This window comes from Amborella trichopoda, chromosome 3 (genome assembly GCF_054954075.1).
Source record: "Amborella trichopoda isolate Santa Cruz 75 chromosome 3, AtrichopodaSantaCruz75HAP2 v2.0, whole genome shotgun sequence".
In the NCBI taxonomy this organism is placed as follows: Eukaryota; Viridiplantae; Streptophyta; class Magnoliopsida; order Amborellales; family Amborellaceae; genus Amborella; species Amborella trichopoda.
In genome coordinates this window covers 54434905-54506993 of record NC_142338.1, presented here as the reverse complement: position 1 = coordinate 54506993, position 72089 = coordinate 54434905, and the positions used below count along the sequence as shown (strand labels likewise).

The window sequence follows — 72089 nt, the reverse complement described above, 5'->3', positions numbered from 1 at the left end:
TGCGAAGCATAAAGAGGTGTACGCCTGGGTCTTCCTTTACCTTTCTATTTCAGAAGTTTTAAACACTCTTTATTTTTTGAATATTTTCTCCATTTACCTTACCAGCTAAATGCATATCCCTACTCCAAATGACTGGAACTTGAAAGCCATACGTTGACTTAGTTGTGTAAAAGTATGTTTCCAACCTTTGAAGACTTGGTTTCCCTCGAGTCAAGCAGACTTCAGGGACTATGCTTGTGTAAAAGTATGTTCCCAACCTAACCTTTTAAGACTTGATTTCCATTGAGTCAACCTGACTTCCGGAACTATTCTTGATAATTGAAACATCAAAATGGAAACAGCTAATGAACATCATCATCATCAAAGTTTTCTCTCAAACTATTTGGAATTGACTACATAAATCTTAGTATGTCGTTCTAATTATCTAGAGTCATACCCTCAATAAAGTCATAAGTCCTTATGTTTTTTCTCACTACTTTCAATTATATCTTTTTGTGCCTATCCCTTATCTTTTTTTGACCTTCCACTTGAAAACCAACTTGCAACTTCTAACAAGTGTCGTACTGGTCTGCGTTGTGTATGGAAAGCTGATAAACATGAAATAAAAATCTTCAATCCTCAACTTTGGAAGGAACGTGTACAGCCAATTTAGGGTAATACTGTTCAAGGGCAACTCGCAAAATGCTTTTAGGATGGAGAACACAAGGGGAGGCCTGCCCATGGCCCCTCTGGTTTTAATCACTCTTCCGAAAGTGATTGATTCTAATCTTGGGGATAAATTAACTCTAGTTTTGTTGAGACCTGTTTGGTTCCAGTTTGAGGCACCATATATAGTTGTACATCAATTTTGGAGGAGCAATGAATTATACTTTCATTGCTAACAAAAGAAGCAAAAGACCCTTCCTCTTGGGTCCCTAAAAAGTTGGCCAGAGTATTAGCAAATTTTGCCTTTTTGCCTTAAATCTTGAGTCAACAGAGTTCGAAACCAATGTGTCACCCGATTTTTCCAATGTGTAACTAAGTAGCAAATTACACACCTAGGAATTGGGTCTCACGGTCCATCTCTGATGACAAAGATTCAAGAATTAAAAAAGTAAGGGAGATGCAAAATCCAGTTACTTCCAAGACAAAAAATAATGACGAGTTTCATGGGCTTTCAATTCTTAGAGCACATTTAATATCAAAACACGTATTTTTATTTTGCATTAATTAAAAATTCATGAAATCTCTCCCGACGCCACCCCAATAATAATAATAATCTATCAAATCCCAGCCCGCCAAACTTACTCCTCCTAATTTGAAATTTCAAAAGTTCACGAGTGCTTTTAAAAATTGGGAAAGTTTACAAATTTATCATTTACTTTTAGTACAAGTCATAATTACTCTCATTCATCATAAGATTTCACATTGGATGGTTGCAAGTGCTGTCATTGACTAAACTCAAAATTTAAAGAAAAAATTCTTGAACCTTGTGACACAACTCAAGCTATCCAATTTGAAATTGATAGCTTGAGGTATTTGTGACCTCTTTATAACATAGGCAAATAGTCCCATAGTATACATTCCCTTAAAAATTTTGTAAATTTTTTGCTAAATTTCCAATCTAGGATGGCTGAGGTCAAATAGAGCCAGCCCGGAACATAAGACCTGTTAGCCCAGCGTGTTACAGATACGGTTGGGCCTGGGTCCAGCATCCCAGCTTGCCTTTTTTTGGAGAAGTGAAAAACTTTTTTCATGTGGTGATCAACGTGTGAATCAAGCCTACGATCTAGGATTGCAATTACAAATAAACCAATGCCCAAACAACAACAACTAGGGTTGCAATTACAAAGAAACCAATGCACAATGCCCAAACAACAACAACAACTAGGGTTGCAATTACAAAGAAACCAATGCCCAACACCGACAATAATACTAATAAAGCAGACCATTGAAGTACTGATAATACAATAGCATAGCTAAGAATCATGGGGGCTGGTTCAGGAATGGCATTGCCGATTATAAATAAGTCCAGCCTCCAAGTTCCATTAACTTTGCTGGTCTAGGAGGTTATGATGAGCTTAAATTGTAACCCGGGACAGCCAGTGTCACAATGGCCTGCTTGGCATAACCCACTCACAGGCTCACTCTCTCTCTCTCTCTCTCTCTCCCAGCGGCCCCCTAAATGCTCTCTCTGTCTCTATCTCAAGTTTTGTAAATTTTCTTCATAAAATGGTCACACCGGCTCTGTGCTATTTATTGCCATATTCTTGCTTTTTAGTCATTTTAGTTCCTTTTTTTTTCTCTTTTTTTTTCTAGTGCTGATTTTACCTTCTTCATTCTGTATGTTTTATTACGTACTCCTTTTATGTGTTACTTGTTTTCTCTTTCTATCATTTTTCTTATTCGTAATCATTTTTACTTTCTTTTTTTCTTTTTTCACCTGGTATCCAATTCCGCATGCAAAGCATTTGAAGCAGGCAGTTTCAAAAAATATGTCTATAATATTTGTATCCATTAAATACATACCAACACTTGCTGGCTCCAAGGCTTGATTGAGCTAAGGCACATCCTTGTCATTGTGTTCTTGGCCAGCCCTTATTCCCCAAATTTCCCAAAAAGAATCACAGCCAATTCGGTAATTCTTTGAATGGTTTGACCAAATTAGTTGCCTCCCACATGAAGACGCTTAATTGGTGAATGGATTTCAGTTAAGCTGCCACATCCAGGGCCAATGCACCAGATCACATCAAAACTCAGAAACAAGAGCATGCAGGTGCAAGAGCACAACCATGGCCACCCAGGCCATGGCTTCTATATCCATTTCATCATTCAATCAGATTTTAATCCACATCTTTACCTGAACTACCAAACTCAACTCCAACCAATTGACCCCCTTGAAATGTGCTATAAACTGTGCTGCCAACATCATGCAACGTTAAGTGGATATGCATAGAATCAATGATTGCATCCCCATATCCCACATATTCATTGACAAAAATGGCACATTGTGTGTACAACCCATCCTTTGGAGGCTGGTTTAGCATACATGATTTGGATACTGATATTCTATTTCCTTTGGATACACATCCTGGGGGTATTGCCAATATGAGGCGGTGCTTCCGTCCAAGGAGCTCAGAAACATGTTGGATATCACCAGCAGCGAGACAATACCTCACTCGTGTAGAAGATACCTGCCCTCTCTCTCTAGAATTATGGCCGATGCCTCCTCCATTGGAGCAGTCTGATTTATCCATAACTGATTTCACAATATAGGCATCCATACCATACTCCTTGCACAAACGTACCAAGTCAGATGCATCACCAGCAGCCTTATAACCAAACCGATAATTCTCACCTATTATAGACATAGTGTAAGTACAAAATAGTCTTTAGAACTTCATAATAAACAACTTGGAAAGGCTCATAGATAAGTTCTACTTACCTGCCACAACCCCACTCACGCCAAGTTCCTTGGAGAGCCTTTCAACAAATTGGCGTGGAGTGAGATGTCTTACAGTAGAGAATTCAACACGGCACTCAAGTGGGATCATATTGCCACATAAAGGGACCCAAAGTGAGAGAACCCGATTCCGATCACATTTAGGAACAATAGGAGCTCTGTTGAAAAAATAAATCAAATATCATAGGAACAATAGGAGCTCCGTTGAAAAAATAAATCAAATGTCAAAAGACTAGTAAATAGATGTGATGCAAACATTAAACCGTTAACACTTTAAAAAAAAATAGAACTAAGTTACGTACGGGCCCTATGTAAGTAGGGAAAATACGGTATGCTCTCCTTATATGCGAATATTACATCCAAGGTCTGTCAATGCGACCTTTTTTTTGGATAGACTTACCCTTCAGTTCAAAGATGGCATCCTCAGACCGCTTTTTTTTTGTCGAAACTTAAGTTGTGCCAATACCTTACTCATTACACTCAGATGGAAGTTCTCAACTACAATATTTAAACAATGCAGATAATTTCATGACAAAGAATTTAAGGAATATAAAGTTCAGATGTACATCACCAACAAAATAGATCCAGGAACTATCTCACAAAAACTTTAAGTTTTTTCAAAACTTAAAGTTGCAGTCCGAGGATAGCATCCTTGGACCGTTTTTTTTTTTTTTTTTTCTTCAAAAATTAAGTTGCGGTCCAAGAATTTCAACCTCGGACCGAAACTTAAGTTTTGAAAAAACAAAAAGTGGTCCGAGAATGACGTCTTCGGACTGCAACTTTTAAGTTTTGAAAAAAAAAAAGTGGTCCGAGGATGGCATCCTCTGACCAAGGGGTAATTTTGTCAAAAACAAAAGAGGCCGTGTTGACTAACCTTGATTGTAATTTTCGGCTATAAAGGGTGCAACTCGTATTTTCCTAACTTATTTAAGGTCCGAATGTAAATAACCCAAAAAAATGTGATACAAACATTACATACAATGGCAGAACCCCACATTGAGGTGTGAATGGAAGCATGTATGTGTGGATGTTCATGCAGGACAACTTAGTCCTAAGACAAATGCCTCATTGTAATGTCCATTCCTGTCCAGAGCAACGATGTTAAGACCGGCCAGTCCAGATCGGTTTACAGGGCAGAGATGTGGAATAAATTAGAAACAACGAAAAAAGGAGAAATAAGAAAAATGGAAAAACTAGGTAAATCATGGAAAAATAAAAAATTCTAGAAAATAAAAAATTTTCAAACAAATGTATTAGTAACAAAAATAACCCATCAAGCAATAAATCAATACTCATTAACAACAAAATAAGTAAAATACTCATTGAAGGCACAAAACATAAAGCTCATAATATAGTTCAACATTTTCCAAAGTTGCATTTTAGCATTAAAGAAAATTTTCACATAAGAAATAAAAAATACCCGACATCCATGATATGGAACAAACTTTGTCTTTGAACATTCTCCTTAGTCCCATTGACATTCTAACTAATAAATAAATAAAATAGAAAATAAAATAAAAATAAAAACAACAGAAAACTAATTTTTGTTCACAAGAAAATATATAAGCTACAAACTAAGCAAAAATCAACAACATGACACTTATTAAAGCAAAAACAACCAGTGACATAAATACAAGAAACAACGCACTGCTTTGTTTTCAAAAATTGTAAAAAATAATAATTTTCTTACAAAAACTTAATATTTGATTTTTTCCAATTTTTCTAAATATAAAACAAACAATTAAAAAATGTTACAATAACCTTACTCGGGGCTTGAAGTCAGCTCGATTTTGGCCCATGAAATGGTGGTTTTTGGGCATTTTTATATGTATGTATGTAGGTATGTGTATATGTACATACGTATGAATGTGTGTATGTGGATGTCGGTGAGAGTGCGTGTGTGGGTGTGGAGAGAGAGAGGGAGAGCAAAAATAAAAAATAGCTCTCTCTCTCTATCTATCTAAAAATCCTCCATCTTAACTCATAAACAACCTCTAATATGAATGATTACCAAAATGCCCCTAAACTACTTAAAAAGGACAAAAAATTAAAAGCCGCGTATTGAAAAAAGAGGTTGTTTTGACCCCATTTGGACATGTGGGTTCAGTACTGGACCGGTGGACCACGGACCGGCCAGTCCACATGACCAGTAATAGTTCTCTGGACCTTCCGATAGGGGGGCAAACCAGAAAGGACAGGCCACCGATTCACCGGTTATTAGTTGGAACAGGCAAGTCTGACCAAATCTTAAGATCATTGATCTGGAGGCATTCGACGCTCAGACATCTACCATATTCTTGTAGGAGCAAGCATACTGTACTTGAAAACACACAATATCCAAAAGAAGAGAGTTGGAGAAAACTCGAAATCCACCCAAAATTCCCTCCTCCTTGCTTCTCCCACTTGGGCACAAAGTACAGAGTCGAGGAAAGAAAGAAGGTAATGACAGTGATTTTTTTTTTTTTCCTGCTAAGAGTTAATGTAGTGATGACGACTCTATGGTGGATCGATGTCATTAGAAACAGCTGTCTCCATGGCCAATTATTGAAGGATCTCAACCATCTATTTCCAAGTTAAGACATTAAGCTTTCAAAGTGGAAAGCTGAAGTAGTAAACAGAGTAAATATTTGCACGCCCTATTAGATTTTTTTTTTTTTTTTTTTTTGAAATGTTGATTGCATGCTCTATTGAATTTTGCCCACTATCAGGCTTTTAATGTTAGGTGGAGCTCACAAGCCCCATGGAGCAAAGAAATCACATACCTCTATGATTATTCAATTTCCTTTGATTTACCAAAACTACATCCATTATCACCTACTTCTTTCACCCTATACACAGTGGTTCTTAGGCTAAGATTAGATACATTTTCTTAGTGGTAAACATGGTTCTAATGAACTTTTAGGGGCAAGGGAAAATCCCAGAGGATGCTGCCTTAGAAGGTACTGGCAATGCTAAATGCAGATTACGTATGCCAAAAACTTTATTCAGCCTGCAGTAGTTACACTTGACGTGCTTCCTCAATTAGATCAAATGAACTCCCAAAGAGAATGCTTTTCTTATAGAGCCTCCTTTCCAGTTGAGAACAGATGTGCAATGTTGCTTCACCCATGAAACTTTGGGGGATTCATAGGCATAGAAAAAGCTAGTCAAATAACCATTGTTATATAAGTTTACTCTTATGGTAAAAGGCATGTCTCAACAATCACTATTTCAATATTTGTGTTTCTTAATTAGCTACACAAAAAGAAAGGCACAACAAAAAAGTACATAACAAAATTCAATGATATAAACTTTGATCAAAATTTGTGTGAATCTGAGCGAGGACAAAAGCACATAAGTTCCTATCTTAATTTACCTTTGCTCCCAGCCAAGCACTTCTGCCATTCCCACAAATGATAAAAGGAAAGGGAATCCTGCCTTTGATGCTTGTATTGCAAGCTCTCGATGACCAATGTGAAGGGCGTCAAACTTCCCCAGAGCAACAATGCCTCCTATTAAATTGCAGATGTCAACATGTTAACTGGCAAAGTGCAGCCACGTGAAACATAAGCTCCAATTCAAAGCCTTTCATGAGTAACTAATTTCCAAGTGTATAAATAAACTTCGAGAAGCTGATGACTACAAAAAATGAACTAAAGAAGATCTGCAACCTCAAAGGAGAACATACCGAGAACACATTCATTGTCTGGACCGCAATCAATGAGGAATTTATCATCTCTTTCTCCTTTGATAGTCAGACTGACTTCTTGTGGTTCACGTGAATTATGAATTCCCGTAGAAGCACAGGAACTGTTTAGTGACTTTTGAACAATCAAATATCTTTTCTGTTTTGAACAAAAGGCGGCCCTGCAAGCACAAATTGCATGTACACTATAAGTAGATCCAATAATATGAAAATCATTAGCATGATACAGGAATACGTCAGTATTTGGACTCTTTATCTAGAATAAGGTAAATATAGATGTTACACAATAGTACTTTTCCATGTTGTGGAAATATAATCACTATTTTCACAATTATGTATCATTTATCCGAGAAATAATACAATAATGAGAAGATAACACATTGCCACACTCAACAGCATGAATCTAAAACTCTATGGAAATAGGAACTCTTCCATGTACTTAAACAGTTGGATATACTTTCTGCTTAAAGAACACGAAAGCCCTGCGAGCACAAAATTCAGATAGCTATTTCTACTTCATATCAGAGATTGAGAATTGACAATGTGAATAACGCCAGTATAATACAGCTGAAGGTGTCTATTCTTGAACTCATGGCAAATTGTGAAGGCCAATATAAATGCAGCATATGATAGAAGTCTTTTGGTTGGATGACCATTATATCCTCTCACAGTTTTGTGTCAATTATCAGTAACAAACAAAGACTTGAAGATAGAACACAGCCACAAACTACAGCATGCTAGTTCTCATGCTACGGGACTAGCCCTCAAACATTCAAACAAGCAAAAAGTGACTCGTTCAATGATTTCTAGTTTCAAGAAGGACCAAGCATAAGCAGAATTTCCAACTATTCTGTTTTGACCTCCACTCAACCCAAATTCTCCCAAACGGACCCCACATGTCAATTTTATAGTCATCCACTTCGCCTGTAAGGGTAAAATCCCAACTATTGGCCATCTTTGACACAATGATATGGCAGTGGCAAATATGTGTGATCTTAGGAAGGAACTGAAGGAAACAGGGATGGAGCAGCAAACTTGCATTCAAAGTTGTTAAGCCTTTAACAGGCTTCATCCCATTCTTTCGAGACTCAATTTTACATTCCCTTAATTTCCTTTTGTGGCTGAATCAGCTCAATTATTATATTAGCCTAAAAGGGTAAAATAACTATATGTAGTTAAAGATTTAAGAAATAAACTGTTCCTATTGGAAGACATTGACCACAGCCTCGATAGCCCTTCCTCTCATTATGACAATTACATCAAGAATTTATGCAACTAGAATTCGACGAAATCATGTTCTGGTATAGGAAAACTAGATCAAGAAGGTACATGACTAGTACGTCGTTATACTTAGTCAATTCCATGAAGCTCTCCATTCCTACAGCCCTTGATATTCAAAAGAAAAAGGGCTCGAGATTATCTCCAACACAAACATTCCCTTGGATAGAAGAAAAAAGAAAAACAATAATACCCAAAAATATCCTAAATGCTTCTAATTAAACACATAGATGAAAATTTTCTTCATAACAGGCTTTGGTCTGAAGTTTAAGAGACCACGTTGTTTTCCATGTTCAAGAAAACTATCAAGCTTAGTTTGACATGTAAGACGAATGGAAGCATGTCAACCAACATACCAACAAAAATAAAACATTTCCACCAACACACCTATAAAACAGTTAAATTAAAAATATCAACCAACACACGCGAGCAAACACAACAGAATCTTAAGGTAGAAAAAAAAATCTGAGTAGAAATAGTAGAAAAATCAGTATCTCATGTTTAGCACAGGTTGCTTGAGCTACCTTAACCTAAATTTGTCACATTCTGCATAAATAAGAAAAACAAAAAAAATTGGCCACAAATCTAATATTCAAGTAAGGACACAGTTTCTACGAGTCCACGGACTCACGTGTAGAAATGTCGGCCCCTTAATAATTTATTTTTTATCCTAATTTTTAGGAAATACATAGTCTTTAACATGGAGATTATTAATATGTATACATAAATAAATTTTAAAAAGTAGAAATTTGAACCATTGATTTTACTTTTTCCTTGGAGGACTATTATTTACAAGGACCCAGTTTAGGTGGACGGTGTAGATCTCCATGCCCACATAGTTACAGGGGCAGGCTTCGCCGCACCAAACAATTTTCCTTTAGGTAAAGCAATTCCATCTCTCCAAAATTCTAAAGTAAATGAGAAGACACATGGGGAATCAAAGTTTCTGGTTTTCGCAAGGGAAGTTTCTGTCAGTTCCCGGAAAAATCTGCGTAAATGTAGTAAAAAAAAAGAAAAAAAAGGGGCCAAATTTGAATCAATAGCATGTACACTGCGTATTTCATCCAAGACTTCTGCATAATTGTCAAAATTACAAAGTAAATAGAAAAAATAGGAAATTCAGCATCCAGAATTGTCCAAACTAATAGTCTGTTCCCATTAAGCTACCGTTTTCAGCACCAATATAAAAAACGTAGAGCTAAATCAAGCTGAAATATCACAATGGACTTTAAAACACTCGAGTCTGGATTCTTTTGCCTGTAAATTCCACCACATTTCGCATCACAACATAAAAAGAGAAAAAATCTATCACATGGAATAACCAAGTATTCAAAATTCTCAAGCAAATTAAACTGAGAGCCAAGACTAGGGTTAGGGTTCAGAACGCTTTGCGTTTAGCATGAAGTTATACAGGTGCAATACGAACCTTGAGATCGAGAAATGGCCGCAAGAAGAAGTCGAAGGAAGCCTGCTTGATAAAGAGACTCTAAGTGGTGATGAAGAATCAAGGATTGATGGTGATAATGGCTTAGGTTTGGATTTAGCTGAGGATTTAAAAGAAGAGGAGGAAAAAGTCGTTGCCCTGGAGAAGAATTTGCAGGAAGAAGCCATATATGAAGAAATTAAGAAATTTGGAGGGAGGAATAATTAGGGTTCATGGACTTTACAGAGTTCCTATTGCATTACATTCAATGCGAAGCAGAGAGTTCAGTTTCGTAACAAGTATCAAAAGTGTTCGTAATTGCATTTTCGGACCCATGGAATCAAGTTTGCTTTTACGCAACTGTTTGCTATTTGAATGAAGCATCAGCAGAAGGATAACAAAAGATTGGGGTTTGTCCGTCCGATTAGATGATTAACAGTAAAAAAAGTGCTGAGTACACACTTCATGTGAAATACTCTGCTCTAGTGGGTCCCACTATCAATATATCACAGTCAGACAGTTCATCTGACGGTTGTGACCCAATGGACTGTCATTTCTATATGCCCACCGGACATTGGTTGTAGGGCGTGCGCTGCCTTTCATGTATGTTAGACGGTGGAGATTAGATGTTGTAGTTAATGACTCTTATCATATCCAATCTTCACCGTCCAGAAAACATTGGATTTCGAGTTACTCTTTTGGGAGGATAATCGTAGCATAATCCCTAGGGATCACCTTTCCCTTTCCCACCACTTTATCACGTCTCCACTTAACAAATCCAACACAGATCCAGTGCCTAATTTTTTTTGTATATATGTAATCTCTAATTGGATTACATGAATGTGTTAAAAAAATCGAAGTAAAAATATAATTTTTTGTAAAAATTTTCTAAGCCATTGAATGTCCCCTCTTCTTTTTTTTCCAATTAAAGGAAAAATTATCTTTGAGCAGTCTTATTCTTATTGAGCACGCACTAGTGCGCACATGGTACGCCCTCGGTCCTGGCCTTCTAGACATATGCATACTGCCTCCTAGCATATAAAAGGAAAGGGTGAGCGTTAAAGAAAACTGTTTAACTTCCATAATCATATAATCCATGTGAGGAAAAGAGAGCACACGAACTCTAGTTCTAGATATCATTGCTATTGGGATCGGATTGGTCCCCGAATGTAAGGGGGGTTTCGGGACAATCAAAACCAATTTGTCGAGTTGAATTTGTTGAATCCAATTTTCAAAAAATAAGGTAAAATTAAATTAATAATTTAAATTTTAAAATATATTACAAAAGTATTGATAATTTTGTTAAACTAGTATGATTGGTCAAAACTAGCTTATCCGATGGGTTAAAACTGATCAATTAATGGTTTTGACATGTTTTCGACTAAATCACATCTTTACTTTCGAACATACTAACCAAGCCCCTAGTTGGCGGTTGGATTGGGCAGACTAGTCCGGTTCATACTTTGTATTTGACATCAGTGCCCCTTTATTCATAGATGTGAACCCAAAAGAAAAGGATTGGGCATTAAACGGTTTTTTTAGGACATTTTAGAGCTTGACACAATACTTTTCAGTCTTTTTATTTTCATTTGACCCCTTTTAAAAAGCTTCATTTTTTAACTAGCCAAAAATGAAACTTAGATTTTTGAGCATTTCGAAAGTGCAACTTTTGAAACACCAAGACACAAGAAAAAAAAAAAAATGTGTTTGGGTAGTTCGAAAGTTCTACTAACATATTTAATTATGAACATATAAGCCGATTTAATAAGCTTGCTCAAACGTTACGGCATATTACTACACTTGATTTCTTGTTCAAGAATGCCCTTGCTTATTGCTTATTCAGGGTTATGTGTCTGGAATAATATTATTTTTTGCATATTTAAACAAAGGAGCTAACTAAGTGAAAAAATATTATAGAGTACTTAATCTTAAAAATGGTTTGGTTTGAAAGCATCATTTTCCATATGCATCAAAATTGCGTATATTTTTTATTTAGTTTTATGGTTTTTTGTTGAGGAATTCAATCCTAGATTGGAGTCCTAAAGTACTTCAAGATAGATTTTACCCAAAGGCGTAATGGACAATACGCTCATGTGGGAGCATAGCTTTCAGTTGTTATCAAAAGTAGATAAAGTTGGCTAGTCTAACTAGTTGGACCACCAATCTAACTCAAATCCAATTCAGTTGTTTAATTCAACTAAAAACCAAGTCTTTAAAAAAACTAGATTTCAAATGTGATTCATAAAATTTATTGAAAATATTTTATAGTTTGATCAATTTTAATTTGCTCGATAGGTTTAACGACAGGTCACACCGCTTATTGAACCAGACGGAACATTTTTCCTGTTCAACGACCAGCCTAGTTGCCAAAAAAGAAGCATTCTTTTTCAAGCTGCCCATGAATTCTCCAATAAATGATAAAGCTGGTAAGTTTGTTTTGTTTACGAAAGAAATAATCTCCAACAAAAACCTTCACTTTGTATGCTTCTTGAGCCCCAACATCCCTACTGTCGGGCACCTCTAGTTCCTCTCCAATCTTAGAAATGACAACAGAGCTCAGATCATGGAAGAATTTACGGGCCCCACTTTTTCAAGAGCATGTAGGGATCGCTCCACATTTTTTCTAGGTTTTGGGTGGAAGGTGGTAATTCTGGTGGCGTCGTTATGATCTTGAGTTGATTGTGAACCTAATGGGATTTCAGTTTCTGTATGGATATCTGTATTCACATTTTGAGACCAAAACTCGGGGATGGGTATTCCACCAAATTTATAGGATAATAATTAATTTTCTCTCCCTGGCTAAATCAAGGTGCATCTAGTGTTCCGTGTGAACTTCCTGAAACCCTGTTAGGTTCAGGTGGTTCGAGCGCCCCCCGAATTAAGGACACAGGTCATGTGCAAAGTCAATGTCATCTTGGATTGACGAGTGGTATGCATAGTAAGAAAAACCAAAGGCTGGACAATTGTAAGTCCTTGTATGTGGGTGGTATTGGGCGTAGAGGCTGAACTTGGCTCCAAGTGGGCCAGGCTTGTGATTCATGGCTGCATTGGGTGGCCATAAAACAAAGGCCCCATGAGGCCAACTCGACATTCGACTAAAACCCTCACGGCTTCAATTAAAGAGTAAATCCATCGGATTCCATATCCATTCTTGATAAATGGACGTTCGGTCTCAAATCATCTATTAGGACCTTAATGGGGCTAGTATGTGCATGAGAACCCGATTTCCTGGGTTTTCGTCTCTCAATGCAAAGAGAGCGATGGGTGCTTAAGCACAATACGGTCTATTTCACTCTGGCGCATATCTCAGTCGTTCAAGACATTTAGATGTGTGGAATATTATAAAGAAGGAAAACTTTAGTTTCCGATATTTTTACTGGTAAAAGACTTATGCAATTTTGTTATTAAGAAAAGAGATCAAGTTACTTTTCAAAATGCAATTATCATGTTGTCCACCACAGCAATTACTCCGCGCATCGCTCCTTCCTCCCCATAAAGCGACTCTCAAGTTGACTGGACGTTTCCATCGGCTCTTGTCACCCTTCTCTCTCGACTCTAACCTACAAAGTAAAACAAGTAAAAAAGTAACTATTACCATGCATTTAAAATCTCTATGTGTTGTTTGTGTTTAACAATGTTATCATGGTACAACTCGTTCAACCCTTTAGTTGAACCGGTTGGACTGAATTTTAAAATATTGATAATTATTGCAAGAGTTATTTACATACATATCTTAAAATTTTAAGTAAAATACAAAATGTTTTGTTTATATGTGAAAAATACAAAAAATGTCAACCAAGCCACTTTTTTTATTTTTTTAAAAATTGCCCCTCGGTCTTAAATTTTGATTTTGATTTTTTTTGGTTTTTCATTAGTAGGGCAGTACCTCAAGCTTTAAGGCACTTTACGAAAAAGCTAAAAAAAAAAACAAAAGATCAAATTTTGGGTTGACTAAGAGATAATTTTGAAAACAAAAAAAAATGAGTTGACCGATCTTTTTTATAATTTTCGCTTATAAATGGAGCATATCATATTTTATCCAAATTTTTAGGGTCCTTACATAAAACACTGTCATTTTAAAATATAAAATATATTAAAAAAAATAACTATATTTTGTTGGCTGATCTAAAGAATAAAAAAAACAAGTTTGAATTGGCAAAATCTGATCAAATATTAATTGTAACTTTTTATTTTATTTAACTGATGCTAGCTTTTTAGTTTGAACGATACCAATGATGGCACTGATACGTGATTGGACTAGTCTTACCGAATGACGAAGCTCTTTAAAATTCCACTTGGTATAGTATTAAAGGGTGGGAGACTCTGGCTTTTAAAGGACCGCTACTTGAGTTCATTCTATTGCTTGACCCCACAAATAGAGGTGCTTTTGTCTCCCACCCACATCCACAAGGTTGGGTTCCCTCTCCATTTTTGACTAAAACAGCCCTCAAACTTCTTTTCTTGACTCCCTAACATTTATACAGGCCGCCAAAGAAACCGACCCACTTTCATTAGAACAAAGCCCCCCCTTCACTCGCCTCGACCATCGGCGCCCATCACGGGGCCTTCCCCTTTAAACTCCAAACCCCCATTGATTACAAAAACCCCAACCACAACAAAAAACATAAGAAAAGGAAGTGAGCATGGGAATGTTAGGGCACCCTGCACCCCAAAACTCCCCTTCTACCCTTCACCCAGATACCTTCACTTCTCTCTCTGCCTCTGTCCCATTCAAATGGGAGATAAAACCCGGTCACCCCAAAGCCCCTGCCCCTCCCCCCCCTTCTTCTCCACCACCTCCACCTCGGATCCGCCCACCTCCGGCGGGAATCCCACCTTCGCCTACTGTCTTGTCGGGCGGTTCGACACCACCGTCCCTCACCGAGCTCAAGCGCTTTCGCAACCAGCGCCGGCGCAGCCGGAGCCGCAGAGGCCTCGAGATTTTGCCTCGGGATGGCTGTCCTGAGCTCTGCAGCGGGCGACGTGTTCCGGTGGCTTCACCGGTGGCAATCGGTTGCAGCCGGAAAGAGCTGGAGCGGCTGCCCGGCTGCTTGCCTTTCTCATTGCTGAGGTTGAACAGGGGGAGGAAGGTGAAAGCAAAGGAAGAGAAAGGAGAGGAGGAAGACTTTGAGTTCCATCGGCCCTCCTCTGTTTCGGTGTCGATAGCGGATTCTCTGTCGCCTTTGTCTCGCTCACCGTGTTCATTTTCCTCTGCTCGCGAATCACTCTCACCTCCTCTGCTCCAGTCGCCACTCTCCATTTATTCGCCCCGAGATAACCTGTCATGCCCATGGCCTCGCTCGTTGCATTCACGTTCATCGTTCCATGATGTATCGCAACCTCCATACTCGGTTTCGTCATTCCAAGACACTCCCAAGTCGCCACACTCCTCGTCCCAAGACACATCTTCGCCGCTGCAACGCTTCCCGCTCTCAGTTTCACCATTCCGAGATACGTCACCTCTCCCTCGTTCTCCATATTCGGTTTCTCCCTTCAAATCGTCACCGCTGCCACGCACTCCACAACCGGTTTCACCATTCCCATACGCATCACCATTGACACGTTCGCCGTGCTCATTCTCGTCGTTCAGGGAGTCATCGCTGCGCCCCATTGGAGATATCGAATGGGCCACGTATGGGCTTTTCTAGCCTGGTTTCTGAGCCATGGTTCAATTACGAAGTTCAAGAGGGTTCAGGATTCGAACCCATCTTGCGCCCTGGCCAATGGTCAAGTGGCGTGACACTTCGTTTCTATAAGAGAGTTTTGTGCTTGATTGAACCTGTATGGGGCCATAGCCCTTGCTTTGTGAATCCTAGCTTATGTGAGCCGAACCTACCTGGGCCCTGGCCTTTATGGTCAAGTGGCTTGACTCCAGGATTGTTTTTCGCGCTCTAGAAACTACAAACCAAGCTAACCCACCTTAGCCGGGTGGGTGAGGGTCTTGGTTCAAAAAGAGGGCGAGGGGCGAGATACCTCAGTAACATGTAGACTGCATTAATGTGTTTCAATGTTAGGGTCCATGAGTCTTCGAGTCAAGGAGATTTTATATAGGGAAATATATATGATGAGACCGGTTATTTTTATATAATAATATTTTAATTATTATCAACCATTAGATGTGAAATCAGATGGTTTGATGATGTGTCACTAATTGAACACAAAATTCGAAACAAATTTTTTCAAAAGTTGTAATATATTTAATATGTTAGATTTATATATCATTAAAAAAAAAAAAAAGCATATAGTTTCGAATTTTTACAAATTGAGAATGAAAAATAATTTTATAGGACCTTGCCACACCTACAAGGTGTTTTTAATCCAAATGAAAGCGACATTTGAATCCCTCCCCTTCTTTATTAAAAAACATAATTTTTTTGAAGTAACTCTCTCTCTCTACCCCCCCTCTCCCTCTCTTCTTACCTCAGGTCACGTGCTGGTTCATTGCCACCCCCAATCCCATAGAGAGAAAGGAGGAGCCGGCCAGTCTATTAAGCTTTTAAAGAGAGAGTTACTACTATTACTTACTGCAGTGAATATCAAGATGCGTGGCTTTAAGGCAACTACAACCCATATCATATAACAGAGCTATATGAGAGAGAGGGAGATTCAGCAGAGAGGTTATCTTGGGATTAATAGAGAGGGAGAGAGAGTTGGTGCCGAAGGTCTCTTGGAGTTGGGGTTAATAGAGAGATTCAACAGATTGAGAGAGAGAGAGTTTGTATTTTCTCAAAGATGGGTTCTCTCCGGTGATTGTGTTAGTGGTAACGCTGAGCTCCATTGATTTCCCATGCGATTTTATGAGAAAGATTATTTCTTTGCTCCCTGTTGAATCCATTCTTAGGTTCAAATCTGTTTCAAAAGCTTGGAATTCACTTCTGTCCTCCCCACTTTCGCCGCCTCCCCACTCTCTCTTCTCTTCTCCTCTCTCTCCAAATTTCCCTCTCCCACTCCACAGCCTCATCTCTTACATCCCTCCACTCCAGCCCCTCTCTTTCTCCAAAAAGAGAGAATCATCTCTCTCAACCCCACTTATTCTGGCCCCCAAACACTCAAATTTCAGCCAAAAATCGTGCCATCAGCATTAGCTTGCAGCCAAGGCATGAAGTGCTTGATGAGAAAGTGTTTATAGGTTATGAGAAGTAGGAGAGAGAGGAGGGGGGAGATAGCGGTAGGAAGATAGAAGGAAAGGGCGCAAAGACCCTGCACGAACAAGAGAGACGAGAGCGAGAAAGAGAGTTATTAAAAATGTATTGAGAGAGAAAGGAGGGAGGGAGAGAGATTACGACTTAGAGGAGAGAGAAAAAACAGTTTTTTTTTTTAAAAAAAAAAGAGGGGGAGGGTTTCAATTCTCACCATTGACTGGGATCAAAAGCGCCAGTGTAATCCCATGCTTGTAGACTGGGATCAAAAGCGCCAGTGTAATCCCATGCTTGTAGGTGTGGTAGGGACCTATGCTTGTAGGTCTCGTAGGGTCCTATAAGAAGGAATTCATTTGTTTTGGCACTGCTCAAACCCGAGTGTGGACACAAGTTCGTCCCTCCAACTGAATTTTAAAATTAATTTTACGTTTATTTGAAAATTAATGTTGCATTTAATTTTCCTTGAAGGAATGGCACCTATCTCAAACTCTAGAGAAGAAATTTCAAACAAATGTTGCTGAAATTTAATTGGAGCTCGTACAATTTTTTGGTTAATAGTTATTGATAGATCTTGAGATTAAGCTGAATTTTTTGCCATCAATCACGATGGAACCCAATCTAGAAATCTCAAACCTTCATGGATGATATGGATTAATCGAGTCACATTTGAGTTATAGTTTGTTTTATTTATCATCATGATAGTTTTTTTCTAATTATTTGGGGTCGGCTACTCGAATTCTTATCTACTATTTGAGTTATAGTTTGTTTTATTAAAACGCTAAAAAGATTAAAAATCAAAAGCAAGGATTCACCTCAAAAGAAAGTGAGATTACATTAATTATTGCTCGGCACCCCTTGTAGATCCAAAAGGTAAACGGTGTTTGGGGGGACAAAGTCGAAGGAGCCATTTTATAGAACAAATAAATACTTTACTCTTTTTACTTGGCAAATATTAAAGCCAAAATATATTCTATTCCCTCGGAAGTATACTGTCTATTTATTTCATCGAGTAAAATCTTACTTAGGATTAATTTTAAGACCTCAAAGATACAACACCTTTAACGCATAGATTAACGTCAATAAAAAAGATTTCCTAATCGCACCCTCGAAGGATTTTAAAAAAATAATGGGTTAAGATTGAATAGAAACCGTCTAATTTTTAAAGGGGTGTGATCTAAGTGCTAGAAAACTCAATTTTATTTTATGGTTTTTAGACCAATCATCTGGTGATTCTATTGTGGTTACCAAAATTTCACATTAAAAAAATCCCTTCAAGTAGGTCAGCTGATCAGATGAGTAAAAGTAAACTACGCCCCCGACGGAGTATAGTATACGTGCTAAAGATTAAAAAGTGGGCATATATGCGTTTATGCCATTAAAAACCGTGAAGAAAAAATCGATCCTACTCTCTCGTTTCAGCTACCGTTGCTGGCGCTGATTGGACGCTGATGACCCTCGTGACCACGTAACCAACACGTAGTCATGAAGATTATTGTACGTGGATCCTACTTTAATGTTTAAAACACTTTTAGAAATATGGAAAAGGTTTACATAATGCATCAATTGTATATTACATAGCACTTCAAAAATCTATTAAAAAATATTTATGTTGAAAAATCATCCAATTGATCATCTCAACCTCGATATTTATAGATATAAAAAAGGATTTAAGTCGCACGAATAGTGCCTACCGTATCGTATTATTTGGAACGTGTATTTTCAAGGTTTTTATGTGTTTACATACATGCTTGATCTGCATTATTTTTTAAGCTATAAAATTTATAATCTTAAAAAATAGTGCAGATCAAGCGTTTCTAACTCCTATAGGAGCCTTGGGTAAAACTCAATTTTAGGTGTATTTCTAAGACTCTAAACTTTCTTTAAGTCAACAACCAACTTTTAGAAAATTCTTCATTAAGTAGGCCACCAGGAAAAAAAAAAAAAAAAAAAGCCTCATGCACAGTTTGTAATTTGTAAGAACATTTTAACATCAAACAAAGGCTCTCTAATTTTTTATTGGTTGGGTCTAAATATTTGTGAAATTTGCATCCAATTTTTTCTGGAAATTCTTATTCTATGCAAACTCTCATAACAAAAGAATTTCCTTGTGCCCTAATAAGTGAAGCTCTCTAATTTTAGATTGGCTGGACGAAATATTTATGAACTCCAAATCCAATTTTTTTCTCTCGGATTAAACAAACGCTTTAGATTGGTCAAACTAATTATTTGTGAACTCCAAATCCATTTGTTTCTAAAAAAACCTATGATTCTATGCTCTCGGTCGAAACTTTCTTAACAAAAGGTTTTCTAAGTTCGATCCGGACTTTCAAAAAAGCAAAACATTTTGTCGATTTTGGGATATTGATATGTTGTTCTCATGAAAGTAGGTTATGCCCTTGGGGACGCTTCTACATTGGCAACCCTTAAGGTATAAACCATTCATCTAAAGATGGAGGTAAGTGATGGTGGTCACTCCAAAAAAAAATGTAATTCAATGGCTCAAATTTTTTCTTCTAAGAGAAATTATTTTAATTTTTTTTTCTTTTCCTTGTAAATGAAGATCAAGATTTATTTGAAAGATAATTATTAAGGGGCCCATATATCTTCATATGAGTCCATGAACTCATAAAAACCGTGTCCGTTCAATTTCTCATCATTCATCGGCAAAATGACGCCGCTTCGGCCGCCCTAAACTCACGTCTCTCGTATAGAAACTTGATTTGTCTTCAACTCTTGATGCATCTTAAGTCGTTTTCGACGTGCAAATGAACGTCTGCGATTTGGCTTCTAGTCGATCACTAGAACGTTTCGTCTATCTTTCTCTTTCTCCAATGGTTTTGTCCATTTGCAAAAAGTCCATCACCGAAAAGTTTTTTTGGAAGGGGCTTGGGTTGCGGTGGTAGCACTCCACATCCTAATCACTGTTTTGTAGTTTTCATTCGCACCGGCTAATATCACCCATTAATATTCTTAAAAAATTAACTTTTAATCTACTTAAAAAATACGTAAGGGCTTGTCTTCTTCACTAAATTATTAAAAAAAAAAAAAAAGTTATGTCAATCTCTTACTATGGATCATGAGTTGGTGACATTCGATTTGTATTTAAGACACAGGTCCCCGGTCTGTCGGTAGCATGGTAGTCCTGTTCTTATTCCCAACCGTAGTTGAGATCTAGTCTTGTTGGTAAGTCTAAGATCAAAGCACAGATTTTTTTTTGAAAAAAAAAAATTCGATTTTTAGAATCCATTCAGAGCTCTAAATTTTTCAAATAAATTATTTTCTAACAAAACTAATATAAATCTAGGAAAAATATCTCCATACCCCCCATTTTTAAGTTTTATATCTAAATAGACCCAAAGTTTCAAAATGTATATTGGATCATAAAAATTCTCAGTTTTGTATCTTTTAACCCTCTAAACTAACTTTATCCCTTTTAAACCTATTTTTTTGTCCCAAACATATATATAAAAAAGCATATCCTTTATCTCTCTTCATGTGATTTTCTCCTAAATCTCTCTCTACCTATTTTCCCACTCTCTCTTCCCCCGCTTCTCTCACTTTCTCTCACTCACTCGTTAGAAAGAAAAAGATGGTGAATGTTAGAGAGAAAGAAATTTTGGAGGAATATATCATGTAAAGAGAGAAAGGGTTTAGAATGAGCTGTCTTTTTTATATTTATTAGGGCTAAAAAATAATTAAAAGTGGATAAAGTTAGTCAAGGGTTAGGAAATATATTTTTAATCTTTGGGTTTATTGATATATGAAAACCAAAAATAGAAAGTACGGGATATTTCCCCATAAATCTATATTTCCTCTTTTTCCAAAAAAAATTAAAAAACTTCTTCCTTATAGCTTCATTGAAACCTCCCTTATCTTCATTGATTTGACATTTTGAATTTTGATTTTGAGATAAGCGCATCAAAGATGGAATTAATTAAAAATCTTGATTGGACAAAAAATTCCATAAAAAAATTTCACTGCCAAATTCAATTAATAATTGTAGCAAAAAAATAACAAGTAATGTATTTTAGAAAAATGATTGCTCAAAAGAACCATATATTTCAAAATAATGGGTGCAGTTAGAATACGAATAACTTAGTGGAAAACCATCATTTTCTCTAAACCAAGAGCATCATTATAAAGAGCACGAGAGAGATTTACTCACTGCTAAAGTTTAGACAGCTAAAAATTCAGAGAGAGGTTCGATTATGGGGGTTTGATTAAGCATTCGATTATGGGGATTTACTCACATGTTTTTACTTTCTATGTTTTTGTTAACTACATTCATATATTGAAGGTCTTTCTCTTTTCCTTCTATCTTTTCTTTTTTCTAATAGTTATCCTATACATTGGGTGACAAGTCTTGTTCTTTGTTAATGTAGTTCATGTGTTTAGTATCGCTATTGTTAATTTAGGATATGCTCCCAACAATCCATCATATATTTTATGTCATGACAACAGAATAAGCAATGTTATTGTATTTAATAAAAATTGGTCAAGTATTACTCTAAATGATATACTAGGTTGGAACAAAAGTTATTGTTCAATGATTTTATGTATCCACACTATACTCTATATCATAATTTTATCTTATATCCAAATTTTTCACTCTTTTTTTGTGCCAAATCTTAAACATTCATAATTCTTTAACCTGCCTATTTTTTGAGGATTCGTATTTATGACCCGATTTCGCTTTGAAACTTTTAACCCAATTTACTAAAATATTATTATTCTCTTTTTTTTTTTTAACAATAACGTATGACTTATCATTAATTCATATGTAAAATACAAGATGTTTAAGCACAGATACAAAATTACAGAAATAAAGAAACCAATAGAGTGGGAGTATGGACTCCTCCTTTAGCAAGAACATCGTCATCTTCATTCGCATCTCTATAACAACGCTGGACCGTTGCCATAGAGGTTGACAAAATATCCCAAATTTGATGAAAAATAGTCATTAATCTCCAAGGAATATGCGTCTTTCTCTTACTCCAGACAATGACATTTGTCGAATTTCCTTCCATAATCCTGCCCCCTTCCAAAGTACGTAGCAATTTCAAACCTTCTAATAAACATCGTGTTTCTGCCTCATTTGCTGTTGTGATACCACAAGGACTCGTGCAAGAAAATATGATACGACTGAAATTATTTCAGATGAGTCCACCATAGCCAGCTAGTCTTGGATTGCCAAGTCAATTTCTATCAAAATTAAGTTTGAAAGAATTCACTGGTGGTGGTATCCAAACAACCTCATAACGAGTGTTGGTCTTAACACCCATATCACCACTGTCAAGGGATTGCTAATGATAAAACCTTTAGGAATAAAGTCACTATCCTTATGTGCAAGGAACCAATCAGATGTAACTGCCAAAATATTCGATTTTAATATAGACAGATATATACTTATAATATCAAATACTCTTTCATTTCTTTTCTTCCACACATTCCAAAAAAAGCTAACCTAAATAAATCTCCAAATAATAGTTCTCATCTTTGAAATATCAAGTGTGATCTATTGGTCAAGAAAAGCTTTGACATTTAAGGACAAAGGTAATGATAGGTTGAGGCACTGTCGAGCCCAATCTCAAAAATATGTAACAAAATAGCATGAGAGGAAAAGATGTTGCGAAGTTTCATTATTGTCTTTGCATATGATACATACATTGGTAATAATGAACCACATCTTTCTCAAATTATCAATAGTTGCTAATTTATCTTGACACATGATCCATAAGAATAGTTGCACTTTAAGAGGCACATGCAATTTCTTAATCTTGAATAAACCAACATCGAACTCTCTCCAACGATCAGAAAATAATAGATTATAGGTTGACTTAACCAAAAAATCTCCCGAAGGGGTAAGATCCCAAATAAAGCTATCATCCATATTTGGAGTCAAATATGTGTCACTCAATAATTCTAACAATGTTTGATACTCCTATACCTGCAAGGAATTGACCGAATAATATTAGTATAAACAACCCCACTAGCCTCTTTGACAGATGCTAGCGGGTTTAAAGCTTTTGAGAAAACCTCAGGAAAAAGGTATCTCAACGGGTCGTTTGCAATCCATTTGTCAAACCAAAAGAGATTGGATTCTCTATTCCCTACTATTGTTCGGAATTGGCATAGATACACAGATCTCTCTTAGTCAATAACTCTCCAAATATAGGACAAACTTGTCTTATTTCTTGGATTTTTAATGTGACCAAAGTTCAAATCTATTCCATATTTATCTATCAGAACAAGCCCCCAGAAAGACTTAGGTTGCATATGGATCATCCACCACCATTTTACTAAAAGTGTCGAGTTCATATGTTTCAGTCTCCGAACACCCAATACCCCATACTTAATGGTCTACAAACTTTTTCCCAACTCACCAGATGAAATCAATTCCTTCTTATGTCAACTCCTCACAAGAAATTTCTTATATTTCTCTCTAGTTGTTTTTCAACTTCTTTTGACATCTTAAATAATGATATAAAATATATTGGGAGGTTTGACAAAATGGATTTAATGAACATATATTTTGCCCCCATAGAAAGAGTTTTGGCTTTCCAAAATCTCTCCACCACTGGATCCCAAATTGATCTTGGAGACCTCGAATCCACTACGGAAATTCCTAAATAAGTACAAGGTAAAGACTCAACACCACAATTTAATAAATATGCTATTCTTCATACTGCCATTTACAGACAGTCAATACTAATGAGCTTGGTTTTTTCTAAAATTAACTTTAAATCTAGTTGAGAGTTTCACACTTTTCAAGAAAACCCATAGGCAAGTGATTTCCTTAATCATGGGATCACAGAATATAACAGTATCATCAACATACTATAAATGTGATACTGTAAGACTATTATTACTAATATTAACACCGGATATGATCATTTGCATTGTCAAAGCTCTCAGGTACCAAAGTATGTAAAAATGGTGAAAGAGGATCCCCTTGTCTTAATCCTCTTGATCCTTTGAAAAAAGCGGTTGCTTTGCCATTAACAAGAACTGAACAAATGGGTAAAAGACAGGCAACCATCAATCCAATATCTCCACCTTGAACGAAAATCGATTTTAGCCATGATAATTTGTAGTACTCCCAAATCAACCTTATCATATGCCTTCTTAAAGTCTAGCTTACAAATAAGACCCAATTTGTCATCCTTGATTCTTGAGTGGATGCATTCTTGTACAACCAAAATAGTATCCATAATTTGTCTATTCTTCAATGTTGATTGTGGTCTTTTAATAACCATGTGAAGCACCTAGCATAGTCTATTGGCTAAAATTTTCGTTATGATTTTATAAAGACTACCAATAAGGCAAATAGGCCGAATATCTTTGATCTCTGCAATGACATTTTTCTTTGGAATTAAAGCAATAAAAGTAGAATTCTTGGCAATGTTAATTTTATCCTTCTAATAAAATTCTTCAAATAATTGTACAATATCATCTTTCAAAATATCCCAAAAGGATTGGAAAAACCTACATTGGGTATCTATCTGGGTCAAGAGTCTTATATCTGCCTAGGTCAAAAACTACATTTTTTATTTCTTACTCTTCAAATTTCTCTCCAACCACTGAGCTTGTTCTAACAGCAACCTAGTAAACTGTAGATCTTGAAAGGATAGTTGAATCTCACTATCGGCCTCATAAGACTTCTTGAAATGATCAGCTAGGACCCTTTCAACATCTGACATATTGTCACAGTCTATTTCTTCAATACAAAGGTTTTGAATTGAGTTACCCATTTTCCTTGAATTAGTAATAGCATAGAAGAAACTCATGTTTTATCGCCCTCCTTGAGCCATTTCACACGAGATCTTGATCTCCAATGAATTTCCTCCAAATTAAGCAATTCTTTATACATAGCCACCCATAAGTTTTTGTCTCTGAATTGATCATGTGATAGAGTATCTCCCATAAACTGAACATTATCTAACTCCTTTATATGAGACTTTGCAGCCCCGATTTAAGATTAAAAATCTCCCCAAACATTCATCCTCCATATAATAATATTTTGTTTCAATAGTTGGAGCTTCTTTGAAATTTGGAAACCTTTATAACCATCATTGGTAGTAGTTTTCCATAAATCTTCATTCAGGCTGAGTAAAGATCTCCTTGATAGCCATGTCAATTCAAATCTAAACGTGGATGGTCTAGACAAGAAACCCTCATAATTAAAGAGAAGATAGACATGGTCAGAAGAAATTTTTGGTAGGGCTTTCACAGAGAAATGAGTAACAAACTCAGAAGATACAAGACCCCTGTCTAACCTTGTCAAAATAGAATCTTGTAAATTATGATCGGACCAGGTATAGTTAGCCCCAGTGGAAGGAAGATCAATCAATTTATGATGCTGTATAAAACCTTCAAACATTCTCATACAATAAGGCATATAAGGAGAAGATGTAGATTCACTTGGCCATCTAATAATATTAAAGCCACCACAAACCAACCAATGGACATTCAAATTTAACTGAATATTTGCTAATTTTTCAAAAAATGCAGATATGTCAACAACATTGTTAGACCCACATACCACAGATAAACACCAAGAAAAATTATCTAAGTGCCCCTGGAAAACAATGGAAATGTGTCTAATTGAAAGAAAGTTTTGTGAAGTACTCAAAACTAAAAAGTTCCAACTTGCCCAAATACCACCAGAGGAACCAAAAGCATCTATTCCCAAAAATTCCAGGGAGTTTCCTAAAGCAATTTGGCAGTACGTAGAGTCGAGGCCTCCAATTTAGTTTCCTGAAGAATAAAAAGATCATGTCTTTCCTTTCTGCAAAAAGAAATAGCATATCTCTTGCATTGAACACTATTGAAACCCCTGACGTTCCAACATAACATTTTTATAAGGACTGGTAACCATCTCTATATTTGGCGACCCTTGAAGGACCAGCATACATAATCAGCAAAAGTTCAGAATGTGCGCGAGGACAAGCACTTACCTCACTATTATCATCGTTAATATAGCATACCAAATTGTCAAGTTCTCGTTGAAGCATTCTTTTTTTTCGGATTTTTTGGAGAAAGAATTAATTGGACACTAATACAAACTTAAAAAAAAAAAAAAAAAGTTAAAAATTCCAAACCGATTATGACATGAAATAATACTGTTTTCCAAACCAGATGAAGTTTCGGAGAAAAGTGGGTGGCATACATCTCCGTACCGTGACAAATTTGCACATCGCATTTATCAGGTTCGACCTAACAAGGTTCCACACCGCATTTATCACAGTCGATGTGAAGGTCCATGAGTCCACCACATAAGCATATGGTTTCCAACTTTCGCAAATTGGAAATTGATTTGTTTTGACACGATTCCAGACCCACTAGGGACGCACGTTTGCCACCTGGACCTAATTTGAAAAAGTAGTTGCTATTTTATTTTCCTTGAGGGAAACGGAACCTAATTTCAAGTCTAGAGGAGTTTCAGTCAAATTTAACTCGAAATTAATTGGATCTTGTTCACTTTTGGGGTTAGTAGTTATTTCAAGACGTTGATATTAAGCTGAAACATAACTGACCTGAAAAACTTTCAAAGTTAAAAAGAAATTTCGAACTTTCACACAAGTTTTGTATTAATTGAGGCACATTTTAGTCGAAATTTGCCATCATTAAAATGTTAACAAAGGGAGAATGGGGCTGGGGATGTGGTGGTATTGCTACCTAAACCCTAGCTAAAGATCATAATTTATATTCTCTATTCCCACTAATACTTTCAAAAAATTGACTCCTTCTAAAATGGCTTTTACCCAAAAACAGATGCTAATAAATGAGCATTATTACTCTATATCTCGTCTTCGATTCAAAATTTCGTTTCTTTTGGCAGTTCAATGGTAGGAAGAACTGCACTATGGCTAACATCAATGACCAACGACTCAATCCCAAACCTAATTCTAGAGAAAATGTTAACACTTTAAAAAAGTTTGGCGGGCAAGAAACTATGCAGTCATGTATTGTAAACATAAATTCTTTGCCTTTTACTTGGAAGAAATAAATAAGGTTGAAAAAAAGGGGCTAAAGTCTCCATACCTCAATTGCCATTCCAACTTCAAAAATCACTAACTAATTAGGAAAGGGGTAGGCTAGCTATCCCCACTAAATTACTAAAAAAACAAAAAACTGGTGCGGTTTGTATAAAGCCGAGGCTCTAAACAATCAAATTTGAGCCCACCTTCAAATAGTATCAAGAAATGTGGTTTCAATATTGAAAATCTTTGACTAACTTTAAAATATATTTTCATATTTAATTATAAAATTTAAAGTTTTAAAAATAGTGTAGATCAAGCGGATCTATAAAAACTTAAATAACTTAAAAATTGACGGTCCAAAAATAAGTTAGCAATCACGTTACAAGTATATTGACGAAATCTAGAAAAATAAAAAAAAAACAATGGATCATATTTCCTGTAAATGCACAAAGCTTTATAGGAATTTACTGAGCTAGGTCATGCAGAGAGCCCTTTCCCATCCAAAAGAGGGAGCGGTGAATGAACAGTATCGAATCCACCCTCCGGCCTCAATGAATCAGAGGAGCTCTCAAGAGGTGTTTGCATCAGAATGGAACTCGAATCAGTGCTCATGTTCTTGAATTCTAAGTCCTCACACATAAACCTTGGCTCCAGTGGTAACAGGGCATGACCTCCAAGAGCTTGCCACACATGCCTCATACTGGGCCTGGCCTGTGGCTGAGGGTGCGTGCACAACAGCCCTAACTTCAGCACCATCTCCATCTCTTCCTTCATATACCACCCATTGAGTCTTTGGTCCGAGGCGTCGGCTATTTTCCCTTCACTGTACAGCTCCTGCACCCACTCTACCAGTAGCATCTCTTCAACTGCAGCCTTAGGCTCGACGGGCCTGCGACCGCATGCCACCTCTAGCATCAATGCACCGTATGCATACACGTCGGCCTCGGTGGTTGCCTTGTAGGTGCGTGTGAGCTCTGGCGCCAAATACCCAAGTGTGCCCACTATATGAGTGGTTCGCGGGTTCGATCCGTGCTCGTATAGCCTCGACAGGCCGAAGTCCCCTAACCGGCCATTCATCTCAGAGTCGAGCAACACATTGCTGGCCTTCACATCTCTATGCACCACCACTTGCTCCCACTCCTCGTGGAGGTATAATAGGGCAGCCGCAATGTCCTGCAATATCCTGTACCTCTCTTTCCAGCCTAGAACAGTTCTCTGCTGCTGCATTTCATGCTCATCATCATCATCATCTTCATGAAATATCAATCGATCCAGGCTTCCATTGGGCATGTAATCATATACAAGCAGTAGGTCATCGTTGCGCTTGCACCATCCTTGGAGTTGGACCAGGTTCCGGTGGCGCAAGCGCCCAAGGCTTGCTACCTCTGCAATGAATTCTCGAACCCCTTGCTTGGAGCCATGAGATACTCGCTTCACTGCAACCTCGGCCCCTGATCCTGGAAGATTTCCTTTGTAAACCCTGCCGAAGCCCCCCGAACCAAGAACCTCACGGTCCTTGAAGCCTTTGGTGGCCAGGTATAGATCCTTGTATGAGAACCTGTGCGGGTAATCGCGTTCCCAATCTTCTAGAGTCTCAGAGAGCTTTGCCCTCCGAATCAAGTATGCCCCCAAGATCACTGCAACTGCAAGGAGGAGGAAGGTTCCGGATAATGATGCCACGATCATAATGGTCTCTGCGCGCTTGGACCCGGCACCAGGTCTAGGGAAAGAAGGGAGGCGAGAGAGATCTAAAGGTCGAGCTTCCCCATTCAGGCTAAAGCTCCATCCGAGAATGTAATGCGCGCTTCCAAGCTTCATGGTTGCAGAGGAGAAGCCAACATACATAGAGGGTAAGAGGACCGACGACAAGTCGAGAGTGTGGGAGATCAACGGGCGATGAGGCTTGTCCACTCTGAAAGGCGCTATCGTAACATCGATGCGCTTTTCGCGAGCTCTATAGCCTACCCAAGCTTGGATCGGCACCGCATCGTCCAAGATGATTGCTTGTTTCTGGTTGTCTCCGGAATAGTAGGCGGCGCTCTCCGAAGCATTGGAGACGAGGCTATTGATGTCGATGCCCACGTGGTTGCTATCTATGTCCCCATTTTGGCCCTGCACGGTGTCGAATTCTACAGCGAAAACATGGTTAGAGGAGTTGCCGTCGGTGGTGCTGTTGAGGAGGCCAAGCCATTGCCCAATTTGAGCACCAGGTAGAAGGGGAGAGGGGGCGATGGTGAAAGCCAGACCATGGCCTCCTTGGCCTGGCACAGGGGGCACAATGGCAAAAACAAAGGTGGTGCTGAAAGAGGTATCGCTACGAAAGCTCAAGGGACGGTGGTAAAACGAGTGGCCGATGAGATTGAGCGACGAGTTCGTGAGCTGAAGGGCTCCGTTGCTCCTCACAAGGGATGCACCATTTAAGCTCAAATTCGCAGGCTCAAAGCCATTGAAAACGAACGAGTCTCTCTGAGAAATCACCCCGGCTGCAGAGAACCACACAAGTGACACTGCTAAGGATAGCACCATTAGGGTTTGGACCATGGTAGGAAGGTGAAGAAGGTTGCGGATTTAGGGTTGGATAGGAAGCTTTGTTTTACAGATGAACCTTTCGTCCAAATATGGGAGAGACTTGGGTCTTGCGTTGTCTGTGAGCGACTCGTTCACATTGATGATGCTTGGAAGTTGCTTCTCTTCTCGTAACTCATTTACATAAAATGACGAAAGTGAGGACAGGGATTTCCGCGGACGAACGTAATCACTCGCGTCCGTAGAACATGAAGGAGACTGTCAGTTTTCACACGTTTCGGATTAGGGAGGTAATCGGTCGGGTGGCCCGGCCCAAAAAACTACAGTTTGGCAGCCTAAGCCTGGTGGCCTGACTCGACCATTTTTCTCTTTATTTGTTTTTCTCTCTCTTTAGGACATGGCCAAGGCCTGGGCTAGATCCTTTTCTACCGGTCTAGGCCTGGCGGGGCTGGAACCGACATTATAGGGATCATGCCTAGGCCACGCATTGGCATTGTTAGCTTCTTTTGATAAAGTCTTCAATATTTTGGAATAAAAGTATGGGCTTAACTAGTTTAGCGCTTGATGGTTTGCAACGCCACATCCTAGGCTCAATTCTTACCAAAAATAGGAGCCCTCTCTCCACTTACTCGCGCAAAAATAAATAAATAAAAAGGTCTTCACTATTCAACTACTCAAGCGAGCCAACCAAGACTCATTTGAGTATACCGCATTTGGTGGTCAACCATGAGGTCTTTCAAATAAAAATTCAAAAAAGTATAAAAGATCCAAAAAATAAGAATTTTATTTTTAATATGTTTTTTTTGTTTTCTATCATTTGGGCAAGATTGGGAATTATTTTAGCTATGGACGATTTTTATATTTTTTCTTTCCATTTGGATTATTTCTAAAATAGCTCTCATCACAAATTGATTTTTTTTTTTAAAACAATTTTTCCACTACTTTTTAAACCCCATTTAGATGTGTTTTGTTTAGTTTTACTTTGAATATATCTTTATATGGGAAAGTATAAAGGGAGACCATTTATCTTTGGTGGTTAATCAATTTTGATCATTGTGACCACTTTGTATTGAAGGTAAATGGTCTCATTATATAGAATCCTTTTTTATATTTTGCGGAAGTTTTTTTAATATTTTAGGACCCGTTTCGATGTCAAATAAAAACACGTTCAGATTGAAAAAAATTACAAATAAGGCTGTGGTTTGTATAGAGCCTAGGCTCTAAACAATCAAATTCGAGCCTACCTTCAAATAGTGTCGAGCAATGTGGTTTCAATATTGGAAATGTTTGTGATAGCCTTTAAATATATTTTCATATCTATTTATGAAGTTTAAAGCTTAAACAATAGTGTAGATCGATATATCTATAAAAACTTGAAAATCTTGAAAATTGACGGTCCAAAAATGCATTACAAAGTACACTATTTTTAAAACTTGAAATCCATTTTTTTTTCGCATGTCTATGCGTATTGATGTCGAGATGATCAATTTGAAGATATTTGGGCATCAAAACAACATCTTTTAGTGAGATTTTTGAGGTAGGCTCAAATTTGATTGTTTAGAGCCAGGGCTCTCTATAAACTTTTCCCATTAATAAATATTATTATCTTTTTTTATTAGTTTGTTGTAATGTTTGGATGGTGTGAACATATTAAAATGAGTTTCGCCGAGGGACAGGGCACTGAAGCAGGGGTGGGCGAGAGGCATATCTGTACTCTTCTCACAATAACATATGCTCACCTCATACAAGTCCTACCGGCTCCATTTGAGAGAGCGAAAGAGAAATGGTTGCCTCACTCGAAGCTGGTGTTGTAGTTATGTATGAAACCAAGCATGATGGTGGAGTGGAAACGAGTTGCAACTGACGTCTAGAGAGAGAAAATGGTACCATGGCCAAAGCTCAAATACTAGTTTATGCAACTCTTCTTCCTCATCTATTTTCTTCCGTTTCGGACCATACAACTCTTCTTCTTCAACCATTTTCTTCCATTTCTGCAACTCTTCTTCCTCTTCCATTTTCTTCCATTTTTGCAACTAAGGTCAGGCTTAGATTCAAAAGAAAAGGTATGCCGGTTCAGAGATGGGATTTGGGGTTTTTTTACAGAGATGGGATTTGGGGTTTTTTACAACCAAGATGGATGGTTTTTTATATAGAGATAAAATTTGGGGTTTTCGGTTCTTTCAATGTTGAAGATTGGAGCAAAAGATGGATTTTTTTTACAGAGATGAGATTTGGGGTTTTTGGCTCTTTCGGTGTTGAAGCTTGGAGTAAAAGATGGATGGTTTTTACAAAGATGGGATTTGGGGTGATTAGTTTTTTATGACTCAAGTTTAGAGAGAGAAAGTAGAGAGATAGGGTTTGGGTTTTTAGGCATTTTTGTTATTCATGAACGGGTAAGAGATACCCCATTTTTATTGTAACTTTTGCTTTGAAATTGCAGGATTTTTTATTTCAATCTAAAAATATTGCAATTTTGGGTGGCTATACAAACATGTTAAATCTATTTAACAAGATTTTTTAATTGCACTCTAAAAATATTACAATTTTAGGTACATCCAAACTGGCTCTTAAACATTTTTTATCATAACAATACCTACCCAACACAAGCGGTATTACTCAGGACTCGGCCCGAGTTACTTACTTACTCGGCCAGAGGTACTTACTTACTCGGCACGCGGTTCCAGGGCCAAGTGACCTACTCGTCCTTTCCTACACTGAAGTCGTTTCATTTCCTTTTTAACCCGTTTGGTTGGTAAAAGAAGTGGCTGCGGAGGTCACTGAGTCGTTGCATCTCTTTTTTAAATTCGTCCTTTCACCTGTTTTGAAAGTCGTGGCCCCCGTCTGAAGACAGGAAGCGGTGTGCAAATTGATTTGGTCAAGGCCCTCGGTACCTGGTCAAGCAGATTTATTCGGGCGAGTTCGAATAACTCACTCCAATCCAACTCAAAGTTTTTGTAAAGATAATAAAAAAAAACCGTAATATATATAATTAGTGAGCATGCTTTGAAATGACGCATTGGTTGTGCCGCGTGACATTGAGCCACAATACCGCATCGTTACATGACATTAAGGGATTCTTTGGGGTCTTCCTTGTTTTTTCAACATAGCGGGTTCGATTCTTTGGGCCTTGCTTGTTTTTATAACTTCTCTACCATATGAAATAAAATGGCAATGTTTAAAAACTAAACGACAATATTTTAAAAAAGAGTAATGATCCAATAGGACCCTCTCCCACTTAAGATCTTAAAGGATCACCATTAAAGTTGACATGGATATCTAGAATAGTTATCACATGGGTGTGGAACTTGACTTTTCCATAGATTCGTGTCAAATTTAATGGTGATCATTTGGGGTCCTACACACATGGGTGGAGGAAGGTCCTATAGGATCATTTCTCTTTAAAAAATAGACGATCACAAGCGGGATTCAAACCCACAGCACACTGAGGTTTACGTGGACCTACTAACCACAAAACCTTCATAGATGAATGAATTAAATTTAACCTATTGATAATATACATGATGTTTATTGAAATGTTGTACAGTCTGCTCGTTCAAAACTCGCCTGGCCTATAGGGCAAGGCCGAGTTACTCAGCCGAGTCTAAATTAGCATCGGCTGAGTTTCATAACATTGTACTTAAGCATCCCTCACATAGAAGCTGTATTTTTCCATTCATTTCAACACTTTCTAAGAGTCAGGGGAAGCCACAACTTCCAAAGCAACCCGAAACTTCCATTACAAACACGAGAACTAGTACAACAACTATAAGTTGTGGAAGCCACGACTTCCTATTATCAAACACACTTGTTTACGCTCAAATCTGCGCCGATCTCTGTGATGAGATCTGCTCAAATCTTAACAAAAACTGTATTATTTTTTAAAAGGTAGAGAAAGTGCGGTCGTTTGAATTATGGGCTCAGAAAAATCTCAAATCTATATAGATCCAGTCTTTTTTTGAGTCCACAGACAGCACAAGCTCTAAATCCGTATTTTGACCTAAAAACGCTTCTAAATTTAATTAAATCTAAGGATGAATTAGTTTTTTAAAAAAATAAAATAATGCAGATAATTAAATGATGGAAAACAAAATAAATTAAGCAAAGAAAGATATACTTACCTCTAGGGACCTGAAACCCGGAGTTTTGGGCTTGGATCAGGCCGCTATTCTAATTTACTCCACCATCTCATTTTTTGGATGTCTTTTCTTGCTGGAATTGATAGTTCTATGGTTCTTTTGACCTAGAACTAGAGTTCTTAAGGCAAGGAAAAAAACTTAGAATTTTAGATAGGGTCTACCTAGGTTTTTCTTGGGATTTGAGGAGAATTTCTTTAGTTTTCTAAGGTTTTTGGGATCTCCATAGGTTGAATATGACTCTTGAGATTTTTTCTAGTTTTTTAGGATTTCTCCTAAATTTTTAAAAATTTTCTAAGAGTTTTTTCTATTTTTGGTATTTTTGGGCTATTTTTCTAATTTCGGGAATTTCTAAGGGATTTCTTTGTGGTTTCTAGTCTCTTTTTGGTTTTTGGTCTCTTTATTTTGGGTTATGAAAGGGGTATTTATAGAAATCCATTGGTGATTTTTTCTAATATGTTTAGAGTTTTTCGAATTTTTTTGGATTTATCTTAAAGTTTTAGCCTTATCTAATTAAAGAAAACGTGTTTACTGCGTCATCAGCCCAAAGGAACCAAATTGTCATTTGTTATATCGTTTTATTCGTAGGGCCAATTCAAACGATTCTTGGACCGTTGGAAATCTCTTGAGCTCTACTTCAAGTTGGGATAGGATTTAGGTAGTTTTAGGTCAATTAAATTGGGCCTAAGTTGCCTATGGTCTACTAGGGTTTGTGTGGTCCTTTAGGACCAGAATTGAGGTTTTTAGAAGTTCCCTTAGCCAGAATTTCGAGGGGGTGTCTACAGTTACCCTTCTTTAGCATTCACTTGGGACACCAGGTGAATAGCAAAGAAGTAGACACCTGAGACACAGTGGGAAGGAAAACATTTTTCAAGGGATCATTCTTTTGAATGACTAGTACCCGTTGGGTAGGCAATATGTCAATGGGTGTTTTTGATCTGTAAGACATCGAATTGACACTGCTATCTTTGAGTCATGCGCGGTTGAGAAGTCTCCGATAATCGGGATCCAAAGTGACAGTCAATAGGAACTGTACTATCTTTGAGCCGGTGACACTCCTTGTTGTAGTCACTCCAATGCTACCTAAGAAGTTGCCAGTGTAGTCATCTTCAACTTTAGACTTTTTTCTCGGGGTCTGATTCTCCAATTGAATGTGATTTTGATTTAGAATAAATGATGGGATGGTGAATTTCTAGCTAATTGAACCTCTTGTTTGCCTTCGATTCTGATTCTTGAGGTCCACAAGTTCAGGCTTTTTTATATGGGAACCTATGGGTTGGTCTCTGTTTTCCTAAGCGTTTGCAAGTATGGCAATCTAGGATTTGGTGGTGGCGGACGCATCATATCCAAGCCTACATAAAATTCCTTCATTTTTTAAAAAACATTTTAGAAGGTTTTGAAGATAGATTGAATTTTGAAATAGCAACAGAGTTTCGGACTAAGTTTTAACCAAAGAAATTAAGGTTTTTGAAAACTCACGAAACATATAGGGGAAATTTTAAAGATGGATGATAAATTTTGAAAAGCAAGCTTTGGTAAGCAGTTTAAGCTCATGCTAATTTTAAAGATGGATGAGAAATTTTGAAAAGCAAGCTTTGGTAAGCAGTTTAAGCTCATGCTACCTTGGAGCTCTCTCTTCTTCTTCTTCTTTCTTCTTCCTTTTTTTTTTTTTTTTTTTTTTTTTGAACTTGTCGGGTCTCTACTTGGGACTTTCAAGACGTGGAATCACTAAGTACTTCCTCATTTTCCAATCTTTGTTCTTATATCACAATTCAAGTAAGACTTTTTTTTGTTTTTCCAAGCAAACTGGTGTCGTGGATAATATGAGATGTGCCTCAGAGTGCTCGAAATATCCTTGGACTTCCAATTTTGTTCCTCCACTGCTATTCTTTTGAAATTCAGATAGTCAAGCCTCTTCAATTTTTACTTGGATTGATGCCTTCATTTGCTTTTGACGCCATTCTGACTTGAGAAGAGAAGAATTTCTGGAGATTTTAGAGAAGAGACGAAAAGATAGATAAGTTATATTTTTCTTTTGCCTCAGGGTCCCTTTCAAGTGTTATGCCTGATAGCCTTTTTTCCAACACTCGGGGTTCTTTTTCGGTTTTTTAGCCCCGTGGATTTCCTTTTTTTTTTCTTCTTCTTTTTTTGTTTCTCTCTACCACTAGGGTCCCGTTCGGGTGTTCAGCTCAATGGCCTTTTTTTCCAACGCTCGAGATTCTTTTCGATTTTTATCTCGGCAGATTTTTTTTTTTTTTCTTTTCTTTTGAAGAAGATGGAAACAGAGTAGGGGGAGAAGAGTTAGTAGCATTTTTTTTAGTTTTCCTTCTTTCGATACTTCATCTTAAAAAAAATAGATGAGAACTTGATCATCATTCCTTCTTCTAAATGGCAAGGAGGTCCTAGTCTTGGTTATCCTTCGATTTTCCTTGCCCTTGGTTAGTATTTGATACTTCTTTGACAAAGGTTGTCAAATCTTTATAGAATATTTTCCTCCTTGAACTGCTTTACTTGAGCTTTGATTTTCAGACTCAGAGTCGCTCTGAGCTTCCTAATCCTTCAATCTCTTGTTAGGTTGGCTAAACTCATTTTTTTTCCTTTCTTTTTTTTTTCTTTTTTTTTTTCTTCTTCAGGAGTAGTATTTCTTGAGGTACATAGCATTGATATGATCATTCAATTCTTGTCCTTCAAGGTTCCTGAGTTTGTAGGAATTACCTAAATGGGTTTGGGTATGACATATGGTCCTTGCCAATTAGGCTTGCACTTTCCTAATGGGTGAGGATTAACTGTTGAATCGAAGATTTTCTTTAAAACTAGATCCCTAACTCTGAATTCTCGGAGCATCACCTTCATTCGATATGCTCGTTCAATTCTGTAATGATAGAATATCATTTTGTCAGTTGCTCGTAGTCGTCTCTCATCCAGGGTTTCGAGAGTGGCTAGTCGGGCTTAAGCATGTTGCTTGTTGTCTGATTCTTTATGAGCAAGTACCCTAAGTATTTCCACTTCGATTGGAAGTACTGCCTCCATGCCATAGACTAGTGAGTACGGAGTCATCCTTGAGGTTGTTTTCTCAGTGGTTCTATAAGCCCAGAGTGCAGTATGTAATTTCTCATGCCAATCCTTGCCACCCTCTATGGTTCGATGGGTGATCTTCAGGAGGGCTTTGTTGGTCGCTTCTGCTTCACCATTGCCTTGGGGGTAATAGGGTGAACATAACTTATACTCGATTCCAAATCTTTTACACATCTTTGCGACCGTTTCATTTTTTAGTCCCATTATTAGTGAAGATCATTTCGGGGATTCCAAATCTATAGATGATGTTGTTTGTAATAAATTTGGTTACATGTTGTTCTTCTATCTTGGTAAATAAAGCAGCCTCGGCCCACTTTGTGAAATATTCAGTAACAGTGAGGATAAACATGTGTCCATTATAAGCTCTTGGTGTTATCATTGCGATTATGTCCATGGCCCATATGGAAAATGACTAGACTGGAGGTGTTAAATTGAGTGGCATAGAAGGAGCGTGTATGACATCCCTATAAACTTGACACTTAAGACATCTCCTCACATATTTCCAACAGTCTTCGGCCATAGTAGTCCAATAATATCCTTGTCTTCTGACTTTCTGAGCTAGGAGTGCTGCCCCTGTGTGTCCTCCTTCATTGTGTAGTTCTTTGAGCACCGTGTCGACTTTTGGTTGGTCAATACACCTTAGGAGGATTCCTTCAAAGGACTTCTTGTAGAGGATGTCGCCTTTGATCAAGAAGTTGATTGAGAATCTTCTTAAGGCATCCTTATCTCTCTTTGAGGCTCCTTCGAGATACGTTCCATCTTTGAGTAAGACTGATACATCATGATATCAGGGTTTAGCTTTGACTATCTGGTTGGCCCCGAGGGTGAACACTTCTTCTCCCCTCTTTGATTCTTGATCTTCCTCTTCCGACTCCATTTTGGGAGGAGAATGATCACTCTTGTACCTAATGTAAAATGGTTGGACACTCATTTAGGGAGGAATGTCTACCATTGATGAGAGAGTGGCCAAGGTATCGGTGAACAGGTTGTTTTCCTTAGTCACATGTTGAAAGGTTACTTTTTTGAAGCATTTTGACAACTTTGCAACTGAGTCCTGATAGAGCTAGAGCTTTTTGTCTTTAACTTTCCATTCTCCATTAATTTGATTTATTACAAACAAAGAATCGCCCATGACCCGTAATTGTTCAATTTAGAGTTCACGGGCATTCTTGAAACCAGCTATTAAGGCTTCATATTCTGCAACATTGCTTGTGCAGGGAAAATTGAGCCTTAAACATTATTTTCTCTAGAGAGCATAGGATGACTCCGACACCAGTGTCGTATCATTCCTAGCCCCATCAAAGTATAACTCCCAAGTGGGATCCTCAATAACAAAGAGGTCCTCATCAGGGAGATCTGTTTTGATGGGGACTCAGTCAGGTAAGGCATGTTCGACCAAATGATCGGCAATTGCTTGCCCCTTGACTGATTTCTGAGTAACATATTCCATGTCAAATTCACTTAGGAGCATTCTCCATTTGGCTAATCGTCAATTTAAAACACGTCTTTCTAGTAGGTACTTGAGTGGATCCATCTTAGATATCAGTTTGATGGTATGAGAAAGCACATAATGCCTCAACTTTTGAGTTGCCCACACTAAGGTTAGACAATGTTTTTCCACATCCGAGTATCATATTTCATAGTCAACCATTGTCTTACAGATGTAATAGATGGTCTTCTTTTTTCCTTGGTCAATATATTGTCCTAACATCGCCCCCATTGTCTTATCTGTCACAGCAAGGTAAATAAATAGAGGTTTGTTGAGATCATGTGGACTCAAGATCAGTGGGTTAGAAAGGTACTCCCTTATACAATCAAAGGGCTTTTGACATATCTCATCCAAGATAAACATGGTGTCCTTCTTTAACAGATGATTGAATGGGCTACATTTCTCAGCTAATTGGGATATAAATCGCCGAATAGCCTGTTTTTACCTTGCAACCTACGAATTTCTCAAATTGTCTTTAGAGGTGGCATTTTTGAAATAGCCTTAATTTTCATTGGGTCCACTTCTATTCCTCTTTGGCTCACAATGAAGCCAAGTAAGCTTGTCAGACTCAACACCGAATGCGCACTTCTGAGGATTCAGCTTTAATTGATGCTCTCGAAGTCGGTCAAATACTCTTTTCAAATTAGGAAGGTGGGCATCCCGAGTTTTGGATTTGACGAGGATGTCATCCACATAGTCTTCCATAATGTCATGCATCAAGTCATGAAATATAGCAGTCATCGCCCTCTGATAGGTTGCCCCAGCATTTTTAAGACCGAAAGGCATAACTCTATAGCATTATGTCCCCCATTTCATGATGAAAGAAGTCGTTTTTTGGTCTTCTTTCGCCATGAGGATCTCATTGTAGCTAGAGAAACCGTCCATAAAAAATAGCATTTGGTGTCTAGCAGTGTTGTCAACTAAGCATCTATATTTTGAAGAGGAAAGTCATCCTTAGTACATGCTTTGCTCAGGTCCCTATAGTTGATACAAACTCTGATTCTCCCATCTTTCTTAGATACTACTACGATGTTGGCTAACCAATCCGGATAGTCCACAAGTAAGATGAACTTTGCCTTTAAAAGTTTGTCAATCTCTTCTTTTATCTTCAACTCCAAGTGAGGTTTTTGTCAACGTAGTTTCTATTTGATAGTTGTTGCCTTTTCATGGAGTACAAGATGGTGTTGTACGAATTCAGGATTTAAGTCAAGCATATCTTCATAGGACCATGCAAATATGTCAATATATTGTTTTAACAGGGAAATCATCTTATATTGTTCTTCTGGTGACAGAGAGCTTCCAATTCTTTTGATCTTCAGATCTTTCTCAGTTCCTAGATTAATGTCTAAGGTCTCCTCGACAATAGCAGTAGGACTACCGTCGAATCTTGTCTTAAACTGTTAAGCTTGGAACATGAGTTCCTCAGTGGGAGGTTCTTCATCTGCCTCAAAATTTTCATCAGCAGGTGAGTCTTCATTTGTTTCATTTTTATTTTCTTCCTTAACTTTGTTTAAGTTTTCACTGGGTTTGTCAAGGGTTTTGACTGCATTTTCTACAATTGGAAAGGTAATGGTGTTAGAGAGGCTTCGGGCAGGATGCCTGTTTTTTGGCACAGGGACTTGAAAGTATCATTCTATCCTATGGATGGATTCAATAGATAAGAGAGTAATGCTCCAACTTTCAGTAATTTCCCTAGTTTGCTTGGGAGCCGAGGAGGTGGTAGCCACAATATGGGCTCCAAGTGTAAGCTGGGAAAGTTGTCGTTTTAACAGCTCTTCTTCTAGAAGAATTTCAATTATAATCTTCAGTTTTGGAAGAGATTTGGTCTTTCGGTGGTCAAGACCTTGAATTCCTCCAAGAATAAAACCTGGATGTGCATTGAAGCTTAGAAAGTGCGCAACCCAACCCTCTTCGATCGTCGGTGTCTACTTTAACATGAGAGGACTGAGTAATTACCTCAACAATACTTTGCCCATTTTTTCCAAGGCCAGAGCCGGGGTACCCCTGAGCCAATAACATATTCCATGCTGTGGATGAACCGAAATCGTAATGACTGTAACAAATTTTCAATGTCTCAAACACTTCATGTGTTTTATCGATCATAGCGCAATTTTCCTTATATGTTAGAAGTGAGCTCTCTTGGATTTTCAAGTTTTCAGAGAGTTTCTCTTTTACTGCTTTCACTCAATCATTATAAAAGTGATTGCAATCTTTTCTTGTCGATCTGTATCCCATCAGAGCGCCTTCTTATAGGCTATGAACTAGATCAAAATCATTCTCAAGGATTCCATAAGAAGTGATACACATTTTTACATTGGGTCTAAGTGGAGACCAAAAAACCGGGTGGAGACCAAAGATCTAGGTGGGTCCAAGTGGAGACTAAAGATCCTTGTGGGTCCAGGTGGAGACCTAAGATTTAGGCTTCACTTAGGCTAAAGAGGTTGAACCCGTCGGATTTTAGAGCTAGATTGAAGCGAAGCAAAGCCCAATGTTGTCGTTTTAGTCAAATTCGGGTAGGGCAACCAATGGGAAGGCTCGAGCCGGCCCGGCCTGGAGCTTGGAAAAGCCTGGACATGATTCTGCTCAGCCCGGTGAGGCCCAACCCTGAACTATGCCCGATAAGGCCTACCTATTAAAAGCTCGGAAACTAGGCGCGACCCGTTAAGGCCCGGAACTATACCTGGAAGCTTGGCCCTGTCCATTAGGCTTATTAGGCCTGGCCCGGCCCAATTTAGACCTTTTTTTTAAATCTCTCGTAACTTGTTTTGTAAGAAAAAAAAATGCTAATTATTTTATTTGGGTTTCTAGAGAAAGAATGAGTTTTTAGAGAGAAAAATATAAATTGAGTTCTTAGAGAGAGATTCAGTTTTTAGAAATAGAAAGAGAGATTGATTTTTTAGAGAGAGAAAGAGATATTGGGTTTTTATAGGGAAAGTGGATTTTAGATAGAGAGATTAGGTTTTAAAGAGAATACATTTTAGAAAGAGAATAAGAGGGGGCTCAATAATCAATACCCACACATGCCCTAAAAAAAATTAAACAATCATAAAACCTCCATTCGAATAAATACTGAAAATCAAAAAAAACGCGCGGAGAACATTATTAAGAATCACAGGAGCAAACTAGAGAGAGAAAGAGAGAGAGAGTACGTTGGAGATTGTCCATGAGTATCGAGAGCCATGTTCCTAGGGGGTGTAAAGCAGAGTACGTATGACGGTGTGAGAGTATAAATAGGAGAAGTACGCGTGAGAGTATAAGTAGGGAAGTTTGAAATTAGAAGCACACAAATAGGAACGTTTGAGGAAAGCGATTTCATTCGAATAAATGGAGTAAATTTTAAAATTGCATGCACAAAAATATATATTTAAAAAAAAAAAAACGGTTTTATTTGAAATAAACGGAGCTAAATTTGAAATTGGATACATAAAAATAAGAAAGTTTTAGAAAACGGTTTAGTAAAGTTTTTAAAAAACAGTTTTCTTTGGAATAAATGGAGTTAATTCTGAAATTGGATGCACAAAAATAAAAAAGTTATAGAAAAATAGTTTTTTTTTTTAATAAATGGAGTAAAGATATAGTTTCTTAAAAAAAAAAAAAATTGAATTTGTATGCAATTTTTGAAAAAAGACGTTCGGGCTCAGCCCATTAAGAAACCGTTTTTTTTAAAAAAGAATTTTTTTTTTTTTTCTCATTCTTCAAACTTTTATTGGTAGTATGCTAAAAAAAAAACATGGGAACCGTTTTTATACTTCCCGTACAACATAGAAGATCTATGCTTTCCCTACCATTCAGCCGTCCAATTTTGATCAAGAGAACCATCCACCGTTTGATTTAAGATCCGACATCTAAAAGTATTTTACTTTTAGTTTTTTTTATACAAATTGTATGAATATGAAAGTTGGTAGGTGCCATCTTCTCCTTGGGGTGCACCTATAAAAAAATATTTAAAATATTTTTTCGATAAAATATAATGACCAAAATACCCCTTAAATTTTTCAAGGGTATTTTTTTTATTTTTTATTGAAAATATTTTGTTTATATTTTTCGCTAGTGCGAGTTTAATAGAGGAATGGACGTCCAAATTTTGGTGTAAAAATAATTTATAGAAAAAACATGAAAAATAAAATAGTGTTGAGATGTGACATTACAATTGAAGCAATCTTAGCCCTCCATTCAGAATGGACGGTTAGATAAGGGGAAATATATAAGTTTTATGTTGTAGGAGAAGCATAGAAAGCTTACCCAAAAAATATATACTAAAATATTTTTTAGAGAGAGAAAAAAGAGGTTGGGCTTTTAAAGAGAGAATGAGATTGAGAGAGGGAGAGAGAGATTTCGTTATTAGAGAGAGAGAGAGAGATTAGGTTCTTAGAGAGAGAAAGAGAGGTCGTGTTTTTAAAGAGAGAATGGGTTTTTAGAGAGAGAAAGGGAGAGTGAGTTTTATTGAGAGAATGAGATATTAGGTTTCTAGAGAAAGAGCATAAGTTTAGAGAGAGCTAGAGATTGGTTTTTAGAGAGAGAAAGGGAGATTGAGTCTTCTAGAGAATGAGATATTAGGTTTTTTGAGAGAGAAAGTATGAGTTTTTAGAGAGAGAGAACGAGATTGGGTTTTTAGAAAGAGAATGATTTTTAGAGTTAGTAAGAAAGATTGAGTTTTTAGAAAGAGAGAGATATTAGGTTTCCATTGAGGGAAAGAGAGAACCATTCTTAGATAGAGAAAATGAGTTTTTAGAGATAAAAGAGAGATTGAGTTTTAAATTTTATAAAAAATATTTGAGCATATATTTATTTTTGTTTTATTTTTGCCTTATTACAAACAAAAAATTTTTAAGGAGTGGAGTTAAATAAAAAAGCTACATGGGCTGGGCCTTATTAGTCCCAGTTGAGGCATTTCTGGGCTTATCAAAGCAGCTCGGTCAGTTGAGCAAATTTTGGGCTTTTTCAACCTAGCCCAATAACACTATATACCCACAATGGCCAAGCCCAGCCCGGCCGGAGGTTTGTTAATTGGCCCTGCCCGGAAGCCCGAGGCCCAGCCCTATCCAATGGCAACCCTAGATTGGGGCCGCTTCAGTCAAATTCGGATTTGCTTCGGGCCGATTTGGCTAAAGCAAAGAAATATTTCTAGAAAAGCATTTTTTTTTTTAGCTTTTTCCATTATTTTTATATATATTATAAGAAATGACCTTATGAGACCCTCCCACACCCATGTGTCTAGGACCTCAAAGGATCACCATTAAATTTAGCACAGATCTCTAGAAAAGTTATCACATGGGTATGAAACTTGACTTTTCTAGATATCTGTGTCAAATTTAATGGTGATTCTTTGGGGTCCTACACACACATGGGTGTGGGAGGGTCTCATAGAATCATTACTCATATTTTATATATAAATATATAATTTATTTATATTATTTAAAAAAAAAAAAACTTCCTAAATCTTCCTCCGAATTGGCGGAAGCACAGAATTACTTTATTTTCTCACCAAACCGAAGAAGACTCCAAAACAAATCGGACAACATTGCCTCTTATAGTAGTTCCTAGTTGACAAGGAACTTCTATAATTACCCAGTTGTGAGCGCCGATAGTTCTAGTTGTCAAAACCTTTAACAAAATTTATTTGGAAAAATATACAATGAGACCATTTATCTTTTGTACAAGATAATCACAATTAATCTTGACCTTTAGATATGAAATTGTTTGGTTGCATTTATTCTATTGATCAAGCACAAAATTCTGAAGTAATTGTACAATAGGTAAGGGTGTGATTTGTATAAAGCCCATGCTCTAAACAATAAATGTAAGACACACCTATAAATAGTGTTGAAAGATGTTGTTTCAATACTGGAACTTCTTGTGATGGCCTAAAAATTTATGTTCATCTTCTTAAAACTTCAAAGATATTGTTGATGGAGTAAATCTATAAACACTTGTAACTATTGAAAAGTGGCGGTTCAAAAATTGCATTACAAGATGCATTATTTCTAAGGCTTGGAAATCTATTTTTTCTCATGTCCATACATCTTTAAGTCGACATGACCAATTTGAGGGTTTTTGAGCTTCAAAGTAAACTGCTTTTAGTGAATTTTTTTAGTGAATTTTTGAGGTGTGCCGCTTAGAAATGTTTTAAAAAACGGTGATCCAAATCCAATGAAATATAAGATCCGGCCTATGAAATATGAGATCCTATATAGAATACGGGGATTAAATGGGGTCTTATTAAATACGGGTGATTAAATGAGGGGTTTATATGTAATTAAATAGGATAGGTAAAATAATAAATTGAGGTAAAGATAGGGGTGATTAAATAGGGTGTATAGAAGAATAAATTTTGAGGTAAATATTGAAATATAGTAAGTTTATCAAAAAAATTTGAGGTAAATTATAGTAACTCATGCAAGCATAAATTTATTTATTTGTTTTTTATTTTCATTAAAACATGATTACAAATCATGTTTTGAGCCATAAGCATATTATATTTTCTTATTAATTTATTTATATTTTAATTACATAAAGTATTATTTTTTGTTATAATTGTACATAAGATTTTTTTAAATCAGATAATATTATAAGACAATTTAAATTTGTACTTGTTTGTATAGTAAAATAATGATGAAATATAAATCAATAATTTCAATTTCAATATATAATATTATAGTTAGGTTGTAATAATTTTGGATGAGTAAAGCGAATTAATAAATATTTGATACTTTGATGTGATAATAAATTCATTTTATATGGGAAATTATTTTTTAATTTTATAATATGAAAGTGTTTTCTAATATTTTTAAATTATTTTGATGCTATATTATAATAATATATTATAATTAATACTTATATAGACATCCATACAGGAAAACAGCTTCTCAGTATGTACATATTTTTGCAAAGTAATGAAAGTACATAATGCATCACTATTAATTTCTTTCAGAAACTAAAAGAACACTATTTTTAGAGATTTATAATGATTTTTTGAAAGAAAAAATTGATACAAAAATTACTGTTTCGACTGATTCTTCGATCCAATCCACCGATCCGACACAAAAGAATGGGTGAGGCCGATTCAGATCACCAATCCTTTTTTTTAAACATTGATTTAGAGCTTTTTCCATAGGTAAATGGTCACATGGTATACAATTACAATTGATTTAGATCATTTGTGACAAAACTTTTAGTCGAATTTTTGGCTTAGTGAAACATTAAAAATGATTTACAATGTTTTAAATCTGAAAAAAAAATTGATCTGAATGTGTTCATTCGGAAAATGATCCATAAATATATAAAAAAACGAAAATTTTAAAACGAACAAATGTTATACTTCGCTACTTTTTCTCTTATTTTTTATTGAAATTTTTGTGCCACTCTGATAGGAACCAAACCCCAGTACGTGGGTCCTTTTCGACAATTTCATGGATATCTCTAATGTAGTCATCAATTATTTTTAAGAAAATAAAGTAAAGCTATCTTATATGATAATTTACTTATCGTACAAGGTCAATATCACCCTTGTCCCTTATCTTTAAAATTAGGTGGTTGTAAGGTAGGCTCAAAGTTAAAAAAAAAAATTTGAATTTCGTGACTCACATCAAACTATCCAATTTGACATCGACTAGAAGTACTTCCCCCCTCGCCCGCCCGCCACCAGCCCGCCCGTAACAAAGATATATGGTTTAAATAAAAAAGAGAATATTAAATTTCGAAGAAATCAAAGGAAAACAAAACTAAAACCTTAAAAATGATGGATCGGGTTTTCAATAGAGCTAGCAACTAACCGAGGTCGGGCCTGCCCTAACCCTAGCTCGGCCCTAGTCCTCAAAGGGCTAGCCCTGGCCCAAGCCAGGTCCCAGCCCTATCAAGGTCAGGCCAGGCCAGGCCGGGCCAAAAATAAAAAAAAAGGGTCAACCTGGGCCAAACCAGTCCGACCATTGCCCAAATGCGGCCCAGCCCAACCCTTGGGTTGTGTTTACCTTCTTGGATCCATTTTGTAGTCCGGGACCTAGTTTTTTAAGGCTAGGCTGATAAGACCGAGCCATTACCGGCCCTAGTTTAAGAAAGGTGAAAAGTCCCGGATTTAGTTCTTTTGACCAATTTATGGCATTTTGTAGATCATTCAGGGAAGACAAGATACAACAAATTAAGAGAAAGTAGTACCAAAAAAAATGAGAGAATGAAACATTTTAAATTCAGACCAAAAAGCGGAATAAGAGACACCTCGATAATTGATGAGATTCTTGAGACTCGCCTCAGTCTCGAGGGCTTGGCCGATTCACGGAATGGGCATAAATCACCCTATTCACTACATGGAATCGGACGAGTGCTCTAAGAGAAATCCGAGTCCTGATTCCATAGAGGACTCCAAATGGTCACCTACCAATACCCTAGAGGCTCGAGCAAATCTGAACAATACATTTTGCCATCCAAAACCCGTGAAGAAATAGTGTCCTACTCTCTCAGTCACCATCTGAACCATTGTATCAATGGTGATGACCCTCATGACCACATAACTAAACGTGGCCATTAAGATTATAACCTATGGACCTTAGTTCAAACTTTAAAATACTTTCTGAACTAACGTTCCACCTATTCATATCTCTCGTACAAAATGCAAGGAGTCTCTAGGAACTTCAGTATGTTAATTTGTCAAATGTTTAAAGAATTTAAACTTTTCTAAGCTACATTCTTCCAGTACTTTAAGAAATAAGAACTGGATTGTGGGTCAAGCAGCCCGGGGATCCGAGGGGCAGATCGTCGATTCTGATCCTGAGGAATAGCCTGGTAAAATGAGCAAGAAAATTTTTTGGGAAAAAAGTTGATGCACTCAGGAATACCTCGAGTCTCCCGATCGAATCGGTTGATACCTACGATGAAAAGCCTAATTACAAATAACCACGGGCAATATTACAGTTGGGGCCATAAAAAATAAGATACCGCTACGTCGAATTAACTCGGACAATTCTAAGGTGGCTTGCAACTTTTGAAAACACTGCATCGTGCAGTATGCCCTTTGTGATCCAAAAGCGGGAGTGGTGAAGAGATTGGAAAGAATCCAGCCTCCACCCTGTATGAATGAGAAAAGGAGCACCTTTGTAAAGAACTCGAGTTGCTGGTTTCCTTGACATCCACCTCCTCGCCCCGCTCAAATCGTAGCTCCTGCAGTAACAAACCATGGCCACCTAGAGCTTGCCATAACTGCCTAATGGTAGGCCTAGCCTCCGGCGCAGGGTGTGAGCATAACAAGCCTAACTTCAACACCAGCTCCATCTCTTCCTTCACATACAAGCCATTAAGCTTTGGATCAGAGGCCTGCACAATTTTTCCTGCAATGTAAAGATCTCGCACCAGGTCTACCAATATCATTTCTTCAACTGCAGCCTTGGGCTCCATGGGTTTACGGCCGCATGCCACCTCTAGCATCAATGCACCATACCCATAAACGTCAGCTTCGGTTGTGGGCTTGTAGGTGCGTGTGAGCTCTGGCGCCATGTAACCCAGTGTGCCCACTACGCGAGTGGTTTGGGGGTTCGATCCCTGCTCGTATAGCCTCGCCAGACCGAAGTCCCCTAACCGGCCATTCATCTCAGAGTCGAGCAAGACATTGCTGGCCTTCACATCTCTATGCACCACCACTTGCTCCCATTCCTCGTGGAGGTATAATAGGGCAGCCGCAATGTCCTGCAATATCCTGTACCTCTCTTTCCAGCCCAGAATTGCTCTCTCCTGCTGCTTTTCGTGTTCGTCATCATCATCATGAAATATCAATCGATCGAGGCTTCCATTGGGCATATAATCATAGACGAGAAGTAGGTCATCCTTGCGCTTGCACCACCCATGGAGCTGGACCAGGTTCCGGTGGCGCAAGTGCCCGAGGCACGCCACCTATGCAATGAATTCTCTAACCCCTTGCTTCGAGCTATCTGAGACTCGCTTGACCGCAACCTCAACCCTGGAGCCTGGAAGCACGCCTTTGTAGACCTTTCCGAAGCCCCCTGAGCCAAGAAGCTCATGGTCCTTGAAGCCTTTGGTGGCCAGGTAAAGATCCTTGTATGCGAACCTGTGCGGGAGGTCTCGTTCCCACTCCTCTGGAGTTTCAGAGAGCTTTGCCCGCCTAATCAAGTATGCCGCCGCCGTTGCGGCAATTGCAAGGAGGAGGAAAGTTCCAGATATGGATGCCCCTATCTTGATGGCTAGTGCTCGTTTCGGTCGAGCGGGAGGCCTAGGGACAGAAGGGAGACGAGAGAGATCTAAAGGTTGGGCTTCCATGTTCAGGCTAAAGCTCCATCCAAGAACATAATGTTCGGCTTCAGCCTTCAGGGTTGCAGAGGAGAAGCCAACATACATAGAAGGTAAGAGGATCGATGACAGGTCGAGGGTGTGGGAGATCAAATACCGATGAGGCCTGGCCACTCCGAAAGGCGCTATCGTAACTTCGATGTTCTTTTCGTGAGCGCTGTATTCTACCCAAGCTTGGATTCGCACCCCACTGTCTAACAGGAGATCTTGCTTCCGGTTGTTTTCGGAGTAATAGGAAGCGGTCTTGGAAGCAATGGAGACCAGGCTATTGATGTCGATTCCGACATGGTTGCTATCTATGTCACCCTTCATGCCCTCTACTGTGTCAAATTCTACAGCAAAAACATGGTTAGAGGAGCTCCCATCAGTGGTGCTATTGAGAAGACCAAGCCATTGCCCAGCTTGACCGCCGAGTAGGAGGGGAGACGGAGCAATGGTGAAGGCCAGGCCATTGCCTCCTCCACCCGGCACCGGGGGCACAATGGCAAAAACAAAAGTAGTACTGAAAGAGGTATGACTATCGAAGCTTAGGGGGCGGGGGTAAAATGCGTGGCCGATCGAACTGAAGGTCTCCTTTGTGAGCTGAACAGCACCGTTGTGCCTTTTGATGGCCACACCATTTAAGCTCAAATTGGCAAACTGGAAGCCATTGAAGACGAACCGGTCGCGTTGGGCTCTTACTGTGGCTGCACAGAACCACACAAGTGACACCAATAGGGACGTCATTGCTGCGGTTAGGGCCATGGTAGAGATGGCTCAAGGGTCGGATATGGAGCAAGTTTTATTGGTGGAATCTCGAGAGGTGATCATCATGCCATTTTTGTCAAATATAAGACCTAGTCTGGAGAGGCGGCCCCTGATGGACGTTTTATCAGCTAGTGTTCCCAGTTCGTTATTGGTCCAATTCTATAAAATTTTACAGAAAATAGGAAATGCTATCCTCGTAGGCGAAGCGAAAATTATAAAGAAGGTCAGCCAATCATTTTTTTCGAAATGATATGGATTTTCATATCGAATTTTTTATTATTTTTTTAGTTTTTTCTTTAATGCACTCCCTTATTAAGGAAAAAACAAGAAAGGAAATAATCAAAATGATGAGAAATTTTGAAAAAAAAATGAAAAAAACAAGGACTGACAGGTCTTTTTTGTAATTTTTTTCTAAGTAGAGGATTTTGTCTTTTACCTAATATTTTAAGGTCCGCACGTTAATTACTCTAATTTTTATAATATTTTTGAGATATTTGGGTAAAAAAAAGCAGAATACGAAGATATTTACTTTTAAAAGTCACACTTACTCCTAATCATCAAATGTGAAATAAAATGGCTAAGGATGTATAGTTAATTATGCACAATGCTCAATAAATTTCGTCAAACTTTTTGTATTTTTGTAGTGTCCAAATTTCAAATCTAATGGTTAGAGATGATTATGCCTTTTTTGTACCAATAAAATAATTAATTTCACTGTATATATTCCGGTAAAATAAATCAACCATTCCTTCAAATTTTTTTCTTCTTGATATTTTTCAGAATACCGATCTTGATCCAACGATTGGGCATGTAGACCGTCCACCCTACGGACCCATCTCTTCAAACATTGTTAGCAAGTAGGAGACCATGGGCATGGAAAATATGTCCAGATATGAGACATATGGGTCTAGACTTGAGTGAGATTAATAATGGTAGAATGAAGACTACAAAGTTTCACACGCTTGGGATGCATTTCATCTGTGTTTCTCTTCTCTGGATTCATGGATTTATACACCGTGGGCCTGTTTGGATGCAAGATTGGATTATCAAATAAGTAACATTTACAAGCTTAGACTTCATACTCAAAATCCCCTTAACATCCCCACCTCATAGTGACTTTTTTTTTTTTGTTTTATTTATTTTTTATATTTTGGATCGCAATTTCGAACCGTTCAGACTCAATCTAGATACCCAATCCTACAATCCACGCCAATTTGGGTCCCATGCCCACCAATCCGGGATTTGAACAATTCTTCGAACAAAGTTTGAGGAAATTTTCTCCGTCTCAAAGTTAAGTTCCGTGTGAACAATGCAGACGCTCGAAAAATCAAATCAGTTGATTTGATTAGGGATGATTATGAGCCTATACTTTCTTATTCAGAATAGCAGTAGCCTTTTGGTTGTTTTTCTTTTACCGGTAAAGGCAAAAGATTGAATATAATTCACATCCGGTGTTATATAGAAACAAAGAAGGGAATATTTTAGATGCCATTCGATACCAGCTTTGGACATCGTACCCTGATTACTTTTTGTCCGAAAGCGAGAGAGTAGGACCTCATGTAAAATATGAGAAAAAAGTGGACTATACCACCACAAAAATATTACCGCATGGGCATAATTTTTCTTTTCTTTACTCTTCTTAGAGATCACCAAGAAGATATTTTTTAGGCATGTCCATGTCCGGCGTGCATGGCCATGAAATTAAGCCACAAAGGAATCGAAAAGGGATTTTGCTAATGCTAGGCAAGGGTATTCGTAAAGTCCCGTGGATGTGAAAGTAAGCAGACAAAGATATCATATGTCATACTAAACAAAAACGAAAAGAGGATGAGGTTTTTATAAGATATAGGTTTCATGAAAATAAAATAAAGTCTCATCTCAAATCTTCATCTGGAAAGCATTATTTAGGATGAAATCTCTATGATGCTTCTAAAATCAATTTCCAACCCCGACAATAAAAATTGAAACTAAAAAAAGTGATACAGATCTTGTGAATTTGTGAATACTTACTTTTAAAAGAACATGGACGGTCCAGATAATTGTTACAATATACATTATTTTTTTAGCTTGAAATCCTTCTTCTTTTTTTTACAACCATAATGTTCAAGTCAAGATGATCGATATAAAGGTTTTTCAATACTTGACTTATAATTTTCAATGGATTATAAAGTGAGGATTTACTTATTTTGATAGGGGAGCAAACCATTTGTCACATTAAAAATAATAATAATAATAATAATAATAAAATAAAAAGAATAAAGGGTCATATTTTAGTAGTGGAGGAATGGGAAACCTTAGTAACCAGCGATTGAGCTCACCCGAACGGCAAGGAAGGTTTTGAGGATTTAATTTTAATAATAAGTGGAAAAGACGAACAGTCAAATGGATGAAATCAAGAAGTGATAGTTTCGCTAATATCACTAATATTCTATGGATTTGTGGGTGGAAAAAATGAAGGGACATTAGTTTGATCGGTCACGGTAAAGAAACTTTCCAAGTAATCTTAAAGGAAACTTCAAAGGGTAGGTGATGAATGAAAAAATTCTAGAAGGGTAGTTGACGAATGAAAAAAAATTGCAAAGTCCACGAAAATTGAAAGCATTTAGGGCCAATATCCCGCATTTTACCAAGACACCAGTTCATTCGAAGACTTCAAAGAACCCTCCTTTGGATTGTGGTGCGAGAGCCCAAGATTCGAAGATGGAGTATTTGATGATTAAAAGTCCCAGCCAAAATTTGTAATAATGCACAAGTCCCCTAAAAGGGTCACAAGAGGTTAAATTGTAAGATTTACATTTTTAGAAAGAACTTCTCAAAAATCTTCTCTAAAAACCTTTTCAAAATATTTTTTTAAAAAATTTACTCATATTCAAAAGTTAAAAATTGTTCAGCCCCATATGACATAAAAAATTGGGTGTATCTTTTACAAAACAAAAGCAGCCTAGGCGTCACCTTAAACTTCGAAGATCCATCGTGGGCATAACGTTGAACCACAAAGAAACGTCCTAGGCATGATATTAACCAATGAAGTTTCATCCTGGGCATGATGCTAAACTACAATGATGTTCATAGGATGTAAAATTTCTTAGAGGGCACCATGGTTGTATGAGCTTAAACTATCTACCCGTTTTATTTTTAAAAAGTCTCATCTTTTTCAAAATTTTGAATTTTGTATATTGTGAGTTCAAAACTTTAATTTTCTATGCTCAAATCGTATACTTGGAGCTTAGTTCTCTTTTCAAAATTTCTCTATTTCAAAATTTATGCGATGTTTTATAAAACGGAGGAGTTCGAAAGTCAATACGTGACGTAACTGTGTTTCTGCCTTCTCAAAAGTCTTGCAAATGATCTGAAAATCTTTAGGAAAACATTCCTAGTAAAAGAAGCATTTCCCAAACAAATCTCATAAAAAAAGGGGAAAAGGGAATTAAGGAGAAGTAACCAAAGTAAAAAATTGAGAGACCCAAAATTGAGAAACTGAAAGCCTAATATCAAGTGGCATGGCCAAAGAAACATTTTTAGATGATCGCCAACATGAAGAAACGTCCTAAGTAAAGCTCGTGTCGACGAAAATTCCCTAGTTGATGGAGTGGACTTTTATGCCCTTTAATCATTTGGTATTAAGGGAGAAAACTTAGAGCTGTCGCAGGTGTCTATTTCTTTGTTGCCCATTTATTCTTCAAGTGGGATAAACAAAGATATTTGTAGACACCCAATTTAAAATTGACTAACTTCTTTAATTCCTAAATTCTAAAATTTCCAAAAATTGTAACTTTGAACTCCAGGGACCGTGCTAGCTTAGTGTATCGTAGTTTGTAGTCCACAATTTTTATGAAACCCAAAATGCAAAATCTAATAAGAACTTGTCCCAGATTGATCCTGATCAGCCCCAACAACACACAAATCTTATATAATTGGAATCCAAGAAACAAATTTTGATTTTCACGAGCGTTAACCTACACGACCAAACCCCTTAAGCATTATGGGATAGCAACGTGGGTCCGTCCCTTCACTCGATTTTTAGACATAGCGTCTCCAGAATTTGGCTATAAACGCACGCTCACGTTATTGACTTCTCTGCCGACATCCGTCCGTGCAACTTCCATGACCCCATACATCCTCACCTGCTCTCATACAATGAACGGTGCCCTAGAAAAAGGTGAGAAAGCATATGGACACCAGAAAAAGTGACCTAAAGCCAAGACAAATGGAAAGACAAAAAGGTCAAAATTTTATTTTAATTTTCAATTGCTAAAGGTCAATTATTTCCTGGACCGCATTTTTACCTATGTTATGCGGTCCGGAGAGTGCATCTCAAAGATAGATGCGAGATGCAAGTGGGTGTTCCATCTAAAAACAATGAAAATTAAAGGTCTAAATGTTTTCTTATTAGAATTATTAGTTTTTGTTATTTATTTATTCATATTCGTGATCTCGATTACATGTCTTTAAAATCCATCTAAAAAATAGGTTTATTAAGAAGCTCGCATTTCTACATATGCGGGCTTCGTCGCATAGAATCGGGGTCCATAAATAAACCCACCTCCACATATTCTTCCGTCTTGCACCGTTTCTCTCTCCGAGGTAAAAATGGCCCGAGAATCTACCCCAAAGAAGAGGTAGCAGCGTTGCAGCACAAAACCATAGCTATTCTCCGATTTTTTTTAGTTCAATCCCCAAATTTTTTTTCAGTCCCCATGTCTAAATTATGGTAATGGCTTGTGCAGGTTGGAAGGGAAGGCAGCCATCATCACAGGCGGGGCGAGCGGGATAGGCGAGGCGACCGCACGCTTATTTGCAGAGCACGGAGCCCGTGCTGTTGTGATCGCCGATGTCCAAGACCAGCTTGGCGAGCAGGTTGCGGCCTCCATTGGTGATCGCGCGGCCTTCAAGCACTGCGACGTCACGGACGAGGACCAAGTGAAGGCCGTGGTCGAATGGACTGTCCAGACATATGGCTGCCTCGATGTGATGTTCAGCAACGCCGGCATCATCGGCCGCACCACCAGCATCATGGACCTCGACCTCAAAGGCATGGACCTCCTATACAGCGTCAATGTGCGTGGCATGGCGGCTGCATTGAAACACGCGGGCAAGGCAATGGTAGATGGTGGTGTCAGAGGGAGCATCGTATGTACCACGAGCATCGCGGCGGCCGTCGGGGGCGTCTCACCCCACGATTACTGCCTGACGAAGCACGCCGTGTTGGGGCTGGTGCGCAGCACTTGCAGTGAGCTGGGGAAGCATGGGATAAGGGTGAATTGTGTGTCCCCCTACGGCGTGGCCACACCGTTGCTCTCTCTTGCTCTCAGGGACAACGGGTTCGAGGGGGACACTGGAGACATAGAGGACCTCTGTGCCCAGCTTTCAAACCTGAAGGGGGTTGTGCTCAGAAGCGAGCATGTTGCCGAGGCCGTACTGTTCTTGGCCTCGGATGAGGCCGCTTTTGTGAGTGGCCACAACCTGGCTGTGGATGGCGGGTTCACAGTGGTGAACCACGATTTCAAGATTTTCCCTTGAGTACGCATTATGGGTAGTGGTGTACAGTACTTAGGCCGGGCATCAGCCGTTCGCTATAGAGATGCACGGGAGAGATGAATGATGGTACATCTGCACCGTTTTCCATGAGATCGGACGGTGGAATGCCCCAGTTGGGTATTATGCATAAACAAATCTGATATTATCCCGTTCCTATTACTTATTCCTACTGCTTTTTCTGTGTCTTGCGGCCATGTCTTTAGTGGTGGATCACCTAGGTCGTACGGTAGATCATAATAAACAGTTCGTTTTCAATATGTTTTTATGCTTATGCCTTTTAATAATTATCCTACTTTTTTTTTCTATTTCTAATGGTGGAGAAAGCCTGTTGAAGGGATCCAAAAGACCTTTGGTCGTGAACATGCGAAGGAAAAAGTTTATGAGAAAGTATGCATGACCCACTTTGAAAAGACAAAAGGAAAATGATTTGATTGGGCTGCAGCTTCATTTCACAACTCATTGAAAATTGTAATTCAAGCATTAAAAAACCTTTACATCAAATTATCTTGGCTTGGCTTGAACATTACGGTTGTAAAAAAAAAATAAATAAATAAACTTTAGACATATGGTTATAGTAATTTTCAAATTTTATTGTCAATATTGAAAATTGATTTTAGAACCATGAAGGACATTTTCGTTGCCGAAAGTGCTTTTTGAAAGAGGATTTGAGGTGAGGTTTTATTTTATTTTCGTAAAGCCTAGATTTTATGAAAACTCATCCTATAAAAATACATCTATACTTTAAATTTTATATTAATATTAAATAAATATAAAATATAAAATATAAACTCTCTGTGTAATTTTTATTAGAAGGCAGCAAATTGCTTCTTTTTTTTTTTTACTTTTGTGGTATGTTAGCTGTGATCAAACAGGGTCTGTTTGATAACTAGAAGCAAGTTCATGAATTGCAAATTGGAAGTTTCTCATAAACTGTAAATTAAAAATTACTTAAGAAGTTTCTTGATAACCTGTTTGGGAAGTTAAAAAACCATTGGTTTCTATGTTTGATAACCTCATCTCGAATGTTAAGTAAGTTTATTAGCAGTAAAAGTGATAGGTAAGATATATAAAGTAAAAGTTGAGGCTTAGATATTTTTTATTAATTTTTATTAATTTTATTTTTTGAGATAAAATATCAATTGAAATTAAAGTCCGTTGTATTGAGAGAGAGAGCGAATAACTCTTTACCGCAAATGTGAAACTGAAATTGAATCTATTTTTTTCAAAATTAAATAAACATGCAATGAACAAGACCATGCCAAGAGGAGCATGCAAACCACGCTCTACAAGAAGTATCGAGTTTGTAAGAAATCAGAGATAATCCATTTTCAATATAAATCATAGAATTCTTCCATGAATCAATATCTGCTTAATAACTGCTCCCATGAACCAAATATAAGACTGAACCAAGTCGTTTTTTGGCAAACCAATAAACAAAAGGCAAAGAATGTGACATGCTATTTCAATATAAGCATGCAAACCGTGTTGTAAGAGCTTTATCTACAAATTTAAGAGTGGAAAATCAGAAGGGTTGATGGTTCGTTTGAGAAAATCTTTTAAGAAAATGAGAAAACAATATGAAACAAGCAAATTCTCAAAATTTAACCATGCAATGCCAAATAATGGAAAAATTATCATGGGGCAAAAGGATATCCAATTCAGTACTCAAACAATGATTGCAAGAGCAATCATCCAATTTACGGTAAAAGTAGACCTAGTGAGAAGAAAGAAAAAAATAAAATAAAAAAGAAAAAGAAAGGATTCACCTTGGAGATAGTTGATGGGTGAAGAGAGAGAAACGGCATTTTGGTGGTGGGGTTGCCAATTCTGTGGCATCGGATGCATCGCCTGCAACAATACTCTTATTTTCTTCTTCTTCACCAACACCACCACATTCCATTAAACCCAACCAAATTACCCCCAAAAAATGAGATATACAGGGCCCTAACGATCAATCAGCCTTTATTTTAAATCAATTCAGAAGAATTACAGAACCGATTTACAAGCAATCCCTCGAATTGAAAACAGTGAATGCATAATCTGCGTTTTTTGGCATCCACTTTTTCTATAGGAAAGGGTAAAAGCCCTTAGAGAGAGAGAGAGAGGGGGCGTTACACAGAAAAGGGGCTGATGAGATCGAGGTTCAGACCTTTTTCCCCGCAGCTGGTGAAATAAACTGGTGACAAATAAACGAGATGAGCAAACCCTAGGGAGCAGAGAGGGGTCTGGCTGAGCGGCGTGGCGTGGCGTGGCGTGGCGTGGTGTGGCGCGAAGAGAGGGGTGGCTTAGCGGCTGGCGAATAACAGAAGAAGAACAAGAGCCTAGGCACAACTTTTACTGGCGGTGAAGTTTTATAAAATCTTCCCAACTTCCGACCTTTTGATCTCAACTTGTTTTTTACACAGGGGAAAATAAACAGTAAAGTGAAGTTTCCTAGTTAACGTCTATTTTTTTTATCAAACACAGAACATGTGCAAAGCTCCAAAACCACTTCCTTCCATCAAACGCGCGATCAAAGTAGGGCAAATTTCTAAACCACATAGAAGATAAAATTTTGGTGGCAAAAAGTCTTATGTACTGGAATTTTATTTTTCCTGATTATAAAATCTAAATGGTGCGTATCGAGCATGTCTATAAACAATTCAAACCGTTGAAAATAAATGGTCTAGACGATGTTTTGTAAGATGCACTATTTTAAGGATTTGAAATCTTTTGTTTTTCATTGTCATACAACTCAAGGTTAAAAATGATCCGTCAAAAGATTTTTTAATACCAAAATAACTATTTCTAGTGGAATTTTTTTAGGAGCATCTTATTTCTCATATTCATGATCATGGTTAGGATTATAAACATGGAAATTTTAAATCCAAAATCCCTCTCTAAAATGGATCTTATGGATCTTAGAAAGCAGTCACTAGAATGGACATCTCACACGCTGAGACGATGTCCATTATTGTCTCTCGCATTATAATTGAGATGCTCAAATGTGTATCAAGGTTTATAAATTCTATATGGATAACAGAAACGAAAGTATATAATGTTGGAATATGAGGGATGAGATAGACCCCAAAACTTCAAGGATTAGGGGCAGTGCCATGAGACTAAAGATCGCAGAGTGAAGGGTTTTATAGAACAATAAAAACTCAAGCTTTTTTGTGTGTCTCTCCTTCTCTGTGTGTGTTTCTCCATGGCCATGAAAGGCCTAGTTATAGAGGATGGAGGAGGTCGTTCTTCAATTTTTAGATTTCTTCTTAAAACTAAACGTGGCCCTGTAATCCTGAGATGTGGGTGATTATTTTTTACCTATTAGATAACATCATTTTCTCTCTCTAAGAAGATACATATTTTAATGATAAACATAGACTTTAAGATAAGGAGAGAAATATTTGAGGGCCCTATGGCTACCCATACATGCCAACATTCTCCCACTTAGCCATGATGGCCAGGTATATTGAAATAATATCATTTAGTGATCTAACATTTATGAGCATATCATTGTCATAAAGTTTTTCACGTTAGTGCGGTTATACATCTCATAACAAAAAATATCTAAAGTTATATCATGGGGTTTTTCATGTTAATGCGGCTTTTCCTCTTATGATCAAAACAACAAAGAAAAATATCCCATTTTGGGAGTTCTTGACAAAAATATTTTTAAGTCTCATCAAAGCTACATGCTTTGATAATATTTATGCACTCAATCATTTTGTCAAAGGGTCTGCAATCATATTTAAAGATGGCAAATGAATTACAGTTATTTCATTCTTTTCAATAATTCATCAATGTAATGATAATCAATTTTAATGTACTTACCCTTGGAATTATAAGCTCTATTTCTAATTGATGAAATAGCAGCTTGATTATCACAAAAAAATTTAACAGGTATGTCGGCTATATGCAGCGTCAAATCATTTATGAAACATTTAATCCAGACGGCATAAGTTGTAGTAATGCTACAAGCAATATACTCGGCTTCCATAGTATACCGAGCTATACAACCTTGTTTCTTGATAGACCAAGAAACACATCCACCTCCAAAGAAGAATACAAATCCTGAGGTTGATTTTCTATCATCTGGGTCTCTTACAAAATATGTATCAGAGTACTCAGTAACCTCTAAGTTGTCAACTTAGAAGCACATTTGATATTTTTAGTTTTCTGAATATATCTGAGTATCATTTTTACTGCTTTTGCCAATGAGCCATTTCAAGATTACTCTGAAATCTACTAACAAAACCATATGCATGACTCAAATAAGGTTTTGCACACAACATGGCATAATTTATGCATCCTACAGCTTGAGCAAATTGAATGCTTTCCATTTCAACTTTGTCACTATCATTTAATGGACATTTTTTTTTGACAATTTTAAGCCTTTACAAACTGGTGTATCTATGGGCTTGCAATTTTCCATTTTAAATCTCTTTAAAATACTTTCTAAATAATTTTCTTGATATAAACATAGAAGTCTCGAACGTCTATCTCTTGTTATCTTAATACCTAGTACATATGAGGCTTCTCCCATATCTTTCATCTCAAAATAAGAACTTAGCCATGATTTGGTATAGTTACTCATGTCTTTTTTTCTAGAAGAATATTTCAGACCATATAAAGATTTTTTAAGCTTGTATACTTTATCTTTTTGGCATTTAATTACATACCCTTCTGGTTGTTTCATATATATATATATATATATATATATATATATATATATATATATATATATATATATATATATATATATATATATTCTCCATTTAATAAAGTTGTCTTGACATCCAACTGAAATAATTCTAGATCATAATATGCAACTAATGCTAGGATGATTCTAATAAATGAAAATTTTGCTACAGTAGAATAAGTCTCTACATAATCCATACATGCCCTTTGGCTAAATCTTTTAGCTACCAACTTAGTTTTATATTTATCCATGGATCCATTTGCATTAAGCTTTTTCTTTATGACGTATTTGCAACCAATAGTTTTTCTATATTTGGGGAGGTCAACCAACTCCCAAATTTGATTTCTTTTAATAGAATCAAGTTCATTATTCATGGCTTGAGTCCACTCAGCAGAGTCATGTGAGCTAATAGCTTCACTGTAGCTTTGAGGTTCATCTATTGTATTCTCACTCATTGAAGAATAATTATCTTCATTCATAAATACATAAAAATTTTTTAAAGTCGTAAATGGAGCTCTAATTCTTTTAGGCATGTCTGGTATACTTGATTCAATTGAATCATTCTCACCAAATGTAGAGGGAGTTTGAGAAACAGGGTCTTCCAGACCCTTATCTTTATCAATTTTATGTAAGTCAATAAGCTTATTTAAAATATTTTCATCATCTATATTTTTTAATAAATGAGCATAACGACTCTCTACTAATGATCTAGTATTATGGCTATAGAATCTATACTCCTTTGAATTTTTTGAATAGCCTAAGAGTATTTTATAATTTTACTTTATAATTTATCTCTCTTTTGTGGTGATATAAGCACATGTGCCCAAGAACCCCAAACTTTCAAGATAGCAAGTTCAAGTTTCCTACCTGTCCACAATTCATATGGGGTCAAGTCTATAGATTTAGTTGGGACACGATTAATAATATACATTGCAATGTTATAAGCCTCACCCAAAAAATGAGGTAATAAATTTGAATGACTCATCATGGACCTAACCATGTCCATTAGGGTTATATTTCTCCTTTCAGCTATATGATTTTGTTGTGGTGTATATGACATGTTTGTTTGGTGAATTATATCATCATCCTTACAAAATTCAGTAAATAAGGCTGAGTAATATTCACTTCCCCTATCTGTTCGAAGAATTTTAATATGTCTACCTAACTGATTTTCTATCTCAACTTTATATTCTTTAAAGGTTTATAATGCACCTGATTTCTTATTAATTAGGTATATATATCCATAACATGAATAATCATCTATAAATGTTATGAAATATTCTATACCTTTATGTGTTTTTACATTTAATGGGCCACATAAATCAGATTGAACAATACTAAGTAGTTCAGTAGATCTTTTCCCTTTAGGGAAATGTTTCTTAGTTAATTTTCTAGAAATACATGGTTCGCATATTTTGAACACAATTTCTCCTAAATTAGAGAACAAGCATCTTTTAACCATTTGATTCATTTTGTCTTTATTGATATCTCCTAATATTAAGTGTCATAAATATGAATCATCTATACAAGCAAAAGCATCAAAAGAGGCATCAGAATAATAAAAAAAAGATGAACTTTCATTAATATTCTGTCGGTACAAATTGTCAACTTTAGTACCATGCACCAATGCTCTAGAATGCTTCCCAATGGTGACCCGACCAAACCTGAACCTTAGTTTATAACCTTTATCATCTAGCCTAGGGACAAAAATCGAATTACACATCAAATTAGGTGCATACAATGTATCAGTCAATAAGATATTTGTTCCTCTTGATAAACACAGTATGAAAGTACCAGCACCTAGTACATCACAGTAGGTGTCATTTTCCATATAAATCTGCTAGTTACCGGCTACAATCTTCTTAAACTCTGTGAATCCGTCCTTGGTCCTCGAGACATGTCTAGTGAAGACTAAGTCAACCCACCAATTTCTCAGGTTATGGTCGGCAACTATCGATTCTAGAATTACGCAAATCAAGCCTTTTATTTATTTTTTATTATTTCGAACAAGGTTGTCTTTATGGTTCCTATTTTTATTTGTCAGCTTAAAATAATTAAACTTGATATGCCCAATTTCCTTACAATAGAAACATGTCTTCTCAACCTTATTCTTTTGATTTTTAAAATTTCTCTCCTTTCCCTTATGCCTATTATTTTTTTGATTATTGTAAGGTTTCATGAGAATCTAAGAAGATGAACTTTGGGCAAAATATAACTCATTAGACTTCTTCATCATTCTTCTCTCAAGTTCAATACTGAGATGCATTGGAAGATTTAATATGGTTATTCTTTGTGTATAATGATTCAATGCAATTACAACGGGCTCCTAAGATGGAGGGAGACTGTTAAGGATGATGGACACTTGCATACAGTCAAGGACTGGATTCCGGGTCGTAGCAAGCTCATTTGCGAGCACTGTCATTTTATTGATATGCTCGGTTACGGAGTCCGATTCTTTCATTCTACAAAAATTATATTTTTCTAATAACAATTGCACATGGATATCAGAAGTGGTCCCATATTTTTCAAATAGGGCACCCATCATATTTTGAGATGTAGTGTGGTCGTCAAAAACTTTAATTAAATCATCTTTCGTTAAACTCAACATATTAGTCCAAGCTACTTTATCATCTTCTAACCATTTTTCAAGTCATTTTCTGGCTTGACCATTGGCATTAGGCTCTCAATCTGGTGGTTTTGTATCTAGGATATAATCTACCCTATATTGGAAGAGAATATATCCAATTTTTCCTTTCCCAATAGAAAAATTGGTTTTATTGAATTTTTCAAGTTTGGATAGTTCTGACATGACTAGCTTAGATACCATTTTAAATTTTTGATAATACCTAAAGGTTCAAAAATTCAATTGTGTTTAAGAACAAGGTCGTCTGCTAGTCAAATCAATAAGTTACTGACTCTCAATTGGCTGCAACCTTTATGAAAAAAACTCTTAAAACACTTTATTTTGTGTACTTGTGTGATGCAAGAGCATAAATAAAAATAAAGCAGCAAAGAACTTTATATAAGTTCTTTCTCTATAAAGCTTAACAGTTTACATCAATGTGAGAGATCCTAATGTAATTGTTTAGAATAAGCAATATGTGTTATTCTCAACAAAATATAGAATTCAATCACAAAAAATCAGACCATAAAATCAAACCATAAAATCAGGATCATGAAATTTTCTCACTTAAAGAAACCAAAGCATATGATAATTATGCTAAGCACTGACAATTATTATGTAAATAGAATATGTAGAAAAAACCCCTAAATTATAGTCCAAGCATATAAAAAAAAATGTAACAGCAAAATTAAATAAATTAATTATCACCTGTAGTTATATGTCTCTTTCTCTCTCTCCCTTGAAAATTCTAGCAACAATTATGTGCCTCTCTCTAAAAATTCAAGAGTTTTGACTCTCTAAAATTCCAGCAATAGCTCAATCTTTCTATCTAAAATTACAACAGACTAAAAGTTCAAGTGGTCCCTGGTTTCTATTGCAAAAGCACTAATCTACTTGCTAGTTCAGATTTATTGTAAAAGCACTGATCTACTTGCTAGTTCACACTTATTTCTAGTGGCAGTTATATCTTTGTCTCTCTCTCTAAAAATTTCAGCTACAGTACACAACTTCAAGATGTCATTGGTTTCAATTGCAAAACCATTATTGGACCTACTTGCTAACTAAGCAAATTTTCTTTAAAAGATGAGAGGGGCGCACAATTATGAATACAAAAGAAAAAAAAAATCGCTCGCACCTTTTATAAAACGCGTAATGGAGAGAAAATAATAATAATGGGAGAAGGTGTTCTAAAGAAGTTGTAGTTGAATTGGTATGACCCTGGAACAAGAAAGATGTTTACAGAGAGCAAAAGCGAATATAATTTAAACGAAATAGGAGGTCTGCTTAGGAGAGAGAACAAAAAAAGAAAACTTTATGCTTCGATTGAACAACGTTGAAATTTAAGAGGGTGGCATTTCGATGCAAAATAAATTACAGAAAAAAAAGGTCGGGGTTATGGCAAGCCACAGGTAACAATTTTTTTTTTTTTAATGTTTTGTCAAATAAGATGGAGCATGACGATAAATAAATAAAATACAAACTCACAGGAAACCAAATAATCGATTAGCCGATGATGAAAACAAAAATTAATCGATGATGGTTTCCTCCAAGAATTGAAGAGTAGGAACCTGAAACTGTGGGTTATGGGCCCACCACACTTCCGCTGCAACTAGGCTTTGAGAAACCAATGTTGGAATATGAGGGAAGAGATGGACCCAAAACTCCCAGGATTAGGGGCAGTATCGTAAGACTGAGGATCGTAGAGTGGAGGGTTTTCCAAAACAATAAGAACTCAAGCTAGAGTGGAGGATTTTCCAGAACAATAAGAACTCAAGCTTCTCTGTGTGTGTCTCTCCATGGCCATGAAAGACCTAGTTATAGAAGATGGAGGAGGTTGTTCTCTAACATTCGACTTTTTTTTTAAAACACTGATAAACGTAGCCCAGTAATCCTAGGATGTGGGTGGTTATTTCCACCCGTTAGATAACGACAATTTCTCTCTTTAAAAAACCTGCCTATTTTAGTGATAAACATAGACTTTAAGATAATGAGAGAAATATTTGAGGTGTCCATGGCCACCCAACATATAATGAGAGCATTTACCTTTGTTACAAGGTGGTCACAATTAATCTTGATCATTGGATGTGAAATTAGGTGGCGGCATTTATTTCATTGACCAATCTCAAAGTTCAAATGAATTTTTTTCAAACTTTGTGACACATTCAAGCTATCAGTTTTCACATTGGATGGTCGCAAATAATTGTGATATCCCTTTACCAAAGATAAATGATCTCATTGTATATAATCCCAAAGAAAAAAGTGAAACATAAGAAGTAACATGGATATATTTAACTAGTATTTTATTACATTTTTGCAAATTGCAATGAAGAGCTTTTTTTTCCCAAAATAATAGCCATCAATTCCATTGTAATGAAAATAGTGATAGTTATTCGTAATGTTTTATTATATTTTAATAAAACTTTTATCAAAATATCTAAGAGAGATACATTATATAACATTTTACACACTTGTCACTATTCCAACTCATCATCATGAGCATTTTGGTGGGTTCATTGAAATCAAATCAATCCACACTGATAAAATGTTAAATAGTTCATCTCTTATAGGTATTTTGATAATTTTTCTTAATTATTAAAAATAGATCAAGGGGTCATACTTTTATATTAAGAAGAGATTTAATACAAAAAAAAGGTTTACATAAAGCATCTGATTTTTCAGGAAACTTATCAAAATACCTATGAGAGATAAATTCTTTAACATTTTACCCATATTGATTGATTTAATTTCAAAATACCCATCAAGATACACATGATTATGAGTTGGAATAATAACAAGTGTGTAAAGCATTAAATGGTACATCTCTCATTGTTATTTTTGGGATTGTATACAATGAGACCATTTACTTTTGATATAAAGTGGTCACGATTACTTACAACCATCCAATGTGAGGTTTGATAGCTTGGATGTGTCATAAAGTTCGAGAAAATTTCTTTTGAAGTTTGAGCTTGGTCAATGGAATAATTGTAACCAACCAATTTCACATCCAACGGTCAAAATTAATGTCTCACATTGTACTAAAGGTAAATGGTCACATACTATACTTTCCCTTTTGATAAATTTCCTATTTTGATATCATAAAAGCAATGCACACCTCAAACATTGGGGATATATATTTGAATATTTTGAATTTAGTAAAGTACAAACTTTTCCTTTTAGTCATTTACTACTCAAAGAAGAGTAATTCTATTACGAGATACGTGGATTTGCCCAAGCCATCGCCCATGCATATTGACCTCCATCCAAGGTTTAAATTGTTCCAATTTCTCAGCGAATTTCCAGAAAACTTTGTTATCATAAATTAACTACGAAAAGGGAAAGAAAACTAAAGGGATTGCATCGAATTTTTTTAGTTTTAATAATATTTTTTTGCTTGTAAGATCTTCAAACATACTACACTTCTAAAAGGTAAAATTTTGCATATGCATAAGGTAATTTTCGTTCAGTTTAAGTTTAGGTACTACTTTGCCACATTCTTGAAAGTGTTGCCACAAATATAAACCGGTGCTTCAAAAATTGGAATCATACTTGGACTCGGCAAGGGTCTGATCGAGGTTTAGAAAAATGCTGATTTGGATCCGAATTGGCTGATTCAGATCGAGAATCATGGGGGCAAACTGGTTCCTGTGATATATCACGAACCGGCTAGTTCGCCCCATGACACAGCCAGTTTTGTTGTCAAAAAACCAGTCAGAAGTCAAAACTGACCCCTAAAATGGGATCGCCGATTCGCCGAACCGAATTAGAAATCTAGATGCAAGATTTAAAACTGTGCGTCTTATTTTGATTCCCTCTTATTTGATTTGAGCATTTCGCAACTCATGATGGGCTGTATTTAATAAAGTAATTGTTAAAAACATAATAAATCAAGACTCTATTCTAGGGTTTTTTGTATATGGAATTACTAGCCTCCAGATACAGACCAACCCTCAAGCAGGTTGGATTTGGTGCTATCCAAAATCACCCACATAATAAAATCTCATGTTACGTGGAATTGAGGTTAATATTTATAAGTTTCCAAAATGAAAGAGAAATCAAAAAAGGATTAGGACTCTTGGATATATCTTTTGGTCTTTTGAGATATATGTAAAATATATAGGAGGTTTTTTATTTAGTATAGATTCTTAATCATATAAAAGTCGTGATGAAAGTGCAGAGAATTTGTGTGCCCCATTTGAATATTGGTTCCTTTAAAAAGAGGGGGGCAGAGCCTCCTGTACATAATATGTAATTTTTTCTTTGCGAATAGAGCTTCTTATGAAAAGAAACTTTGATGGTACCTTATGACGACTCTTGTAGAGTGATAAGTTGGTTTCTTGTAGAGAAGCAGTTCTCATTGAGATTTTGAATTGTTTACTTTTTTAGTTAGAGAGCAAGTCAGTTTTTCGATGCTCTCGCATCTGCAGATAATTTGTGTGCTCTATTTGGGTCACTATATAGGAATGGTGGTTACTCTAGAGAGAGAGGGGCATGACCTATTGTGCATAAGATGCAAGGTTTCCTCTTAAAGGGAATAGAGATTCATTTGGATATAACCATTGTGATGATGCTTCTTTTAAACTCCCGAATATTGAGAGACCTATTTCTTGTAGAAAAACGGTTCCCATTTAGATTTTGGATCGTTTCCCTTTTAGTTAGGGAACTAAATATGGCTAGGGGTGGCAACCCGGATCTAACCCATACCTGCCGGGTATACCCGACACAGATACAGATATGGGTCCGAGTTTTTTACCCGTGGGTAGGGTCCGAGTCTAATAAAAGAAATCCAGATTGTCACAGGTCCAGCTATACCCGACCCAATGGATACCCAGATCAAAATTTTTAGTTTACTCAAAGGCCAGAGCCCCAACCCTAAAATTGTTTCAATACTTTTCATCTTTCTCTAGTTCCCCAAACGGCCAAACCCCATCGTCATCCTCCCTCTCTTCAATTCTCCCTCTCTCAGTTTCTTGGAGACATAGCTCTCTCTCTGGATCTCGAATGCCTCTTTCTTTCTCTAATCGCCCACCCCTCAAAAATTAGTTCTCTATTGTTCACCATTGTAGGCTACAAAATAGGAAGCTCATAGTCAGGGTGGCAATAGATCCAACCAGAACCGAGACCCAATAGGTACAGGTATGGGTCCAACTTTTGTCAGCTCCGAGTCCAAAACTTGGACTCAAATACATTGGGGTCTGGATCCAAGTCCGGGTCCAAGCAGACCCAACATATTGCCACCCCTAGATATGACATGTTGTACTTCTATAATATTAAAATATTAATATTGGGCTAAAGCCACGTGTTGTTGTTTCATTGTGCAAAACCTTTGTAGGTGATGCAATATTACTGTGAAAAAGTGAGCATGGAGACAATCATTTTGAGGCCAAGGCTTGCGTGCAACTAGGGCTAAGGCCGCCATCATTGGATCGTATCATTTTGAACAATTTTGAAACCTATAGGCAACTTTTTATAGGAAATTGCTTTGTGATTAATGCTTGACAAGTCAATAAGTTCAATTTAAGGTGAAGCATCCATTCAAGTAGACTTTGATTAGACCAATGGCAATAAGGGGGCAGATTTAATTGTAGTTAGCAAAATCCTGTTTGAAACGAGTTTCTTTTTTTAAAAGATCTAAATTCCAAAATAACTTCAAAAAAATATAGAAAATGGAGCCATATGTTTCCACAATTCATCAAAATTTATGCTATATTTTTTCTTTTGACGACATTTGAAATAAAGATTTATAACGGAACTATATATTAATTAACTCATCATAAATCAAAAGCACCTTTTAAACTCTTGTCAAACTTAGCGAGTCTCTCCACTACTGAATTAGCATCCCGATAAACATGCTGAAAAGAAGACAATGTATTATCACAAATATCCGTCACCTATAACCAGATTTGTAAGAATCTCTACGGTGGTTTACTACGTTTGTTGTTCATGCTACACTATTTCCAATAGTCATTTAAAAAAAATGTTTGAAAAGAAACATAAAAAATTGGAACGATCCGGATTATTTTGGATACACATGTGATTTTAGTTCTTAGCCCTCCGATTAAAACCCAATCTCGAGAATGAATTCACCTTTTGCCGGTTAACTCCTTCATCTAGTAACCAATGTTATTTTCATTTTGCCCTCGTTCCACCCCTAAAGTCAACCTCCGAGCTTTTTGTTAGGATTTAAGAAACTTCTTAGATGCGGAAGCAGGAACCCCGAAAGTTGAATCCACTAGGATCTTGTACTTAACCGGATAGAAATAAAATTAATGGGTACAAACCATAATACAGAAAATAAAACATAAAATATATGCTATCATAGATTTACTTGGTTCAGGGCAAAATGCATGAGCATGGGAAACTAAAAACCATTGTACCGAAAAGAGTTACATCACATATTATGAGTTACAGAATTATCTCTCTAACCCTCGACAAGACCAAATTGAGCAACCATTTTAAACCCGCTCTCTTGACCGACATGATCCATTGATCTCTCATCTCTATTGTATAGCTACACCACTATTCATGAATAAAAGCTTGAGAGCAATAGATATTTCTTCTCAAGGAAGAACCACTTGAAATCTCTACAAGAACACCATTGTACAAAAAAACAACCTCTCATTCTTCAAGAGGCACCATTGTAGAGTATTTTTATATAAGAAGTTCACTTCTCTCTAAGAAGTGGCCTTATCTCTCATGCACAGGAGGCCCCTACATTTCTCTCTGTTGAAGAAGCTACATTTCCTATATGGTAACCCCAAATAGGACATCAAATTATTTTTTCTCTTATTCTAAATATATAAGATTATGAATCTCATGCTAGACAAAAATCCCATAATGTCACATGTATCTCAAACTTTTTTTTGACAATATTCGAAAATTTTATTAATCAAAATTGAGGTTGTAAAATGGAAATTACATCATCAGCAACAACCAAAGCATTGAGCATTACCCCTTTCTTATTCCCTTCCCTAAAAATATGGTGAAAAGACACCTGCATAATAGAAGCAAGATCTAACCGGACCTGAAGAAGTTGCCATGACACCCTTTGCTCTAACTTACATCACAAACTTGTGTTTACAGAATCTCCTTCAATTAAACAAAAAATTATCTGCTAATCTTTTAGGCATGAGCTTTAAGCCTTTTTATAATGATGCCATCTCAGCCGTAGCTACTCCACCGAGACCGGAAAAACAAAAACTACAATTATAATCTCTAACAACTCTGCCAATACCTACCAGACTTGGATTGCCGAAGGAGCATCCATCAAAATTCAACTTGAAGGAACCACTAGGCAGTGGGATCCAAATAGATCTAGGACGACTCTTCGCCCTCCTCAACTTAAAAAAGATTTGAGAAAATTAACCTTACATTAATTTCACACACTCCCCATCCTCTTTTATAAGTGAGAACCAACTGTATGAGGTAGGGAGAATGTTACTCAAACTAAAGATATAACTAAAGAGTCCTAATTTTGTTTGACTTAAAAAGGTATTGTAATTAACTTAGAAAATTTATCAATATCAATCGCAATATAATATAGGATGTCCTTAACGGAGGTAATTTTTGGATATCACTATAACTTGCAATTCTAAACCATTTTCTCTCTGAATAGGGTATATATAACCCGATCTTCTAAACCATTTGGCTCCCTCAGCTGCACGATCAATTTTCATTGGGGACCAAAATTTCTGTTTAACTGAATTAGGTTAATATTTGATCTCCATTTCTACTGCTTTAGAATATATGAACCAAAGATAACAAAGTTTGCCATCATTTAGAATGACAAAGTTCAACATATAAAGTTCAGAAACTTGTCTCAGCAAAGGTACTCAGCCATTCAAAGTTTATAAAATTGAACGGACTGGCGGTCCAACTGGTAGAACCTTTTGACGGCAAACTTCTCCAGTCCGAGGGAAGGCCTAAACTTGAATTTACACCGAACGGGTAAATGAGGGCATTTGACAGATTGATCACTGATTTTGCCAGTTCTGTTTGACCTTGATTATTTTTTAAAAAATTTCTTGCCAAATATTTACAAGATTTTATTATTTCTTTCCATATTGTTTGTTTTGATCACACGATAACTTTTTATTACCCAATTATTGCACCAAAAAATTCTAATAAAATAAATATATCGTTATTTCCTTTTTCAAAAAATAGAAGTATAGAATTTGTCAAATTTTTTCTTTTTTATATTTTTATTCTAACAGCTTATTAAAATTTGAGTTAGATCTATTCCTTTTGTCATGATGATGTATTAAGTCTCTCTATATAATTTTGGGAACAAAATTTATTTCAAACATAACATCTTTGTGTAATAGTTCATATAAAATGGAGTAAAATATATTCCCTTTTTATGTTAATTTTTAAAATATTGGTCAAAATTTAGCAACTTTGGCTAAACAAAACAATATTTAATGAGGTTTTATTTAAAATGAGTAAAATTTTGCTTGGTTTTTCATGTTGTAGTCAATTAATGTTTGAAACACCAAACTCTTTTTTATCGGTTTTACCTAATGTATTTCTACTTTTCATCGGTTTTACCTAATGTTAATTTCAACTTTTCATCGGTTTGACCTAATGTATTTCTACTTTTTTTTTAGATTTTTTATAATTTAGTAAATTTTGTAATTTTTTATTTTGAAAAAAAAATTGATTGGTCTGACCATCGGTTTAACCGGTTTTGATTGGACGAGCTATTTCGTTGATTCAAGCACCAATCCAATCCTCAGAGCACTGGGTCTCGTTGAACAACTTGTGCTAGTCTAAATGGACTTGCGCAAGTCATATAAAAGCAAAAAAGCCCAAGAAAAAATGAAAAAAAAAAAAAAATGAAAAAATTAAATGAACATAAGAAAGTAAAATAAGACTAAATAAAACTAAAAATTCCAAATAAGCTTTAAAAAAATATAGGACAAATGGATGTGAAAAAAACTTATTTATAGATGGGGGAGATTTAAAAAAAAAAAAAAAAAAAAATTTAAAATAGGAATTATGGTAAAACATGCTGACCATTATCTACAAAAATATCCAACATATATATATATATATATATATATATATATATATATATATATATATACACGATATTTATGTATTTTTAACAATTATTTGAATTTTTAAATTTTTTGTGTACCCCAAGTTGTACACATAACTCCCAAGTCCGAGTGGACAATCAGAAAATAGATATTTTATATCACTCATTATTTCATTCCAAAGATAAGAAAAGTGATTAAAAATTAACTTCAAATCCTGGTAATTTGCTTGAAGAAGACAAAATGGCATTGGAATTGCACAAAACCAATTGCGTTTGATGAATAGAGGTCACAATCATTCGCACTTATTAGATGTTAAATTGGATATTTTAGAGTGAATCATGAAGTCGGAGATTTTTTTTTTTTGAACTTTGTGTTTATTCAATGACACTCTGACTACTACTAATTTTAAAATTTATTATACGATAATGATTGTGACAAAACATAAAGGGAAAATTTATATAGAGCCGATGCTCTAAACAATCAAACTAGAGCCTACCTAAAAAATTTCACAGATGCCCAAATATCCTCAAATTGATCATCTCAACATCAAGAAGCATGGACATGAGAAAAAAAATAGATTTAAAGTTTTGGACCATCAATTTTCAAGATTTTCAAGTTTTCATAGATTTGTAGATCTACACTATTTTTTAAGCTTTAAACTTTATAAATATATTTTAAAGCTATGACAAAGATGAGAATATATATTTTATAAAATATATATTTTAAAAATAAAAATATATTTTAAAGTTATGACAAATATTTCCAAACCACATTTCTATAAGGTAGGCTCCAATTTGATTGTTTAGAGTATGGGCTATGTACAAACCGCACCCAAAGATAAATAATCCCTATTCTGAAAGTGCTCCGAGATAGGCATGATAACAAAGCCTTTATTCATAGCATAAAAAATATTCACTTCTTGTTTTTTTCTCTAATTCAATTTGGGGCCACAATAATTGATTGCCGTGCGCTGATCCATTTCTTTTGAGGGTGATTAAG

At 36.6% G+C, this 72089-nt stretch overlaps 5 protein-coding genes and 1 long non-coding RNA gene across 7 annotated transcripts; 1 reads left to right on the top strand and 5 right to left on the bottom strand.

The window, feature by feature from the left end:
• Positions 1-2463: 2463 nt before the first annotated feature.
• LOC18429389 (FAD synthetase, chloroplastic) lies at positions 2464-10170 on the bottom strand. Of its 2 annotated transcripts, none has more exons than XM_088861409.1 (5): positions 9832-10170; positions 7110-7288; positions 6798-6962; positions 3425-3600; positions 2464-3337 (listed from the first exon to the last, which is right to left on the bottom strand). In XM_088861409.1, exons 3-5 carry the CDS (start codon positions 6824-6826, stop codon positions 2823-2825), a joined length of 720 nt encoding a protein of 239 aa, XP_088717535.1. In that variant the 5' UTR covers positions 6827-6962; positions 7110-7288; positions 9832-10170; the 3' UTR covers positions 2464-2822. The 2 variants fall into 2 exon arrangements, with proteins under 2 accessions (XP_088717535.1, XP_020519775.1); XM_020664116.2 differs by having other exon boundaries at positions 6798-6933.
• A 17103-nt stretch (positions 10171-27273) lies between these two features.
• On the bottom strand, positions 27274-30245 carry LOC18429386 (L-type lectin-domain containing receptor kinase S.4). Its single transcript, XM_020664170.2, has one exon. It carries the CDS (start codon positions 29489-29491, stop codon positions 27428-27430), a length of 2064 nt encoding a protein of 687 aa, XP_020519829.1. The 5' UTR covers positions 29492-30245; the 3' UTR covers positions 27274-27427.
• A 16542-nt stretch (positions 30246-46787) lies between these two features.
• LOC110006817 (L-type lectin-domain containing receptor kinase SIT2) lies at positions 46788-47956 on the bottom strand. Its single transcript, XM_020664192.2, has one exon. The coding sequence runs from the start codon at positions 47954-47956 to the stop codon at positions 47129-47131; it is 828 nt and encodes a 275-aa protein (XP_020519851.1). The 3' UTR covers positions 46788-47128.
• LOC110006818 (L-type lectin-domain containing receptor kinase S.4) lies at positions 46788-49207 on the bottom strand. The gene has a single exon (XM_020664193.2). The coding sequence runs from the start codon at positions 49205-49207 to the stop codon at positions 48050-48052; it is 1158 nt and encodes a 385-aa protein (XP_020519852.1). The 3' UTR covers positions 46788-48049.
• A 3876-nt stretch (positions 49208-53083) lies between these two features.
• LOC148782975 (uncharacterized) lies at positions 53084-57410 on the bottom strand. The gene is made up of 2 exons (XR_016051736.1): positions 56515-57410; positions 53084-53334 (listed from the first exon to the last, which is right to left on the bottom strand). It is a non-coding gene; the product is annotated as an uncharacterized LOC148782975 (long non-coding RNA).
• Positions 53770-55005, top strand: LOC18429383 (short-chain dehydrogenase reductase 3b). Its single transcript, XM_006838669.4, has 2 exons — positions 53770-53829; positions 53938-55005. The coding sequence occupies exons 1-2, from the start codon at positions 53801-53803 to the stop codon at positions 54728-54730; spliced, it is 822 nt and encodes a 273-aa protein (XP_006838732.1). The 5' UTR covers positions 53770-53800; the 3' UTR covers positions 54731-55005.
• Positions 57411-72089: the final 14679 nt, after the last annotated feature.

Bases quoted from the DNA above. Each gene is read 5' to 3' on its own strand.
- LOC18429389 (XM_020664116.2), bottom strand. From the start codon at position 10,016: ATGGCTTCTTCCTGCAAATTCTTCTCCAGGGCAACGACTTTTTCCTCC. The intron at 7,289-9,831 runs GTTCGTATTGCA...TTGTGCTTGCAG, and splicing joins GGCCATTTCTCGATCTCAAG to GGCCGCCTTTTGTTCAAAAC. The intron at 3,601-6,797 runs GTAAATTAAGAT...TTTTTTCAACAG, and splicing joins GTGCTTGGCTGGGAGCAAAG to AGCTCCTATTGTTCCTAAAT.
- LOC18429386 (XM_020664170.2), bottom strand. From the start codon at position 29,491: ATGGTCCAAACCCTAATGGTGCTATCCTTAGCAGTGTCACTTGTGTGG.
- LOC110006817 (XM_020664192.2), bottom strand. From the start codon at position 47,956: ATGCCCAATGGAAGCCTCGATCGATTGATATTTCATGATGATGATGAC.
- LOC110006818 (XM_020664193.2), bottom strand. From the start codon at position 49,207: ATGGCCCTAACCGCAGCAATGACGTCCCTATTGGTGTCACTTGTGTGG.
- LOC18429383 (XM_006838669.4), top strand. From the start codon at position 53,801: ATGGCCCGAGAATCTACCCCAAAGAAGAG. The intron at 53,830-53,937 runs GTAGCAGCGTTG...TGGCTTGTGCAG, and splicing joins GAATCTACCCCAAAGAAGAG to GTTGGAAGGGAAGGCAGCCA.